Below are 72,089 nucleotides of genomic sequence, written 5' to 3'. Positions count from 1 at the left end.
AGATCACGGTGTAGATATTTCGTGTTTATACAAATAACGGTGTAGTTATTTCCATGTTTATATAGATAGCGGTGCAAATATTTCCATGTATATACAGATGGCTGTGTAGATATTTCCTTGTTTATACAGATGGCTGTGTAGATATTTCCATGTTTATACATATGACTTTGTAGGTATTTCCACGTTTATACAGATGGCGGTGTAGTTATTTCCATGTTTATAAAGATAGCTGTGTAGATATTTCCATGTTTATACAGATAGCGGTTTAGATCTTTCCATGTTTATACAGATCGCTGTGTAGATATTTCCATGTTTATACAGATCGCGGTGAAGGTATTTCCATGTTTATACAGATAGCGGTGTAGATATTTCCATGTTTATACAGATGGCGGTGTAGGTATTTCGATGTTTATAGAGATAGCAGTGGAGATATTTCCATGTTTATACAGATAGCGGTGTAGATATTTCCATGTTTATACTGATCGTGGTGTAGATATTTCCATGTTTATAGAGATGGCGGTGTAGATATTTCCATGTTCATAGAGATAGCAGTGTTGATTTTTCCATGTTTATAGAGATAGCGGTGTGGATATTTCCATGTTTATACAGATAGGGGTGTAGATATTTCCATGTTTACAGAGATGGCGGTGTAGATATTTCCATGTTTATACAGATCACGGTGTAGATATTTCCTTGTTTATACAAATAGCGGTGTAGTTATTTCCATGTTTATACATATAGCTGTGTAGATATTTCCATGTATATACAGATGTCTGTGTAGATATTTCCATGTTTATACAGATGGCTGTGTAGATATTTCCATGTTTATACAGATGACTTTGTAGGTATTTCCATGTGTATACAGATGGCGGTGTAGATATTTCCATGTTTACAGAGATAGCTGTGTAGATATTTCCATGTTTATACAGATAGCGGTGTAGATGTTTCCATGTTTATACAGATCACGGTGTAGATATTTCCATGTTTATACAGATCGCGGTGTAGTTATTTTCATGTTTATACAGATCGCGGTGTAGATATTTCCACATTTACACAGATTGCGGTGTAGATATTTCCATCTTTATACAGATGGCATTATAGATATTTCCATGTTTATACAGATGGCGGTGTAGATATTTCCATGTTTTTATAGATGGTGGTGAAGATATTACCATGTTTATACAGGTAGCGGTGTAGATATTTCCATGTTTATACAGATTGTGGTGAAGATATTTCCATGTTTATACAGATCGCGGTGTAGATATTTCCATGTTTATACATATCACGGTGTAGATATTTCCATGTTTATACAGATAGCGGTGTAGATATTTCCATGTTTATACAGATAGCGGTGTAGATATTTCCATGTTTATACAGATGGCGGTGTAGATATTTCCATGTTTATACAGATAGCGGTGTAGATATTTCCATATTTATACAGATAACAGTGTAGACATTTCCATGTTTATACAGATAGCGGTGTAAATATTTCCATGTTTATACAGATCACGGTGTAGATATTTCCATGTTTATAGAGATAGCGGTGTAGATATTTCCATGTTTATACAGATAACGGTGTAGAAATTTCCATGTTTATACAGATAGCGGAGTAAATATTTCCATGTTTATAGAGATCACGGTGTAGATATTTCCATGTTTATAGAGATAGCGGTGTAGATATTTGCATGTTTATACAGATAGCGGTGTAGATATTTCCATCTCTATACAGACCGCGGTGTAGATATTTCCAAGGTTATACAGATAGCTGTGCAGATATTTCCATGTTTGTACAGATGGCAGCACAGATATTTCCATGGATATTTAGATGGTGGTGTAGATATTTCCATGTTTATACAGATAGCGGTGTAGTTATTTCCATGTTTATATAGATAGTGGTGTAGATATTTCCATGTATATACACATGGCTGTGTAGATATTTCCATGTTTATACAGATGGCGGTGTAGATATATCCATGTTTATACAGATAACTTTGTAAGTATTTCCATGTTTATACAGATAGCGGTGTAGGTGTTTCCATGTTTATACTGATCGTGGTGTAGATATTTCCATGTTTATAGAGATGGCAGTGTAGATATTTCCATGTTCATAGAGATAGCGGTGTTTATTTTTCCATGTTTATAGAGATAGTAGTGTGGATATTTCCACGTTTATACAGATAGGTGTGTAGATATTTCCATGTTTTTAGAGATGGCGGTGTAGATATTTCCATGTTTATACAGATCACGGTGTAGATATTTGCTTGTATATACAAATAGCGGTGTAGATATTTCCATGTTTATACAGATAGCGGTGTAGATATTTCCATGTTTATACAGATAGCGGTGTAGATATTTCCATGTTCATAGAGATATCGTTGTAGGTATTTCCATGTTTATAGATTAGCGGTGTAGATATTTCCATGTTTATATAGATGGCGTTGTAGATATTTCCATGTTTATACCGACAGCGTTGTTAGTATTTCCACGTTTATACAGATAGCGATGTAGATATTTCCATGTTTATACAGCTCGCGGTGCAGATATTTATATCTTTATACAGATGGCATTGTAGATATTTCCTTATTCACACAGATGGCGGTGTAGATGTTTCCATGTTTATACAGATGGCTGAGTAGTTAGTTCCATGTTTATGGAGATGGCAGTGTAGATATTTTCATGTTTATAGAGATGGCGGTGTAGGTATATCCATGTTTATAGAGATAGCAGTGTAGATATTTACATATATATACAGATGGCTGTGTATATATTTCCATGTGTATTACAGATGGCATTGTAGATATTTCCATGTTTATTCAGATGACTGTATACGTATTTCCATGTTTTTACAGATGGCAGTGCAGATATTTCCATGTTTATAGAGATAGAGGTGTAGATATTTCCATGTTTCTACAGATGGCGGTGTTGATATTTCCATCTATACACAGATGGCCGTGTAGATATTTCCATGTTTATACAGATGGCAGCGTAGATATTTCCATGGACATGCAGATGGCGTTGTAGATATTTCCAAGTTTAAACAGATAGTGGTTTAGATATTTCCATGTTTACACAGATAGTGGTGTAGATATTTCCGTGTTTATACACATGGCAGAGTAGATACCTCCATCTTTATGGAAATGGCAGTGTAGATATTTTCATGTTTATGGAGATGGCAGTGTAGATATTTCCATATTTATAGAGATAGCGGTGTAGATATTAACATCTTTCTACAGATGGCAGTGTAGATATTTTCATGTTTATACAGATGGCGGTGTAGATATTTCCATATTTATACAGATGTCTGTGTAGATATTTCCATGTGTATACAGATGATATTGCAGGTATTTCCATGTTTATACAGATGGTGGTGAAGATATTTCCATCTTTATTCAAATGACTGTGTAGATATTTCCATGTTTTTACAGATGGCAGTGGAGATATTTCCATGTTTATACACATAGCGGTGTACATATTTCCATGTTTATAGAGACAGCGGTGTAGTTATTTCCATGTTTATACAGATAGCGGTGCAGATATTTCCATGTTTACACAGATGCCTATGCAGATATTTCCATATTTATTCAGAGGGCTGTGTAGATATTTCTATGTTTATACAGAAGGCAATGTAGATATTTAAATGTTCCTACACATGACTGTGTAGGTATTTCCATGTTTATACAGATGTCTTTGTAGTTATTTCCATATTTATAGAGATAGCGGTGCAGATATTTCCATGTTTATACAGATAGCGGTGTTTATATTTCCATGTTTATACAGATCATGGTGTAGATATTTCCATGTTTATACAGATACCGGTGTAGATATTTCCATGTTTATACAGACCGCAGTGTAGATATTTCCATGTTTATAGAGATAGCAGTGTAGATATTTCCATGTTTGTACACATGGCGGTGTTGATGTTTCCAACTATACACAGATTGCCGTGTAGGTATTTCCATGTGTATACAGATGGCATTGAAGATATTTGCATGTTTATACAGATGGTGGTGTAGATATTTCCATGTTTACACAGATGACTGTATAGGTATTTCCATGTTTATACAGATGGCGGTGTAGATATTTCCATGTTTATAGAGATAGCGGTGTAGATATTTCCATGTTTATACAGATCACGGTGTAGATATTTGCTTGTTTATACAGATAGCAGTGAAGTTATTTCCATGTTTATATAGATAGCGGTGTAGATATTTCCATGTATATACACATGGCTGTGTAGATATTTCCATGTTTTTACAGATGGCGGTGTAGACATTTCCATGTTTATACAGATAACTTTGTAAGTATTTCCATGTTTATACAGATGGCGGTGTAGATATTTCGATGTTTATAGAGATAGCAGTGGAGATATTTCCATGTTTATACAGATAGCGGTGTAGATATTTCCATGTTTATACTGATCGTGGTGTAGATATTTCCATGTTTATAGAGATGGCGGTGTAGATATTTCCATGTTCATAGAGATAGCGGTGTTGATTTTTCCATGTTTATAGAGATAGCAGTGTGGGTATTTCCATGTTTATACAGATAGGGGTGTAGATATTTCCATGTTTATAGAGATGGCGGTGTAGGTATTTCCATGTTTATACAGATCGCGGTGTAGATATTTCCATGTTTATACAGATAGAGGTGTAGATATTTTCATGTTTATACAGATCGCGGTGTAGATATTTCCATGTTTATACAGATAGCGGTGTAGATATTTCCATGTTTTTACAGATATCGGTGTAGATATTTCCATGTTTACACAGATTGCGGGGTATATATTTCCATCTTTCTACAGATGGCATTGTAGATATTTCCATGTTTATACAGATCACGGTATAGATATTTCCATGTTTATAGAGATAGCGGTGTAGATATTTCCATATTTATACAGATCACGGTGTAGATATTTGCTTGTTTATACAGATGGCGGTGTAGTTATTTCCATGTTTATATAGATAGCGGTGTAGATATTTCCATGTATATACACATGGCTGTGTAGACATTTCCATGTTTTTACAGATGGCGGTGTAATTTCCATGTTTATACAGATAACTTTGTAAGTATTTCCATGTTTATACAGATGATGGTGTAGATATTTCCATGTTTATAGAGATAGCAGTGGAGATATTTCCATGTTTATACTGATCGTGGTGTAGATATTTCCATGTTTATAGAGATGGCGGTGTAGATATTTCCATGTTTGTAGAGATAGCTGTGTTGATTTTTCCATGTTTATAGAGATAGTGGTGTGGATATTTCCATGTTTATACAGATAGGGGTGTGGATATTTCCATGTTTATACAGATCACGGTGTAGATATTTCCTTGTTTATACAAATAACGGTGTAGTTATTTCCATGTTTATATAGATAGCGGTGCAAATATTTCCATGTATACACAGATGGCTGTGTAGATATTTCCTTGTTTATACAGATGGCTGTGTAGATATTTCCATGTTTATACATATGACTTTGTAGGTATTTCCACGTTTATACAGATGGCGGTGTAGTTATTTCCATGTTTATAGAGATAGCTGTGTAGATATTTCCATGTTTATACAGATAGCGGTTTAGATGTTTCCATGTTTAGACAGATCGCTGTGTAGATATTTCCATGTTTATACAGATCGCGGTGAAGGTATTTCCAGGTTTATACAGATAGCGGTGTAGATATTTCCATGTCTTTACAGATAGCGGTGTAGATATTTCCATGTTTACACTGATTGCGGTGTAGATATTTCCATCTTTCTACAGATGGCATTGTAGATATTTCCATGTTTATACAGATGGCGGTGTAGATATTTCCATGTTTATATAGATGGTGGTGTAGATATTACCATATTTATACAGGTAGCGGTGTAGATATTTCCATGTTTATACAGATTGTGGTGAAGATATTTCCATGTTTATACAGATCGCGGTGTGGATATTTCCATGTTTATACAGATCGCGGTGTAGATATTTCCATGTTTATAAAGATAGCGGTGTAGATATTTCCATGTTTATAGAGATAGCGGTGTAGATATTTCCATGTTTATACAGATAGCGGTGTAGATATTTCCATGTTTATACAGACCGCGGTGTAGATATTTCCATGGTTATACAGGTAGTGGTGCAGATATTTGCATGTTTGTACACATGGCGGTGTAGATATTTCCATCTATACACAGATGACCGTGTAGATATTTCCATGTTTATACAGATGGCGGCGCAGGTATTTCCATGGATATGTAGATGGTGGTGTAGATATTTCCATGTTTATAGAGATAGCGGTTTAATTATTTCCATGTTTATATAGATAGTGGTGTAGATATTTCCATGTATATACACATGTCTGCGTAGATATGTCCATGTTTATACAGATGGCGGTGTAGATATTTCCATGTTTATAGAGATAGCAGTGGAGATATTTCCATGTTTATACAGATAGCGGTGTAGATGTTTCCATGTTTATACTGATCGTGGTGTAGATATTTCCAAGTTTATAGAGATGGCGGTGTAGATACTTCCATGTTCATAGAGATAGCGGTGTTGATTTTTCCATGTTTATAGAGATAGCGGTGTAGATATTTCCATGTTTATACAGATTGGGGTGTAGATATTTCCATGTTTATAGAGATGGCGGTGTAGATATTTCCATGTTTATACAGATCACGGTGTAGATATTTGCTTGTTTATACAAATAGCGGTGTAGTTATTTCCATGTTTATACAGATAGCAGTGTAGATATTTCCATGTGTATACAGATGGCTGTGTAGATATTTCCATGTTTATACCGATGGCTGTGTAGATATTTCCATGTTTATACAGATTACTTTGTAGGTATTTCCATGTTTATACAGATGGCGGTGTAGATATTTCCATGTTTATGGAGATAGCTTTGTAGATATTTCCATGTTTATACAGATTGCGGTGTAGATATTTCCATGTTTATTCAGATCGCGGTGTAGATATTTCCATGTTTATAAAGATCGCGGGGTAGATATTTCCATCTTTCTACAGATGGCATTGTAGATATTTCCATGTTTATATAGATGGCGGTGTAGATATTTCAATGTTTATATAGATCGTGGTGTAGATATTACCATGTTTATACAGATAGCGGTGTAGATATTTCCATGTATATACAGATCGTGGTGAAGATATTTCCAAGTTTATAGAGATAGCGGTGTAGATATTTCCATGTTTATACAGATAGCGGTGTAGATATTTCCATGTTTATACAGACTGCGGTGTAGATATTTCCATGGTTATACAGATAGCGGTCTAGATACTTATATGTTTGTACAGATGGCGGTGTTCATATTTCCATCTATACACAGATGACCGTGTAGATATTTCCATGTTTATACAGATGGCGGCTCAGATATTTCCATGGATATGTAGATGGTCGTGTAGATATTTCCATGTTTATACAGATAGCCGAGTAGTTATTTCCATGTTTATATAGATAGCGTTGTTGATATTTCCATGTATATACACATGGCTGTGTAGATATTTCCATGTTTATACAGATGGCGGTGTAGATATTTCCATGTTTATACACATAACTTTGTAAGTATTTCCATGTTTATACAGATGGCGGTGTAGATATTTCCATGTTTATACTGATCGTGGTGTAGATATTTCCATGTTTACAGAGATGGCGGTGTAGATATTTCCATGTTCATAGAGATAGCGGTGTTGATTTTTCCATGTTTACAAAGATAGCGGTGTGGATATTTCCATGTTTATACAGATAGGGGTGTAGATATTTCCAAGTTTATAGAGATGGCGGTGTAGATATTTCCATGTTTACACTGATTGCGGTGTAGATATTTCCATCTTTCTACAGATGGCTTTGTAGATATTTCCATGTTTATACAGATGGCGGTGTAGATATTTCCATGTTTATATAGATGGTGGTGTAGATATTTCCATGTTTATACAGATATCGGTGTAGATATTTCCATGTTTATAGAGATAGCGGTGTAGGTATTTCCATGTTTATAGACATAGCGGTGTAGATATTTCCATGTTTATATTGATGGCGTTGTAGATATTTCCATGTTTATACCGATAGCGGTGTTGGTATTTCCATGTTTATACAGATAGCGATGTAGATACTTCCATGTTTATACAGCTCGCGATGCAGATATTTATATCTTTATACAGATGGCATTGTAGATATTTCCTTATTCACACAGATGGCAGTGTAGATGTTTCCATGTTTGTACAGATGGTGGAGTAGTTAGTTCCATGTTTATGGAGATGGCAGTGTAGATATTTCCATGTTTATTGAGATGGCAATGTAGATATTTCAATGTTTATAGAGATAGCAGTTTAGATATTTACATGTTTCTACAGATGGCTGTGTAGATTTCTCCATGTGTATACAGATGGCATTGTAGATATTTCCATGTTTATACAGATGACTGTATATGTATTTCCATGTTTTTACAGATGGCAGTGCAGATATTTCCATGTTTATAGAGATAGCGATGTAGATATTTCCATGTTTGTACAGATGGCAGTGTTGATATTTCCATGTATACACAGATGGCGGTGTAGATATTTCCATGTTTATACACATGGCTCCGTAGATATTTCCATGGGCATGCAGATGGCGGTGTAGATATTTCCATGTTTATACAGATGGTATTGTAGGTATTTCCATGTTTATACAGATGGTGGTGTGGATATTTCCATGTTTGTACAGTTGGCGGTGTAGATATTTCTATGTTTTTACAGATGGCAGTGTAGATATTTCAATGTTTATAGAGATGGCGCTGTAGATATTTCCATGTTTATACAGATAACGGTGAAGATATTTCCATGTTTATACAGAGAGCAGTGGAGATACTTCCATGTTTATACACATAGCGGTGTACATATTTCCATGTTTATAGAGACAGCGGTGTGGTTATTTCCATGTTTATACAGATAGCGGTGCAGATATTTCCATGTTTACACAGATGCCTATGCAGATATTTCCATATTTATACAGAGGGCTTTGTAGATATTTCTATGTTTATACAGATGGCAGTGTAGATATTTAAATGTTCCTACACATGACTGTGTAGGTATTTCCATGTTTATACAGATGTCTTTGTAGATATTTCCATGTTTATAGAGATAGCGGTGCAGATATTTCCATGTTTATACAGATAGCGGTGTATATATATCCATGTTTATACAGATAATGGTGAAGATATTTCCATGTTTATACAGATACCGGTGTAGATATTTCCATGTTTATACAGACCACAGTGTAGATATTTACAGGTTTATAGAGATAGCAGTGTAGATATTTCCATGTTTGTACAGATGGCGGTGTTGATGTTCCCATCTATACACAGATTGCCCTGTAGGTATTTCCATTTGTATACAGATGGCATTGAAGATATTTCCATGTTTATACAGATGGTGGTGTAGTTATTTCCATGTTTACACAGATGACTGTATAGGTATTTCGATGTTTATACAGATGGCGGTGTAGATATTTCCATGTTTATAGAGATAGCGGTGTAGATATTTCCATACTTATACAGATATCGGTGTAGAAATTTCCATGTTTATACAGATCGCGGTGTAAATATTTCCATGTTTATACAGATCACGGTGTAGATATTTCCATGTTTATAGAGATAGCGGTGTAGATATTTCCATGTTTATACAGATCGCGGTGTAGATATTTCCATGTATATAGAGATAGCGGTGTAGATATTTCCATGTTTATACAGATCACGGTGTAGGTATTTGCTTGTTTATACAGATGGCGGTGTAGTTATTTCCATGTTTATATAGATAGCGGTGTAGATATTTCCATGTATATACACATGGCTGTGTAGACATTTCCAGGTTTTTACAGATGGCGGTGTAGATATTTCCATGTATATACAAATAACTTTGTAAGTATTTCCATGTTTATACAGATGGTGGTGTAGATATTTCGATGTTTATAGAGATAGCAGTGGAGATATTTCCATGTTTATACTGATCGTGGTGTAGATATTTCCATGTTTATAGAGATGGCGGTGTAGATATTTCCATGTTCATAGAGATAGCGGTGTTGATTTTTCCAAGTTTATAGAGATAGCGGTGTGGATTTTTCCATGCTTATACAGATGGCTGTGTAGATATTTCCATGTTTATACATATGACTTTGTAGCTATTTCCACGTTTATACAGATGGCGGTGTAGATATTTCCATGTTTATAGAGATAGCTGTGTAGATATTTCCATGTTTATACAGATAGTGGTTTAGATGTTTCCATGTTTATACAGATCACTGTGTAGATATTTCCATGTTTATACAGATCGCGGTGAAGATATTTCCCTGTTTATACAGATAGCGGTGTAGATATTTCCATGTTTTTACAGATAGCGGTGTAGATATTTCCATGTTTACACAGATTGCGGTGTAGATATTTCCATCTTTCTACAGATGGCATTGTAGATATTTCCATGTTTATACAGATGGCGGTGTAGATATTACCATGTTTATACAGGTAGCGGTGTAGATATTTCCATGTTTATACAGATTGTGGTGAAGATATTTCCATGTTTATACAGATCACGGTGTAGATATTTCCATGTTTATACAGATCGCTGTGTAGATATTTCCATGTTTATACAGATAGCGGTGTAGATATTTCCATGTTTATACAGATAGCGGTGTAAATATTTCCATGTTTATACAGATCACGGTGTAGATATTTCCATGTTTATAGAGATAGCGGTGTAGATATTTCCATGTTTATGCAGATAGCGGCGTAGATATTTCCATGTTTATACAGACCACGGTGGAGACATTTCCATAGTTATACATATAGCGGTGCAGATATTTCCATGTTTGTACAGATGGCGGTGTTGATATTTCCATCTATACACAGATGACCGTGTAGATATTTCCATGTTTATACAGATGGCGGCGCAGATATTTCCATGGATATGTAGATGGTGGTGTAGATATTGCCATGTTTATACAGATAGCGGTGTAGTTATTTCCATGTTTATATAGATAGTGGTGTAGATATTTCCATGTATATACACATTGCTGTGTAGATATTTCCATGTTTATACAGATGGCGGTGTAGATATTTCTATGTTTATACAGATAACTTTGTAAGTATTTCCATGTTTATACAGATGGCGGGGTAGTTATTTCAATGTTTATATAGATAGCAGTGGAGATATTTCCATGTTTATACAGATAGCGGTGTAGATGTTTCCATGTTTATACTGATCGTGGTGTAGATATTTCCAAGTTTATAGAGATGGCAGTGTAGATACTTCCATGTTCATAGAGATAGCGGTGTTGATTTTTCCATGTTTATAGAGATAGCGGTGTGGATATTTCCATGTTTATACAGATAGGGATGTAGATATTTCCATGTTTATAGAGATGGCGGTGTAGGTATTTCGATGTTTATACAGATCACGGTGTAGTTATTTGCTTGTTTTTACAAATAGCGGTGTAGTTATTTCCATGTTTATTCAGATAGCGGTGTAGATATTTCCATGTGTATACAGATGGCTGTGTAGATATTTCCATGTTTATATTGATGGCTGTGTAAATATTTCCATGTTTATACAGATGGCGGTGTAGATATTTCCATGTTTATAGAGATAGCTGTGTAGATATTTCCATGTTTATGCAGATAGCGGTGTAGATATTTCCATGTTTATACAGATCGCGGTGTAGATATTTCCATGTTTATACAGATAGCGGTGCAGATATTTCCATGTTTATAGAGATAGCTGTGTAGATATTTCCATGTTTTTACAGATATCGGTGTAGATATTTCCATGTTTACACAGATTGCGTGGTAGATATTTCCGTCTTTCTACAGATGGCATTGTAGATATTTCCATGTTTATATAGATGGCGGTGTAGATATTTCCATGTTTATATAGATGGTGGTGTAGATATTACCATGTTTATACAGATAGCGGTGTAGATATTTCCACGTATATACAGATGGCTGTGTAGATATTTCCATGTTTATACAGATGGCTGTGTAGATATTTCCATGTTTATACAGATTACTTTGTAGGTATTTCCATGTTTATACAGATGGCGGTCTAGATATTTCCATGTTTATGGAGATAGCTTTGTAGATATTTCCATGTTTATACAGATTGCGGTGTAGATGTTTACATGTTTATACAGATGGCGGTGTAGATATTTCCATGTTTATACAGATCGCGGTGTAGATATTTCCATGTTTATACAGATAGCGGTGTAGATATTTCCATGTTTTTACAGATACCGGTGTAGATATTTCCATGTTTACTCAGATTGCGGTGTAGATATTTCCATCTTTCTACAGATGGCATTGTAGATATTTCCATGTTTATACAGTTGGCGGTGTAGATATTTCCATGCTTATATAGATGGTGGTGTAGATATTTCCATGTTTATACAGATAGCGGTGTAAATATTTCCATGTTTATACAGATCACGGTGTAGATATTTCCATGTTTATAGAGATAGCGGTGTAGGTATTTCCATGTTTATACAGACTGCGGTGTAGATATTTCCATGGTTATACAGATAGCGGTGCAGATATTTCCATGTTTGTACAGATGGCGGTGTTGATATTTCCATCTATACACAGATGACCGTGTAGATATTTCCATGTTTATACTGATGGCGGCGCAGATATGTCCATGGATATGTAGATGGTGGTGTATATATTTCCATGTTTATACAGATAGCAGTGAAGTTATTTCCATGTTTTTATAGATAGCGGTGTAGATATTTCCATGTATATACACATGGCTGTGTAGATATTTCCATGTTTACACAGATGGCGGTGTAGATATTTCCATGTTTATACAGATAACTTTGTAAGTATTTCCATGTTTATACAGATGGCGGTGTAGATATTTCGATGTTTATAGAGATAGCAGTGGAGATATTTCCATGTTTATACAGATAGCGTTGTATATATTTCCAGGTTTATACTGATCGTGGTGTAGATATTTCCATGTTTACAGAGTTGGCAGTGTAGATATTTCCATGTTCATAGAGATAGCGGTGTTGATTTTTCTATGTTAACAGGGATAGCCGTGTGGATATTTCCATGTTTATACAGATAGCGGTGTAGATATTTCCATGTTTATAGTGATGGCGGTGTAGATATTTCCATGTTTATACAGATCACGGTGTAGATATTTACTTGTTTATACAAATAGCGGTGTAGTTATTTCCATGTTTATACAGATAGCGGTGTAGGTATTTCCACGTATATACAGATGGCTGTGTAGATATTTCCATGTTTATACAGATGGCTGTGTAGATATTTCCATGTTTATACAGATTACTTTGTAGGTATTTCCATGTTTATACAGATGGCGGTGTAGATATTTCCACGTTTATGGTGATAGCTCTGTAGATATTTCCTTGTTTATACAGACTGCGGTGTAGATATTTCCATGTATATACAGATTGCGGTGTAGATATTTCCATGTTTATACAGATCGCGGTGTAAATATTTCCATGTTTGTACAGATAGCGGTGAAGATATTTCTATGTTTTTACAGATATCGGTGTAGATATTTCCATGTTTACACAGATTGTGGTGTAGATATTTCCATCTTTCTACAGATGACATTGTAGATATTTCCATGTTTATACAGATGGCGGTGTAGATATTTCCATGTTTATATAGATGGTGGTGTAGATATTTCCATGTTTATACAGATAGCGGTGTAGATATTTCATGTTTATAGAGATAGCGGTGTAGTTATTTCCATGTTTATACACATAGCTGTGTAGATATTTCCATGTTTATATAGATGGCGTTGTAGATATTTCCATGTTTATACCGATAGCGGTGTTGGTATTTCCATGTTTATACAGATAGCGATGTGGATATTTCCATGTTTATACAGCTCGCGATGCAGATATTTATATCTTTATACAGATGGCATTGTAGATATTTCCTTATTCACACAGATGGCGCTGTAGATGTTTCCATGTTTATACAGATGGCGGAGTAGGTAGTTCCATGTTTATGGAGATGGCAGTGTAGATATTTCCAGGTTTATTGAGATGGCGGTGTAGATATTTCAGTGTTTATAGAGATAGCAGTATAGATATTTACATGTTTCTACAGATGGCTGTGTGGATATTTCCATGTGTATACAGATGGCATTATAGATATTTCCATGTTTATACAGATGACTGTATACGTATTTCCATGTTTTTACTGATGGCAGTGCAGATATTTCCATGTTTATAGAGATAGCGATGTAGATATTTCCATGTTTGTACAGATGGCGGTGTTGATATTTCCATGTATACACAGATGGCCGTGTAGATATTTCCATGTTTATACAGATGGCGGCGTAGATATTTCCAAGGGCATGCAGATGGCGGTTTAGATATTTCCATGTTTATACAGATAGCGGTGTAGGTATTTCCATGTTTACACAGATTGTGGTGAAGATATTTCCATGTTTATACACATGGCGGAGTAGATAATTCCATCTTTATAGAGATGGCAGTGTAGATATTTTCATGTTTATAGAGATGGCGGTGTAGATATTTCCATATTTATAGAGATAGCGGTGTAGATATTTCCATGTGTATACAGATGGTATTGTTGGTATTTCCATGTTTATACAGATGGTGGTGTAGATATTTCCATGTTTATACAGTTGGCGGTGTAGATATTTCCATATTTTTACAGATGGCAGTGTAGATATTTCAGTGTTTATAGAGATGGCGCTGTAGATATTTCCATGTTTATACAGATAACGGTGGAGATATTTCCATTTTTATACAGAGAGCAGTGGAGATATTTCCATGTTTATACACATAGCGGTGTACATATTTCCATGTTTATAGAGACAGCGGTGTAGTTATTTCCATTTTTGTACAGATAGCGGTGCAGATATTTCCATGTTTACACAGATGCCTATGCAGATATTTCCATATTTATACAGAGGGCTTTGTAGATATTTCTATGTTTATACAGATGGCAGTGTAGATATTTAAATGTTCCTACACATGACTGTGTAGGTATTTCCATGTTTATACAGATGTCTTTGTAGATATTTCCATGTTTATAAAGATAGCGGTGCAGATATTTCCATGTTTATACAGATAGCGGTGTATATATTTCCATGTTTATACAGATCATGGTGTAGATATTTCCATGTTTATACAGATACCGGTGTAGATATTTCCATGTTTACAGTCCGCAGTGTAGATAATTCCATGCTTATAGAGATAGCAGTGTAGATATTTCCATGTTTGTACAGATGGCGGTGTTGATGTTCCCATCTATACACAGATTGAGGTGTAGGTATTTCCATGTTTATACAGATGGCATTGAAGATATTTCCATGTTTATACAGATGGTGGTGTAGATATTTCCATGTTTACACAGATGACTGTATAGGTATTTTGATGTTTATACAGATGGCGGTGTAGATATTTCCATGTTTATATAGATGGTGGTGTAGAGATTTCCATGTTTATACAGATAGCGGTGTAGATATTTCCATGTTTATAGAGATAGCGGTGTAGGTATTTCCATGTTTATAGACATAGCGGTGTAGATATTTCCATGTTTATATAGACGGCGTTGTAGATATTTCCATGTTTATACCGATAGCGGTGTTGTTATTTCCATGTTTATACAGATAGCGATGTAGATATTTCCATGTTTTTACAGCTCGCGATGCATATATTTATATCTTTATACAGATGGCATTGTAGATATTTCCTTATTCACACAGATGGCAGTGTAGATGTTTCCATCTTTATACAGATGGCTGTGTAGATATTTCCATGTGTATACAGATGGCATTGTAGATATTTCCATGATTATACAGATGACTGTATACGTATTTCCATGTTTTTACAGATGGCAGTGCAGATATTTCCATGTTTATAGACATAGCGATGTAGATATTTCCATGTTTGTACAGATGGCGGTGTAGATATTTCCATGTTTATAGAGATAGCCATGTTGATATTTCCGTGTTTATACTGATGGCAGTGTAGATATTTCCATGTTTATAGAGATAGCGTTGTAGGTATTTCCATATTTATACAGATAGCGGTGTAGATATTTCCTTGTTTATATAGATGGTGGTGTAGATTTTTCCATGTTTATAGAGATGGAGGTGTATAAATGGATACAGCGGTGTAGATATTTCCATGTTTTTAGAGACAGCGGTGTAGATATTTCCATGTTTATTCACATAGCAGTGTAGATATTTCCATGTTTATAGAGACAGCGGTGTAGATATTTGCATGTTTATACACATAGCAGTGTAGATATTTCCATGTTTTTAGAGACAGCGGTGTAGAGATTTCCATGTTTATACACATAGCAGTGTAGATATATCCATGTTTATACAGACAGCGGTGTAGATATTTCTATTTTTATAGAGATAGCGGTGTAGATATTTTCAGGTTTATACAGACAGTGGTGTAGATATTTCCATGTTTATAGAGATAGCGGTGTAGATATATTCACGTTTATTCAGATAGCGGTGTAAATATTTCCATGTTTATAGAGAGAGTGGTGTAAATATTTCCATGTTTATACAGACAGCGGTGTAGTTATTTCCATGGTTATAGAGATAGCGGTGGGGATATTTCCATGTTTATACAGAAAGCGGTGTAGATATTTCCATGTTCATGTAGATAGCGGTGTAGATATTTCCGTGTTTAAACAGATATCGGGGTAGATATTTCCATGTTTATACAGATATCGTTGGAGATATTTCAATGTTTATATAGATAGCTCTGTAGATATTTTCTTTTTTATACAGATAACGGTGAAGGTATTTCCATGTTTACACACACAGTGGTGTGGCTATTTCCATGTTTATACAGATAGCAGTGTAGATATTTCCATGTTTATAGAGATGGCTGTGTAGATATTTCCATGTTTATTCAGATGGCTGTGTAGATATTTCCATGTTTCTACAGATGACTGTGTAGATATTTCCGTATTTATGCAGATAGTGCTGTAGATATTTCAATGTTTATACAGATAGCGCTGTAGATATTTCCATGTTTATACAGATAGCAGTGTAGATATTACCATAATTGCACAGATTGCGGTGTAGGTATTTCCATCTTTTCACAGATAGCGGTGTAGATATTTCCATGTTTATGTAGAGGGAGGTATAGATATTTCCATGTTTATAGAGACGGCTGTGTAGATATTTCCATGATTATACTTATGGCAGTGTAGATATTTCCATGTTTATACAGATAGTGGTGTAGATATTTCCGTGTTTATAGAGATGACTGTGAAGGTATTTCCGTGTTTATACAGATGGCGGTGTAGATAATTCCATGTTTATAGAGATAGCCAAGTAGATATTTCCAAGTTTATGCAGATAACGGTGTAGACATTTCCAAGTTTATAGAGATAGCGGTGTAGATATTTCCATATTTATGCAGATAGCGCTGTAGATATTTCCATGTTTATACAGATAGCGATGTAGTTATTTCCATAATTGCACAGACTGCAGTGTAGATATTTCCAACTTTACACGGATGGTGGTGTACAGATTTCCATGTTTACACAGATAGCTGTGTAGATATTTGCATGTTTACTCAGATAGTGTCGTAGATAATTCCATGTTTATACAGATAGAGGTGTAGATATTCCCATGTTTATAAAGATAGCGGTGTAGATATTTGCATGTTTATAGAGATAGCGGTGGCGATATTTCCATGTTTATGCAAATAGTGATGTAGATATTTCCATGTTTATACAGATAGCGGTGTAGATATTTCCATGTTTATACAGATATCGGTGTAGATATTCCCACGTTTATACAGATAGCGGTGTAGATATTTCCATGTTTATACAGATAGCTGTGGAGATAGTTCCATGTTTATACAGATAGCGGTGTTGGTATTTCCATGTTTATACAGATAGCGGTGTAGATATTTCCATGTTTATACAGATAGCAGTGGAGATACTTCCGTGTTTATACAGATAGCGTTGTAAATATTTCCATGTTCATAGAGATAGCAGTGTAAATATTTCCATGTTTACACAGATAACGGTTTAAATGTTTACACATTTACAGAGATAGCGGTGTAGATATTTCCATGTTTATACAGAAATTGGAGTAGATATTTCCACGTTTACAGAGATAGCAGTGTAGATATTTCCACGTTTATACACTTAGCGGTGTAGATATTCCCGTGTTTATAAAGATAGCGGTGTAAATATTTCCACGTTTATAGAGATAGCGGTGTAGATATTTCCATGTTTATACAGACGGCGGTGTAGATATTTCTACGTTTATACTCATAGCGGTGTATATATTTCCACATTTATAGAGATAGCGGTGTAGATATTTCCAAGTTTATACATATAGCGGTGTAAATATTTCCATGTTTTCAGAGACACCGGTGTAGATATTTCCACGTTTATAGAGGTAGCGGTGTAGATATTTCCATGTTTATAGAGACAGCGGTGTAGATATTTCCACATTTATAGAGATAGCCGTATAGAGATTTCCAAGTTTATGGAGACAACGGTGTAGATATATGCATGTTTATAGATACAGCGGTGTAGATATTTCCATGTTTTTAGAGACACTGGTGTAGATATTTCCATGTTTACACACATAGCAGTGTAGATATTTCCATGTTTATAGAGACAGCGGTGTAGATATTTGCATGTTTATACAGATATCGCTGTAGTTATTTCCATGTTTATACAGACAGAGGTGTAGATATTTCTATGTTTATAGAGATAGCGGTGTAGATATTTTCAGATTTATACAGACAGTGGTGTTGATATTTCCATGTTTATAGAGATAGCCGTGTAGATATATCCACGTTTATACAGATAGCGGTGTAAATATTTCCATGTTTATACAGATAGTGATGTAAATATTTCCATGTTTATACAGATAGCGGTGTAGATATTTCCATGTTTACAGAGATAGCGGTGGGGATATTTCCATGTTTATACCAAAAACAGTGTATTTCTTTCCATGTTTATGTAGATAGCGGTGTAGATATTTCCATGTTTAAACAGATATCGGTGTAGATATTTCCATGTTTATACAGATACCATTGGAGATATTTCAATGTTTATACAGATAGCTCTGTAGATATTTCCTTGTTTATACAGATAACGGTGAAGATTTATACAGACAGTGGTGTGGCTATTTCCATGTTTATACAGATAGCAGTGTAGATATTTCCATGTTTATACAGATGTCTGTGTAGATATTTCCATGTTTATACAGATGTCTGTGTAGATATTTCCATGTTTATAGAGATGAGTGTGTAGGTATTTCCATGTTTATACCGATGTCTGTGTAGATATTTCCATGTTTATAGAGATAGCCATGAAGATATTTCCATGTTTACACAGATAGGGGTGTAGACATTTCCATGTTTATAGAGATAGTGGTGGAGATATTTCCATGTTTATACAGATAGCGGTGGAGATATATCCATGTTTATACAGACTGCGGTGTACATATTTCCAGGTTTTACACATAGCGGTACAGATATTTCCATTTTTATACAGATAGCGGTGGAGGTATTTCCATGTTTATAGAGATAGCGGTGTAGATATTTCCATGTTTATACAGATAGCGGTGTAGATATTTCCATGTTTATTCAGATGTAGGTGTAGATATTTCCCTGTTTATACAGATGGCGGCATAGATATTTCCATGTTTATACAGATAGCGGTGTAGATATTTCCATATTTACACAGACAGCAGTGTAGTTATCTCCATCTTTGCACAGATTGCGGTGTAGATATTTCCAGGTTTACACAGATCTTCATGTAGATATTTCCGTCTTTGCGCAGATTGCGGTGTAGATATTTCCATCTTTTCACAGATAGCGGTGTGTTTATACTGATGGAGGTGTAGATATTTCCATGTTTATGGAGACGGCTGTGTTTATATTTCCATGATTATCCTGATGGCAATGTAGATATTTCCATGTTTATACAGATAGTGGTGTTGATATTTCCGTGTTTATACAGATGACTGTGAAGGTATTTCCGTGTTTATACAGATGGCCGTGTAGATAATTCCATGTTTATAGAGATAGCCAAGTAGACCTTTCCAAGTTTATGCAGATAATGGTGTAGACATTTCCAAGTTTATAGAGATAGCGGTGTAGATATTTCCATATTTATGCAGATACCACTGTAGTTATTTCCATGTTTATACAGATAGCGGTGTAGATATTTCCATGTTTATACAGATAGCGGTGTAGATATTTCCATAATTGCACAGATTGCGGTGTAGACATTTCCATCTTTACACGGATGTTGGTGTACAGATTTCCATGTTTACACAGATAGCTGTGTAGATATCTCCATGTTTACACAGATAGTGTTGTAGATAATTCCATGTTTATACAGATAGAGATGTAGATATTCCCATGTTTATAAAGATAGCGGTGTAGATATTTCCATGTTTGTAGAGATAGCAGTGGAGGTATTTCCATGTTTATACAGATAGTATAGTGATGTTGATATATCCATGTATATACAGATAGCAGTGTAGATATTTCCATGTTTACAGAGATAGCGGTGGGGATATTTCCATGTTTATACAAAAAGCGGTGTAGTTTTTTCCATGTTTATGTAGATTGCGGTGTAGATATTTCCATGTTTAAACAGATATCGGTGTAGATATTTCCATGTTTATACAGATACCGTTGGAGATATTTCAATGTTTATACAGATAGCTCTGTAGATATTTCCTTGTTTATACAGATAACGGTGAAGGTATTTCCATGTTTACACAGACAGTGGTGTGGCTATTACTATGTTTATATAGATAGCAGAGTAGATATTTCCATGTTAATAGCGATGGCTGTGTAGATATTTCCATGTTTATACAGATGTCTGTGTAGATATTTCCATGTTTATACAGATGTCTGTGTAGATATTTCCATGTTTATAGAGATGAGTTTGTAGGTATTTCCATGTTTATACCGATGTCTGTGTAGATATTTCCATGTTTATAGAGATAGCCATGAAGATATTTCCATGTTTACACAGATTGGGGTGTAGACATTTCCATGTTTATAGAGATACTGGTGGAGATATTTCCATGTTTATACAGATAGCGGTGGAGATATATCCATGTTTATACAGACTGCGGTGTACATATTTCCAGGTTTTACAGATAGCGGTACAGATATTTCCATTTTTATACAGATAGCGGTGGAGGTATTTCCATGTTTATAGAGATAGCGGTGCAGATATTTCCATATTTATACAGATAGCGGTGTAGATATTTCCATGTTTATTCAGATGTAGGTGTAGATATTTCTCTGTTTATACAGATAGCGGTGTAGATATTTCCATCTTTATACAGATAGCGGTGTAGATATTTCCATGTTTACACAGACAGCAGTGTAGATATCTCCATCTTTGCACAGATTTCGGTGTGGATATTTCCAGGTTTACAGAGATCTTCGTTTAGATATTTCCGTCTTTGCACAGATTGCGGCGTTGATATTTCCATCTTTTCACAGATAGTGGTGTAGATATTTCCATGTTTATACAGATGGAGGTGTAGATATTTCCATGTTTATACACATAGCATTGTAGATATTTCCATGTTTATACACACAGCGGTGTAGATATTTCTACGTTTATAGAGATAGCGGTGTAGATATTTTCAGGTTTATACAGACAGTGGTGTAGACATTTCCATGTTTATAGAGATAGCGGTGGGGATATTTTCATGTTTATACAGAAAGCGGTGTAGATATTTCCATGTTTAAACAGATATCGGTGTAGATATTTCCATGTTTATACAGATATCGTTGGAGATATTTCAATGTTTATACAGAAAGCTCTGTAGATATTTCCTTGTTTATACAGATAACGGTGAAGGTATTTCCATGTTTACACAGACAGTGGTGTGGTTATTTCCATGTTTATGCAGATAGCAGTGTAGATATTTCCATGTTTATAGCGATGGCTGTGTAGATATTTCCATGTTTATACAGAGGTCTGTGTAGATATTTCCATGTTTCTAGAGATAGCCATGAAGATATGTCCATGTTTACACAGATAGGTTTGTAGACATTTCCATTTTTATAGAGATAGTGTTGGAGATATTTCCATGTTCATACACATAGCGGTGGAGATATATCCATGTTTATACAGACTGCGGTGTATATATTTCCAGGTTTTACAGATAGCGGTACAGATATTTCCATTTTTATACAGATAGCGGTGGAGATATTTCCATGTTTATAAAGATAGCGGTGTAGATATTTCCATATTTATACAGATAGCGGTGTAGATATTTCCATGTTTATTTGGATGTAGGTGTAGATATTTCCCTGTTTATACAGATGGCGGCGTAGATATTTCCATGTTTATACAGATAGCGGTGTAGATATTTGAATGTTTATTCAGATGTAGGTGTAGATATTTCCATGTTTACACAGAGATCGGTGTAGCTATTTCCATCTTTGCACAGATTGCGGTGTAGATATTTCCAGGTTTACACAGATAGTCGTGTAGATATTTCCATCTTTGCACAGATTGCCATGTAGATATTTCCAGCTTTTCACAGATAGCGGTGTAGATATTTCCATGTTTATACAGATGGAGGTGTAGATATTTCCATGTTTATAGAGATGGCTGTGTGGATATTTCCATTATTATGCTGATGGCAGTGTAGATATTTCCATGTTTATACAGATAGTGGTGTAGATATTTCCGTGTTTATACAGATGACTGTGAAGGTATTTCCGTGTTTATACAGATGGCGGTGTAGATAATTCCATGTTAATAGAGATAGCCAAGAAGATATTTCCAAGTTTATGCAGATAACGATGTAGACATTTCCAAGTTTATAGAGATAGCGTTGTAGATATTTCCATATTTATGCAGATAGCGCTGTAGATATTTCCATGTTTATACAGATAGCGGTGTAGATATTTCCATGTTTATACAGATAGCGGTGTAGATAATTCCATAATTGCACAGATGGCGGTGTAGATATTTCCATCTTTACACGGATGGTGGTGTACAGATTTCCATGTTTACACAGATAGCTGTGTAGATATTTCAATGTTTACACAGATAGTGTTGTAGATAATTCCATGTTTATACAGATAGCGGTGTAGATATTTTCAGGTTTATACAGACAGTTGTGTAGATATTTCCGTGTTTATAGAGATATCGGTGTAGATATATCCACGTTTATACAGATAGCGGTGTAAATATTTCCATGTTTATACAGATAGTGGTGTAAATACTTCCATGTTTATAGAGATAGCGGTGCAGATATTTCCATGTTTATAGAGATAGCGGTGGGGATATTTTCATGTTTATACAGAAAGCGGTGTAGATATTTCCATGTTCATGTAGATAGCGGTGTAGATATTTCCATGTTTAAACAGATATCGGTGTAGATATTTCCATGTTTATACAGATATCGTTGGAGATATTTCAATGTTTATACAGAAAGCTCTGTAGATATTTCCTTGTTTATACAGATAACGGTGAAGTTATTTCCATGTTTATACAGACAGTGGTGTGGCTATTTCCATGTTTATACAGATAACAGTGTAGATATTTCCATGTTTATAGAGATGGATGTGTATATATTTCCATGTTTATACAGATGTCTGTGTAGATATTTCCATATTTATACAGATGACTGTGTAGATATATCCATGTTCATACAGATGACTGTGTAGATATTTCCATGTTTATACTGATGTCTGTGTAGATATTTCCATGTTTATAGAGATAGCCATGAAGGTATTTCCATGTTTACATAGATAGGGGTGTAGACATTTCCATGTTTATAGAGATAGTGGTGGAGATATTTCCATTTTTATACAGATAGCGGTGGAGATATATCCATATTTATACAGACTGCGGTGTATATATTTCCAGGTTTTACAGATAGCGGTACAGACATTTCCATTTTTATACAGATAGCGGTGGTGATATTTCCATGTTTATAGAGATAGCAGTGTAGATATTTCCATATTTATACAGATAGCGGTGTAGATATTTCCATGTTTATTCAGATGTAGGTGTAGATATTTCCCTGTTTATACAGATGGCGGCGTAGATATTTCCATGTTTATACAGACAGCGGTGTAGATATTTCCATGTTTACACAGATAGAGGTGTAGATATTTCCTTGTTTACACAGAGAGCGGTGTAGCTATTTCCATCTTTGCACAGATTGCGGTGTAGATATTTCCAGGTTTACACAGATAGTCGTGTAGATATTTCCATCTTTGCACAGATTGCGGTGTAGATATTTCCATCTTTTCACTGATAGCGGTGTGGATATTTCCATGTTTATACAGATGGAGGTGTAGATATTTCCATGTTTATAGAGACGGCTGTGTAGATATTTCCATGATTATCCTGATGGCAGTGTAGATATTTCCATGTTTATACAGATAGTGGTGTTGATATTTCCGTGTTTAAACAGATGACTGTGAAGTTATTTCCGTGTTTATACAGATGGCGGTGTAGATAATTCCATGTTTATAGTGATAGCCAAGTAGATATTTCCAAGTTTATGCAGATAACGGTGTAGACATTTCCAAGTTTATAGAGTTAGCGGTGTAGAAATTTCCATATTTATGCAGATAGCGCTGTAGATATTTCCATGTTTATACAGATAGCGGTGTAGATATTTCCATGTTTTTACAGATAGCGTTGTAGATATTTCCATAATTGCACAGAGTGCGGGGTAGATATTTCCATCTTTACACGGATGGTGGTGTACAGATTTCCATGTTTACACAGATAGCTGTGTAGATATTTCCATGTTTACACAGATAGAGTTGTAGATAATTCCATGTTCATACAGATGGAAGTGTTGATATTCCCACGTTTATAAAGATACTGGTGTAGATATTTCCATGTTTATAGAGATAGCGGTGGAGATATTTCCCGGTTTATACAGATAGTGATGTAGATATTTCCATGTTTATACAGATAGCGGTGTAGATATTTCCACGTTTATACAGTTAGCGGTGTAGATATTTCCATGTTTATACAGATAGCGGTGTAGCTATTTCCATGTTTATACAGATAGCAGTGGAGATAGTTCCATGTTTATACAGATAGCGGTGTTGGTATTTCCATGTTTATACAGATAGCGGTGTAGATATTTCCATGTTTATAGAGATAGCAGTGGAGATACTTCCATGTTTATACAGATAGCGTTGTAAATATTTCCATGTTCATAGAGATAGCAGTGTAAATATATCCATGTTTACACAGATAACGGTTTAAATGTTTACACATTTACAGAGATAGCGGTGTAGATATTTCCATGTTTATACAGAAATTGGGGTAGATATTTCCACGTTTACAGAGATAGCAGTGTAGATATTTCCACGTTTATACAGGTAGCGGTGTAGATATTCCCACGTTTATAGAGATAGCGATGTAGATATTTCCAAGTTTACACATATAGTGGTGTAGATATTTCCATGTTTACAGTGACACCGGTGTAGATATTTCCACGTTTATAGAGATAGCGGTGTAGATATTTCCATGTTTATAGAGACAGCGGTGTAGATATTTCCACATTTATAGAGATAGCCGTGTAGAGATTTCCAAGTTTATGTAGACAACGGTGTAGATATTTGCATGTTTATAGATACAGCGGTGTAGATATTTCCATATTTTTAGAGACAGCGGTGTAGATATTTCCATGTTTATACACATAGCAGTGTAGATATTTCCATGTTTATAGAGACAGCGGTGTAGATATTTGCATGTTTATACAGATATCGCTGTAGTTATTTCCATGTTTATACAGACAGCGGTGTAGATATTTCTATGTTTATAGAGATAGCGGTGTAGATATTTTCAGGTTTATACAGACAGTGGTGTAGATATTTCCATGTTTATAGAGATAGCGGTGTAGATATATCCACGTTTATACAGATAGCTGTGTAAATATTTCCAAGTTTATACAGATAGTGGTGTAAATATTTCCATGTTTATAAAGATAGCGGTGTGGATATTTCCATGTTTATAGAGATAGCGGTGTGGATATTTCCATGTTTATTCAGAAAGCGGTGAAGATATTTCCATGTTCATGTAGATAGCGGTGTAGATATTTCCATGTTTAAACAGATATCGGTGTAGGTATTTCCATGTTTATACAGATATCGTTGGAGATATTTCAATATTTATACAGATAGCTCTGTAGATATTTCCTTGTTTATACAGATAATGGTGAAGGTATTTCCATGTTTACACAGACAGTGGTGTGGCTATTTCCATGTTTATACAGATAGCAGTGTAGATATTTCCATGTTTATAGAGATGGCTGTGTGGATATTTCCATGTTTATACAGATGGCTGTTTAGATATTTCCATGTTTATACAGGTGACTGTGTAGATATTTCCATGTTTATTCTGATGACTGTGTAGGTATTTCCATGTTTATACAGATGTCTGTGTAGATATTTCCATGTTTATAGAGATAGCCATGAAGATATTTCCATGTTTACACAGATAGGGGTGTAGACATTTCCATGTTTATAGAGATAGTGGTGGAGATATTTCCATGTTTATACAGATAGCGGTGGAGATATATCCATGTTTATACAGACTGCGGTGTATATATTTCCAGGTTTTACTGATAGCGGTACAGATATTTCCATTTTTATACAGATAGCGGTGGAGATATTTCCATGTTTATAGAGATAGCGGTGTAGATATTTCCATATTTATACAGATAGCGGTGTAGATATTTCCATGTTTATTCAGATATAGGTGTAGATATTTCCCTGCTTATACAGATGGCGGCGTAGATATTTCCATGTTTATACAGATAGCGGTTTAGATATTTCCATGTTTATACAGACAGCGGTGTAGATATTTCCATGTTTACACAGAGAGCCGTGTAGCTATTTCCATCTTTGCACAGATTGCGGTGTAGATATTTCCAGGTTTACACAGATAGTCATGTAGATATTTCCATCTTTGCACAGATTGCGGTGTAGATATTTCCATCTTTTCAGAGACAGCGGTGTAGATATTTCCATGTTTATACAGATGGAGGTGTAGATATTTCCATGTTTATAGAGACGGCTGTGTAGATATTTCCATGATTATCCTGATGGCAGTGTAGATATTTCCATGTTTATACAGATAGTCGTGTAGATATTTCCGTGTTTATACAGATGACTGTGAAGGTATTTCCGTGTTTATACAGATGGCGGTGTAGATAATTCCATGTTTATAGAGATAGCCAAGTAGATATTTCCAAGTTTATGCAGATAACGGTGTAGACATTTCCAAGTTTATAGAGATAACGGTGTAGATATTTCCATATTTATGCAGATAGCGCTTTAGATATTTACAAGTTTATACAGATAGCAGTGTAGATATTTCCATGTTTATACAGATAGCGGTGTAGATATTTCCATAATTGCACAGAGTGCGGTGTAGATATTTCCATCTTTACACGGATGGTGGTGTACAGATTTCCATGTTTACACAGATAGCTGTGTAGATATATCCATGTTTTCACAGATAGTGTTGTAGATAATTCCATGTTTATACAGATAGAGGTGTAGATATTCCCATGTTTATAAAGATAGCGGTGTAGATATTTCCATGTTTATAGAGATAGCGGTGGAGATATTTCCAGGTTTATACAGATAGCGATGTAGATATTTCCATGTTTATACAGATAGCGGTGTAGATATTTCCATGTTTATACAGATAGCGGTGTAGTTATTTCCATGTTTATACAGATAGTGGTGTAGCTATTTGCATGTTTATACAGATAGCAGTGGAGATACTTCCATGTTTATACAGATAGCGGTGTTGGTATTTCCATGTTTATACAGATAGCGGTGTAGATATTTCCATATTTATACAGATAGCAGTGGAGATACTTCCATGTTTATACAGATAGCGTTGTAAATATTTCCATATTCATAGAGATAGCAGTGTAAATATTTCCATGTTTGCACAGATAACGGTTTAAATGTTTACACATTTACACAGATAGCGTTGTAGATATTTCTATGTTTATACAGAAATTGGAGTAGATATTTCCACGTTTACAGAGATAGCAGTGTAGATATTTCCACGTTTATACAGATAGCGGTGTAGATATTCCCATGTTTATAGAGATAGTGGTGTAGATATTTCCAAGTTTATACATATAGCGGTGTAGATATTTCCATGTTTAAAGAGACTCCGGTGTAGATTTTTCCACGTTTATAGAGATAGCGGTGTAGATATTTCCATCTTTGCACAGATTGCGGTGCAGATATTTCCATCTTTACACAGGTAGCGGTGTAGATAATTCCATGTTTCTACAGGTAGCGGTGTAGATATTTCCATCTTTATACAGATCGCGGTTTAGAGATTTCCATCTTTCTACAGATGGCAGTGTATATATTTCTACGTTTATACAGTTGGCGGTGTAGATATATCCATGTTTATAGAGATAGCGGTGTAAATATTTCTATATTTATACAGAGAGCGGTGTTGATATTTCCATGTTTATTCAGATGGCGGTGTAGATATTTCCAAGTTTATACAGATGGCGGTGTAGATATTTCCATGTTTGTGCAGATAGAGGTGTAGATATTTCCATGTTTATACAGATAGCGTTGTATATATTACCATGTTTACACAGATAGCGGTGTACATATTTCCATGTTTATTCAGATAACAGTGTAGGTATTTCCATCTTTAAAGAGATAGCGGTGTAGACATTTCCATGTTTATAGAGATAGCGGTGTAGATATTTCCATGTTTATACAGTTAGCGGTGGAGATATTTCCATGTTTATACAGATAGCGATGTAGATATTACCATGTTTTTACAGATAGTGCTGTAGATATTTCCATGTGTATACAGATGGCAGTGTAGATATTTCCATGTTTATACAGATGGAGGTGTACATATTTCCATGTTTTTACAGATGGCAGTGTAGATATTTCCATGTTTTTACAGGTGGCGGTGTAGGTATTTCCATGTTTATACAGATTGCGGTGTGGCTATTTCCATGTTTATACAGATAGCGGTGTAGATATTTCCATCTTTATACAGATCATGGTGTAGGTATTTCCATGTTTATACAGATAGAGGTGTAGATATTTCCATGTTTACACAGATCGCGGTGTAGACATTTCCAACTTTCTAGAGATGGCAGTGTAGATATTTCTATGTTTATACAGATGGCGGTGTAGATAATTCCCTGTTTATAGAGATGGTGGTGTAAATATTTCTGTTTATAGAGATAGCGGTGTAGATATTTCCATGTTTACACAGATGGTGTTGTTGATAGTTCCATGTTAATTGAGATGGCGGTGTAGATATTTTCATGTTCATAGGGATTGTGGTGTAGATATTTCCATGTTTATACAGATGGCTGTGTAGATATTTCCATGTGTATACAGATGGCAGTGTAGGTATTTCCATGTTTATAGAGACGTTGGTGTAGATATTTCCATGTTTATACAGATGACTGTGAATATATTTCCATATTTATACCGATGGCGGTGTAGATATTTCCATGTTTATAGAGATAGTGGTGTAGATATTTCCATGTGTATACAGATAGCGGTGCAGATAATTCCATGTTTATAGGCATAGCATTGTAGATATTTCCATATTTATACAGATAGTGGTGTAGATATTTCCAAGTTTATTCAGATGGCGGTGTGGATATTTCCATGATTATACAGATGGCGGTGTAGATATTTCCCTGTTTATACAGATAGCGGTGTAGATATTTCCGTGTTTATACAGATACCGGTGTTGATATTTGCATGTTTACACAGATAGCGGTGTAGCTATTTTCATCTTTGCTCAGATTGCGGTGTAGATATCTCCATTTTTACACAGATAGCGGTGTAGATATTTCCATGTTTACACAGATGGCTGTGTAGATATTTCCATGTTTATCCAGATAGCGTTGTAGATATTTCCGTATTTATACAGATAGCGGTGTAGATATTTCCATGTTTAGACAGATAGCAGTGTAGATGTTTCCATGTTTGTACAGATAGCGGTGGAGGTATTTCCATGTTTATACAGATGATGGTGTAGCTATTTCCATGTTTATATAGATGACTGTGTGGATATTTCCATGTTTATACAGATGGTCGTTTAGATGTTTCCATGTTTATAGAAATAGCCGTGTAGATATTTCCATGTTTATACAGAAAGCGGTGCAGACATTTCCATGTTTATAGAGATAGCGGTGTAGATATTTCCATATTTATACACATCGTGGTGTAAATATTTCCAAGTTTATACAGATAGCGGTTTAAATGTTTACACATTTACAGAGATAGCAGTGTAGATATTTCCACGTTTGTAGACATAGCGATGTACATATTTGCACGTCTATACAGATAGCGATGTAGACATTTCCACATTAATAGAGATAACGGTGTAGATATTTCCAGGTTTATAGGAACAGCGATGTAGATATTTCCATGTTTATACAGATAGCGGTGTAGATATTTCCATGTTTATAGAGACTGCGGTGTAGATATTTCCATGTTTATACAGATAGCGGTGTAGATATTTCCATGTTTATACAGATAGCGGTGTAGATATTTCCATGTTTATACTGTCAGTTCTGTAAATTTTTCCATGTTTAAACAGATAGCCGTGTATATATTTCCATGTTTATACAGAGAGCGGTGTAGATATTTCCATGTTTTACAGATAATGGTGTAGATATTTCCATGTTTATAGAGATAGCGGTGTAGATATTTCCATGTTTATAGAGATATCTTTTTAATTATTTCCACGTTTATACAGATAGCGGTGTAATTATTTCCATGTTTATAGAGATAGCGGTGTAGATATTTTCAGGTTTATACAGATAGCGGTGTAGATATTTCCACATTTATACTTATAGCGGTGTAGATATTTCCAGGTTTATAGAGATAGCGGTGTAGATGTTCCCACGTTTATGGAGATAGCGGTGTAGATATTTCCATGTTTATAGACCTAGCGGTGTAGATATTTCCACGTTTATAGATATAGCGGTGTAGATATTTCCATGTTTCTAGAGACAGCGGTGTAGATATTTCCATGTTTATAGAGAGAGCGGTGTAGATATTTTCGTGTTTATAGAGACAGTGATGTACATATTTGCATGTTTATAGACATAGCGTTGTAGATATTTCCATGTTTATAGAGACAGTGGTGTAGATATTTCCATGTTTATACTGATAGAGGTGTAGATATTTCCATGTTTATAGAGACAGCGGTGTAGATATTTCCATGTTTATACTGATAGCGGTGTAGATATTTCCATGTTTATACAGATAGCGGTGTAGATATTTCCATGTTTATAGAGATAGCTTTTTACATATTTCCATGTTTATACAGATAGCGGTGTAAATATTTCCGTGTTTATAGAGATATCGGTGTAGATGTTTCCATGTTTATAGATACGGCGGTGTAAATAATTCCATGTTTATATAGATAGCGTTGTAAATGTTTACAAATTTTCAGAAATAGCGGTGTAGATATTTCCACTTTTATACAGAAAGTGGTGTAGATATTTCCACGTTTCCAGAGATTTTATGAAAAGTTATTTTATGAAGATGAAACAAGTCATTGGGGTACCTACCTCATGGCATTTTTTACATTGAGAGTGTTAAAAATACCCCTACCCTAACCAAAACCCTGACAAATAGAGCCAGGGAAGGCCATGCAAAAAAGGATTCTTGGGCTTGTATGCCTGATAACAAAAACTTATCACAGAAGACTGCAAAAAACACAATCTTGCACAAAGCCCATTGCAACTTTGCACACAACAATGCTTCTGAAGGATATTTGCCCAACAACTGCCTGTCCAACCTGGGCCTGGCATCACCTTTGCTATTGATCTTTGTAGCCAAGGATAATCATTTCCAAATGATCATATAATCTTCCTCATTTTTTCTTTTGTCTTCCTTTACCTCCGTGAATATGCATATAGTTTACTCTGGCTTGCCTGTTTCTATTGCAAGGCTCTGTTTCCAAACGAATATCTTTTTCTTGTGGAGAGCCTCTCTCTGTTTGTTATTTAGGTTGATAAGAGAAATGGGAACATTTGAGAACTCAGGTAAAAGGCCTTAGTCTACAGTGAAACTTTTTTGCACCCTTAGATGCTTACTTCCACTACAACTTGCAGGTGGGCCTTGAAAAGTTCTTGGAATAAGTTTGAGCTTTGGTCTTCTCCGATTCATTTAGCATAGATTCTCAAAATGTGGTCCCTGGACCCACAGCATCAGCATCACCTGGAGATTGTTAGAAATGCAAATCATCGGGCCTCATTCCAGACCCTCAGCTGGAAACTCTAGGGGCATGGCCAGACCCTCTGTAGCTGAACAAGCCATCCAGGTGGTTTTGATGCAGCTAAAGTTCTGGAACAACTAATGTAGCCCCATTTGCAAAACTTGGCTCTACAGGCCTCCCTAGCTTGTAAGCTGCTACCATTTTTTGTTTGTTTGTTTGTTTGTTTTGATACAGGGTCTTGCTCTGTTGACCAGACCGTGACCTCCTGGGTTCAAGCGAGGACTCAGCCTCCTGAGTAGCCGGGACTACAGGTATGTGCCACCACCATGCCCAACTACTTTTTGTATTTTTTTTTTTTTGTAGGGATGGGGTTTTAGCCCAGGCTAGTCTCAAACTCCTGGACTCAAGCAATCTGCCCACTTTGGCCTCACAAAGTGCTGGGATTATAGGCATGAGCCACTGTGCCCAGCCCTGCCAGCTTTGTATAAGCTGAGGAGTTTTTAAAAATACCTAGACTCAGGGCAAACCCCAGACACTTAAGTCAGATTCTCTGGGAGGTGAAGCCCAGGCACTGGTATTTTTAAATTCTCTACAGATGGTTCTAATGTGCTGCTAAGGTAGAGAACCGCTGATCTAGACCAGGCCTTTTCAAACTTAATGTGCACGTGAATTACCTGGACCTTGTTAAAATGCAGATTCAGTCTGCATAGGCCTGGGGTGGAGCCTGAGCTTCTGCATTTTTAACAAGTTTCTAGAGGATGCTGTTGCATCTGGGCTGCTAACTACACTTGGAGATAGGAGGTTCTGGAGAGCAGAGGAAAGAGCATGAACCATAACCTAGGGGCTGGTAGTCCTGACTTCTGAGCCAAGGTTTGCCTTTATGTGGCTGGCAACTTGCTTGGACTCCTACCTCAATTCTTTGGGCCCAAGGTTTGTCCTGCCTCAGAAGGATGTCAAGAAAATTGAGTGAGTAATGCAGAATTGTTTCTTAAAGTGTGTGCAGATGCTCCATGAATTTAGAGAGTATGTGGATGCACATTAGTAAATTTTAATAGTTGTGACCATGTTGATATGAGTACTTAGAACAAATAATAATGGCTTTTGATGTATAGTAGTAAGAAAGCTTCCTTTTAAAAGGCATGTATTTAAGTTTCTAAAGTGGGGCTATTTAAAAATATATGAAATAAATAATAGTAGAGGTAATTGACAGATCAAAATTAGGAAGGCAGGATGAGGATGACTCAAGTTTGGGAAATGCTGAGAAAGCAGATGCCCAAGGGCTATGAAAACTTAAAAAAATAGGTAGCACTTGATTTTGATTGGCTGAATGAGATGATGTGTTTGATCATTTATGGGGTTGGCATTTGGCAACATGCACTGGGTGGCTGGGATCACTGTTTATTAAGAAATATTTGAGTCTCTACTTTGCACTAGATACTCTTTTAGTCTCTTGGAAAAGGGATTGGGGGGCAGGCAGGATAAAAACAAATCATTTATGCCCACAAGAAAATTGCAGGAAGATAAAAGTCATGAAATAAACTCTATGCTTCTAATTTAATATTTTTTATAGATTATGAGAAAAAAGTTTTGCTCACTATCAGCTAGGAAAGCTGTCTTAGCACAACCATTCATTCTTGCACAAATCAAAATCAAGACGAGCCAGATTTAATTTAATATTTTTTCACAGATAATGAGAAAAAAGTTCTAATTCAATTTTTTTATAGATTATGAGAAAAAAGTTTCGCTCTCTATCAGCTAGGAAAGCTGTCTTAGCAAAACCATTCATTCTTGCACAAATCAAAATCAAGATGAGCCAGAAGGCTCCATTCTGACAGCTTCTAATGGAGAAGCTACATTTACTGGACATGGGAAAAGTTGCTGGGCTCTAAGGACTGTGCTCATTTCTTGAACTAGATAAATGGTCTTGGTGTAGCATAATACCAAAACTTCTTGTCGCAGCCCGTAAGGACAGAACTCAATCAGCCTGAAAAGGAAGTCAGTGACTCCGACTCAACACAGGACTGTTCTGTGATTGCTAAAGAAGGATGTAGGAGTGTGGCACAATTCAACCACAGTCTGTGGCCCTGTGCCTCTGCCTTGACATGAGTGGGATTTCCCAGCTGGTCATTTTCTTCTTATCTAAGACATTGGGAACAAATTACTTGACCTCCTCTGGGCTTCAGTACTCCCACTCATCAAATTAGAGGACTGGGCAGTCGCTAGGCTCTCTTTAGGCATCATATTTTAGTTTCTGTGATTTTAAATTTGAGAAGGGGTGTCTCAGGGAGAATACATAGGGGAGGGGGAAAGGCTTATTAAAAGTGTAGTTAGACACTGAATGTTTGAGAATTGCATTTTGTAATAATACCTTTACCTAATCAGGACTGACAATCTTACCTGATGACAGCACCTGGAGGAATGGCTGCATTCAAAAATAAAAATGAAATAAAACAAGACCTTATTTGAACTTAGCAATAATGCTGATTCCTCTTTTTGATTTGAGGAGGCTATAGCTGTTGTAAATGCTTGAATTGGGTCTGCCCAGGCAAAACAGAGTCAAGAGTCCATGTCGGATGAATTTTAACAATGTAGACAATAGAAAGGGTTGCTTAAACTGCCCCTCTTTTACCAAAACACATTTACAAATGAAAGAACAACACTTCCATTTTTTAAAAACATTTTTTGAGATGAAGTCTTGCTTTGTCACCCGGAGTGGAGTGCAGTGGTGCGATCTTGGCTCACTGCAAACTTTGCCTCCCGGGTTCAAGTGATTCTCCTGCCTCATCCTCCCGAGTAGCTGGGACTACAGGCGCCCACCACCATTCCTAGCTAATTTTTGTATTTTTAGTAGAGACAGGGTTTCACCATGTTGGCCAGGCTGGTCTCGAACTCCTGACCCCAGGTGATCTGCCGACCTCGGCCTCTGAAAGTGCTGGGATTACAGGCGTGAGCCAACAGGCGTGGCCAAAAAATTTCCATTTTTAATTGCAGGGTCTGGGGAATTAAAATGCATCCGTAATTTCTTGCATCTCTCCGCTCGGGCTTGCATGAATGCAGAGGGATGGGGAGGACTTCTTGAGGCAAGCATCCCCCTCTTGTCGCCTGCCATCTAGAGAGAGAGGGCTGTGATTTATCTCACTTTAATCAGGAAGGACCCGATGTGTGGATGGAGAGGTCTGACGGCTTTGTTGCTCCATTTGGGAAAGAAACGGACAGAGTGAATTTGTGTATGATCCCTAAGGAGAAAGCGTCTTTGTGCTCTATTTCATTTTGACCTGGAGCCCCTGAAAGCAAGCTAGTTACAAGTTGAAATAGGCCATTTCTAAAGTGTGATTTTGTTTGTGTATGAGCCTTGATTACAAAGGGGAAAAAAACCCGCTTAATTTACATACACCACATGTAGCGCAGGATCCCCTAGGCTGTCTTTTCAGGTATCAGGAAACTTTGATGAAAGTCACTTGCCTCATCTAGGACTCATTTGATATTGTTTAGCAGAGCCTGATATTAACATTTCCTTCCAACTGTTTACTGGAATCTGTGTGTTCCCTTCAAGTGATGCATACTAGGTGCACAGGCTTCCTGCCACTATCATCCTAATCTTTCCGTGCAGACAGGAGCAGAGGGGAGAGCGCTGAGCCAGGCCCCAGCTTGCTTTTCTTTCCTGACACAGCCCGGCTCCGCTGCAGTTCTCAGCTCTTGCTCTAGGTGGTGCTGTTTGACCATTTTCTTCATGTGACCCTCCACTCGGTAATATAAATTCATTCGGAGGATGACCTGATATCAAAAAATTCCTTTTGATTAGTAGAATCAACTTGTTCCTTCACACGATACTCTTCCCACTGAGACACATGGAGACAATTCTGACTCCAGGTTTGCAACCTTGAGATTTCTCTCAGATGCAATAAAAAAAAAAACAAAAAAGCATTTTGAGTGGCACAGTGATGCCTAGTGCATGATCATGTTTGTCTGCTCAAACATTAAAGGGAAACTTGTGAGTTTGAGGATGCCCAGCAGCACGACAGCTGCCAATGTAAATGAGCCGTATAGAGAGAGAGGGGGCGGGAGGGGACTACAAACTTCAGAATATGAGCTGTTCGTTTATAAGTTAAAAAAAAAAAGTCAAAAGGGAGCCCAGGATGGTGCAAGAAAGAGGAGAAAGGAAGATTTTCCTTGCAGCTAATCAGGAGACTTCATAAGGGCTGATTACATGAGTGGAAGCCTTAAGTTCTTTTTTTTAAAAAATGTGAAAGTTTGCATGCATGTATGTATGTATGTACGTAGGTATAGCTTCGTGTATTACCATTATTATTGCAATCAGCAAATGGATTTACTTCCTTTATCTCATGGGCTCCTTCCCACTCACTTCTGGCAGCACATTTTCCTTTCTCCTTCATCCCAGAACATCAAAGAACAGATGCGCTTCCTAACCCTTGCTCCAGGGGACTTTATACATTGTAAACAGTGCACCTCTAACGTGGTTCACCGCTTAGAGAACGTGTGTCCCATTTTAAAACTGTGACTCCTTTATATTTTGCAGTGCTTCTTTTAATAAGAGACATTGGACTGGTGACTTATTTTTCACGGAGGAGTGAGCTTAATGGTTGAAAGTAATCGATAAACTTGTTTTTCCTCTGATGCCATCAGCCAAGATCCTATGGCAATAGTAAGAGGATGACACTGGGCTGGCACCACCTCCATAACATATTTGGACCATGTTTTCCCCCCAGAATGCACATGCAATAGCTTTGGTTTGGTAAGAGAGAGATGGTGTACTTGGTTTCCTTCTGTCACACTTTTGGTGAAATGAATTAGACTTTTAAATCAGGAAATTCAGTGAGATGAGTTAGATTTTTACACAAGAGCAGTGGAGGACTTCCAGCTGGTTGGGCGAATGATATGGAAATATCTTGCTAAATCAGGGTCTGGTGGAATGCTGCTCCCCTTGCAGGCTCCTCTTCACAGGGAGCAATCTGTGGGTTGCTTATAGAACAGAGCGAGCAGGAGGCATAGCATGGTCTTGCTCAGGGGAAGACCTGGTGTTCAGATGTTTGTCATTAGGAACTGGGTGTGGGCTTTTTCAAGTTAAACTGAAGCAGCAGTTCTATTAGGAAGAGCCTCCCAGATCAGCATCTTCTGTTTCTGGATACTCTCCCTTTGAAAAGGCAGATTTCAGCAAAAAGCTTTGCTAATGGTGAAATTGCACAACTGAAACCCTATGGGAGCAATGGGAAAGATGGAGAAAGAGGTGGTTATATCATGTACTTCAACAGTTTATTTAGAGGCTGTTGACGTTAGAATAACAAGCCAAGACAAACAAAAATACTCATTTTGGATGAAAATATTGTCTTTTCATGTTATTATAGATAGCTGAGTCCTAAGACTTCTACAGAAACACATTTTCCTAATGAGTGGCTGATTTTTCTGGTTGTGCAAGTAATGTCCAAATTATTGTACAAATTTTTGGCTCAGGAGCAAACATTGTATTGCATATTGAGCTAATCACTTGCCCTTTCTAAGGTAAGCCCTTACCTCTGCTTTCCTTCATCTTGTCATTTCTGTTTGTTGGATACAGGTTTCCTGTTGGTTCTTTCTGTTGGCTCTGATGTAACATGAATGAAGTTCTTAACATCCTTTCAGACATAAACACAACTTAGCTCATTGTTTCTGAGTTCATATAGAGGTTTTATTGCCCCTGAGACTTTCGTGTCAGACAGCTGGATGTTGCTGTGTTCAAGACTCTATCTGTTGATTTTGTATCCTACAACTTTACTGATTTCACCTATCAGTTCAGTTCTAACAGTTTTCAAATTGTATTTATTTGTTTTTGTTTTTTAAATATTGTATGTTTCATTTTAGAGTCAGGAGGGTAGATGTACAGGTTTCTTAAACAGGTATATTGCATGGTGCTGAGGTTTGGGCTTCTAATGATCCCACCACCCAAGCAGTGAGCATAGTAATCGATAGGTAGTTTTTCAACCCTTGCTCCCACCATCCTTCCCTCCCACCTTTGGAGTCCCCCAGTGTCTATTGTTCCCTGCTTTGTGTTGAGTTCTAACCTTTATTTAGTGAAGTTTGTAGGGTTTTCTATATATAACAAGATCATGCCGTCAGTAGAGACAGTTTCACTTCTTCCTTTCCTATTAGGATGCCTTTTATTTCTTTCTTTTGCCTAATAACCCTGAGAAGTGGTGTCTGTGGGCATCCTTGTCTTGTTCCTGATGGTAGAGGAAAAGTTTCAACTTTTCACCATTGATCATGGTGTTAGCTATGGGTTTGTCATATATGGCCTTTATTTTGTTGGGATACAGTCCCTCAATATGTGATCTGTTTGGTGTTTTTTTTTTCACCATGAAAGGGTTTCGAATTTTGTCAAAAACTTTTTCTATATCTATTGTGATGGCCATATAGTTTCTATCCTTTATTTTTCTAATATGGTATATTATATGTATTGATTTGCTTATGTTGAACCATGACATGATCATGGTGAATGATTCTTTCAATGTGCTATTGAATTTGGTTTGCTAGGATTTTTGTTGAGGATTTTTGCATCTATGTAGATCAAGGCTATTGGCCTGTCATTTTCCTTTCTTGTAGTGTTCTTGTCTGGCTTTGGAATCAGGGTAATGCTGGCCCTGTAAGATGAGTTTGGAAGTATTCCCTCCACTTCAGCTTTTTGGAAGAGTTTGAGAAGGACTGGTATTAGTTCTTCTTAAAATATTTGGTAGAATTAATCTGGGAAGCCATCTGGTTTTGGGTTTTTCATTGATAGGAGACATTTTCTTACGGATTCAACCTCCTTGCTTGCTATTAGTCTGTTCAGATTTTTAAATTTCTTCATGAGTCAATCTTGGTAGGTTTTATGTGTCTGGGAATTTATCCATTTCTTCTAGATGATCCAATTAGTTAGTGTGTAATTATACCTAGCAGTTTCTTAGGATCCTTTGTATTTCTGTGATATTGGCTATGATGTTTCATCTTTCATTTCTGATTTTATGCTCTATTGAAAACATGAGGCATAGCAGGTAGGGGGCACTGGTCAGGACTTGGGGTATAAACTGGCAGATGTTAAGGTGGGTGATTCTGGTTAGCTCAGAAACTCCGAAGTCCCGTGTGGAAGAATTAACTGCCTGTACTCACCTAGTAATGTATATCCTTGGTCAAAAAAGATCCAGCTGAGAATGTTGGATGAAGGGACCAAATCAATATTCATCATTATATTGAAAACAAGTCAGATTGGCTGTGGTCTTTTGACAGCAGGTCAGTGGCTAAGTCTATTTGAACAAAGTTAGGGCAGGTTCAAGGGAGAATCCTGAGATCGGTATTCTTTGTTCCATACAAACTTGCCTTTCAGTTTCTTCTCCCCATGCCTCCAGGATGTCCCTGCACAGCCCGTAGGGCCCCCTCCTTCAGTACCTTGCCTTACGAAGGGGAGAAAATGAGTTTTCCAATGTTAGCATATATTTAGCCTTCCAAAATTTTCTATTTCTATTTTAGGGGAGCTCTAGGAAAACAGCAGATTACTCTAAATCCCCAGGTAAAAATCTGAAATGGTGGAATTTCATATGACCAGGAGACATATTTTGGGGCAAGTGGGCTTTTCACAATCACTTGGACATGAAGGCATCTGCTGCTTCTATGCCTAAAATAGTCCTTCAATTTAGTAGTTTAATTCCTCTTCCTCTTTTTCAAATTTCAAGACAATACATGTAGTGACTGAACAATTTGGATCCAAGTTTCACTATTTAACTGCCAGTGTGACCTTGGGCGAGTCACTTAATCTTTTCAAGGCTCAATTTCATCATGTAAAGTAGAAGTACAAACAATCCCTGACTTAGAATATTTTGACTTATGATTTTTCAACTTTAAGATAGTTTGAAAGCAATACACATTCAGCAGAAGCTGTACTTTGAGTACTCATACAACCATTCTGTTTTCCACTTTCAGTACAGTATTCATTATATTACATGAGATATTCAAAGCCCACTTTATTATAAAATGGGCTTTCTGTTAGATGATTTTGCCTAACTGTAGGTTAATGTGAGTGTTTAAGGTAGGCCGAGCTAAGCTATGATGTTTAGTAGGTTAAGTGTATTAAATGCATTTTCAGCTTACAATATTTTCATAAGTTTATTGGAATATAACCCCATTGTAAATTGAGGGGTATTTGTAATAATGATATCTCTTCAAGGAGACTTTGTGAGCCTCTCATAGGAAAATGCATACACAGATGCATATAAATATATAATCTTTCTTTTCCATACATATGATATTCTTTAAGGATATTCAAAAATCTGGAAACAGTTGCCTCCAGGGAGATAAATGGTAGTGGGTTGGGAAACTTTTAACTGTATACGCTTTTGTACCTTTTGCATTTTGAATCAGATGAATGTATAATCTACATAAAATATTAAGATTGAAACATCACCGAATAACTTATCAGGAGTTTGGTGAACATAAGGGAAGGCCTCCTATGGTGGCTGTATTTTATTCAGTGTTGGTCACTGTTGGGCACTTCATAGAGCTTATTTCATTTCATCCTTACAAGCGCCGTAGGAGGAAGGGGCCCCAGAGGGATTCATGGTTAGAATAGCAGAGTAGGAATATTTGGCAGCTATATTCTGTGTAGGTGATAACTTTAAAGATATTTCTGTTATAAAATGTTTCAAACATACAAAAAATATAGAGAAGCAGTTTTCTATAGTTATTAAATATTCTTAATGGGTAGTCACAGAAATTATCATCCAAAGTGGGATATTCTTGAGAGAAAAAGGAGGTTCTATTTATAATTATGGTGGGATAACAAACTTAAGAGGAACAGCTCTGGACAAACTGGGTTGTATGGTTCCTGGAAAACAAGGATTACTGTAAATGTGAGTCCCGCCTTGTGCTTCTCTCTGTCCCGCCAAGAAAATATGATCTTGATACAGATGTTCATTGTGTCAAGGCAACCATGGCAACCATGATCTAGATACACTGTTCAAGTTTTATGCTGATCCTACATATATATGTCTCAGGATCTTTCCAGAGTTTCCTTTGAGTGCTTCTAAATTTTGCATAAATGGTATGTTGTCCCTTGTCTCTTTTTAAAACCAGTAAGCCATTTTCCCTTCTTTTCCTGGAAAATTAAAGGAACAAAGACCAGGAAATAACAATGTATTAGCTAAGGTTCTGTTGATTGAAAGCAACAGAACCTAATTCTGGCTAGCTTAAACCATGCTAGGATTTAATGAAGAATACTGCAGAATCTTAGATATCTTATGACTGGGAAAGAGGAGGTTCAGGCAGTTCCTGGGATGTCAGCAACAGGTAGCTGTCAATTAACTGCCCCCACACCACCCACTGCTGCCGTCATCAATATAGCACACCACGATGGCTCCCAGCCTCTGTACGTCTGGGTTCCGGTGTTCAAATTCTAGAGACAGCAAGAGAAATCCCATTGAGTCAGGGATCCTTCCCTGGGTTACACTCCCTGCATATGGTCAGAAATGCAGGATTATGTACTAAAGACACAGCTAAAGAGGACCCACTTCACTGTTTTGGGACCATTTGCAGGGGAGGCAAAATTGTGAGCTACTCACTTAAAGAGGTGATAACCATAAGTTTGCAGGAAAAAAAAATTGGAGAAGAGAAGGATAACACTATCCTACGGTTTCTTCTGAAAATGGACGAAGGGAACAGCATTTCCATTTGGAAATTCTCTCCTGGCATTTCAATATTTATGGATTCTGAATTCTGAGAAAAATCAGTTGAGAAATTAGGAAAATGGGAAGGAACATTCTAATTTTCCTGTGAAAATTACAGCTTAATAGTCAGTATAGAGAACTTACTGGCTTGAAGAAATGCACTGACTTCAAGTCAAGCAAGATGAGGAAGCACTGACATGTGGAGATGAAAGTTAAGGTGAACAGGACAGGAGCAGTAAAGGAGCCTCAGTCAGACTTTCTTGTATCTGTTGCTGTGTTACAAGTGTGTGTTCATGGCCTTGTCCACTGCTAACAGTGAACCATTTCTGCAAATAAATATTAATGTGTTCATAGGCATAGTATATGTTTTACAAATCCTATGAGAGGTTTTCTAAGAAATGCCAAGTTTTAGAAACAAAATATGCCCTTAAATCGGCAATTTTGACAGTTGCTTCTTTCTAGTGCTATTCATCTTGCCAGGAGATCAGAATGTTATGTTATTTAAATGGTATTGGAGGGGATGATTGATGCCTTGTACAACAATGTCATGTAAACAACGATTAAAGCATTAAGTATTTGTGGTGTTACCTTTCAATCTTTAAAGGACTTTTCTTTAGCATTTATTTTGTGATAACATTCATTTCTTTTTAATGTTTTCTCTATTAATGCTATTGGATTTTATAATCTTGTTACAATATGTTGGCTCATAATAATAATAAATCATCATTTGTTATCATATCTCTTTAAAACAGAAGACTACTAAAACTTTTCATATAATCCTGTTACAGAAAAAAACGACTATTTGCTTGTTATTATAGTCATTTATTATTTTTCAAAAACTTGTAAGTGAAGTGTTATGAAAATCATATGAATTTGGGAATTCCCAAGCATTCTCAGAAATTCTATTTCCTTGTTCCCAAATCCCAATGATTAATATCTGCCAGGAGTCGGAAAACAGTGAAAGGAAGTAACATCCTATGTTGGATACCTGGTAGGGTTAGTGAAGAAACGTTATTGCTGAGCTCTGTGTTACGCTCACGAATGATGCCATTGAGGAAGTCACGCTTGTTGAAAGGAACGCAGATACACAAAGAGTTTTGCTGCTGTCTGTTGGATAAGAACCCCCTGGTCGATTTCAGCTCCTACTGCAAGTTACAAAAATCAATCCAATGATAAATGAAAAGTGCCCAGTGTGCTGGGAAATAACTTATTTTTTGGCTTCAGAGGAAATTTTAGAAACAGTGTCAAGTGAAATGTAAAAACAAACTACCAAGACGTTCATGAATTTCCCTCTGAAGCTGACAGCCGTATTTTAGCAGATGGAACTCCTACTATTAGCCCAACTCTTGGGTTGAAACAGTGTGTCCAGGAAACCCTATGTTAAGATGCAATGTGTTGGGGATATTGTTCCTCTATTTGCTTGAGTTAATTTTCAAATTAGTGTACTCTTGCTTAGCTGTGCTCTGAGGGAATGAACAAAAGATTGGTAAACTCTGATGGAGAACACTGGTCAGGCAGGGCACATAGAATCCCTGGGGATGGTGGTTCCTGGCAAATGGGGGAGGAGGACCTGAGCCAGGCTTGGGCTGGGCTGGAGGAACATGAAGATGGGATCTACTCACAACCCCCAAAACTGAGGGGTCCTGGTAACATATTATTTCACCCTCAGCCATGCAAATTCATTATTTTTATGGATAAAATAGTTTTAATAAACTAATTTACATTGAAATGTTAAAATATTTATATAGAGATTAGAAATATTTATATAGAGATTATTGGGAATCCCCTCCTAAAGCCAAACATAAAAACTACCAAAAAAAAAATTCTGTGTAGGCTAAGATTGCAAATGACTGATGGAATGTCATTTAAATTAAACATGGAAAATATATTTCCTCTTTAATAAAGATCTAAATTCTATTCTTTTTAGGAGCCTTCAGAAATGAAATTCAACTATTAAAAAAAGTATAGAGAAGCCTTTAGAAAAGAAACTTTTCTTTTGCTGTATTATATATTAAAGAACTTTGATGAGAATAGTTCTAAAGTGTTTAATAATCGATTCCACTGATGTTTCTAGGTATTGTGGGGAACACCTAGAAATTAAATCTTCATCTTTGGCAGATCAGAGGCCTATTATTTTTAGGTAAAACAATTAAAATCTGCTTTTAATAAATCACAAATTTTGCAAGTTAGCCATTAATAGTAAGTGCTTTTCAAAGTTTGGCCCAATACATGAAAAAGCCAGAAAAACATACCTGCATTAGTTTTGCCCATCACCTTCTTATGCTGGCCTCAGGAGATTTATTAACAGCATTCAATATTTGAGGTAGGCTGGATGTGGTGGCTCATGCATGTAATCCCAGCACTTTGGGAGGCTGAGGTGGGAGGATGGCTTGAGACCAGGAGTTCAAGACCAGCCTGGTCAACCTAGTGAGCCCCTCGGTCTCTCTGAAAAGAAAAAAAATTTAGGTATCCTGTGGCTACCTCCAAAAACAAACTCCAGAGGAACTGAATTTTCTTTTTTATTTCATGTGTTGGGATAATGGCTTCTTTTGCAGTTACTTACGAAGAATTGAAGGGTCAGTAAAAATATTTTTTCATCCTTAATAACATGAATTCTCTAATTTGTGTGTGATATAATGCTAGATATTGTGCCAAAAGTGTTACATAGACATAATCCATGCCCATTTTCAAAGATAATACTAATATAGAGAATAAGAATCATTATTATTGTAGTAATTATTATTTTAGTAATAGTAGTAATAATCAAAACAATTACATCAAACACTTATTAAACCCTTATTATGTGATAGGTACTGTGTAAGCAATTTCCACATATTAGCTCCTTAAATGTGATCACTAACCCCATGAGGTAGGTAGCATTATGTCCATTTTATAGATGCAGAAACTGAGCTTTGAAGAGGGAAAGCAACTTGCCCAAGGCCATGCAGGCAGTCATTGATAAGGGTGGGGAGCGAGAAGTTGAAGTCTGAGATGTAAGTTCACAGACACGAGTACACAAACACGTACAAGATACTCGTATGACATGTGGGGTTGCTTGAAATATGGAATTGACTTTCCCCAGCACAAGAAAGTGTTTGGACAGATTTCAAAGGGATCTAAAACCTCCTTAGAGGACTGCCCTACGACATTTTTCCGTGTGCTTTTCTGCCTCTTGTCCTATAATTTTGGCATTTCTTCTGCTCTTAGAGGCAATGAGTCAACAGCATATTTTTAGCACCTCCTGTGTGCATAGAAGTGGCCCCTGACTCAATGGGAGTGTATAACTACCATGGGCCAAATCAGTGTGCTTTCCTGTTAGCCAGGGGATTATAGAAGAACACCCTCCCCTGATTCCAACAGAACTTGCTGCCACTCTGATGTCTTCATTGTAAGGCCTCTAAATGAATGTTCAAGAAATTCATGTTAAAGGCACGTGTCATATGTGTAACTTGTAAACATTTGTGTACTTGTCTCTGTGTCCTTACACCTCAGGCTTCAACTCTTGTTTTTACCTTTATCAATGACTACCTGTGTGCTGTGTGGCTTTGGACCAATTGCTCACCCCCTCTAAAGCTCAGTTTCTGCATCTGTAAAATGGATATAATGCCATATATACATAGATATAGATATACATACACCAATATATATACACACATATATATGTATGTATACATATATATACACACATATATATGTGTGTATATACATACATATATATGTGTGTATATACATATATATATAATATACAAACTGAAATATATAGTTATATAAATATTTCAGTTTAAGTTTCAAAAATCACTGGAGGGTATTTTTATAATACCCTTCAGCAATTTTACCTGCTGCCTTTGCACATTCTGGTGAATTTCTAAATGGAAGTCTGATAGAGATTAATCTTTTAATGCATCATAAATAAAAAAGAAAATCACAGAATGATGTAGCTGGAGAGGACCCTGGGGATCTAGTGTTTCATGAAAGATTAATGTCCTTGATCTGTTTGTAAGTGTTTTGGAAAAATCTTCCATGGTCAAATAAAACTTGGCAATGTTGGATTAAAGTTAAATAGGTTTTTTTTTCCTGCAGAACTTCATAGTCTTTAATATGCTAATATGTTTTTTTGAATCTACAAGGAATGAAGTGTTTCAATGCTTATTTTACCCAGATTCTCATTTTGGGACAGGCTGGTCAAGCTGAGTCAGATAGTATATTCTCTAGATGGAGATGATGGCTGATTCCTTTTTGAGAGCAAGAGAGTCCCCAGGGGAAGCAAGGGTATATCAGTTGCTCCATTTCATGCCAAGGATCCTCAGTCTTTAGAGGCTCAGAGAAGGCTGAAAGGCTACTCTAGGCTATCAGGGCTACCATTCATTGTGACCCATGCTACAGAGAAGCTTTGAGCTCAGTGCAAAGGAGTGACCAGCCCTTGAGAATCAGGAAAATTTATTTATTCCTGACCTAGTCCACTGAGGACATACAAGGAATGGGGCAGGGGAGTGTCACCAGCTATGGTTACAAGCTAGTCTGATTCTCTTTCATTAAGAAATCTGGTCCCTGTGAGTTTAGATTGGGAAGCACCAGGTTAAAAAAATTTTAGGCCAGGAGTGGTGGCCACTGTACTCCAGCCTGGGTGACAGAGTGAGAATCTGTCTTAAAAAAAAAAAAAAGTTAAGTGATGTCTTCTGTTGAGGACCTCTCAGAACTTTTAATATGAAAGTGTGCATTGTGAAGAATGGGAGTAGAGTGTACAGGAGTTTTAAAAGCTACTTGGTCATGAAACTCTTGCTTTGTACAGGATTCGAGGGGCACTAACATTCTGAGGAAAATATTTTGGGAAACATTGATCTAATCCAAACTTCTCATTTTACCAGCAAACAACTGTGGGGCCCTCTAAGTTTCCTTTCTCCATCATTGTGACAAATTCATTGGAATTAATTCAATTAAACCTGGGGTCAGCTTTGAAGAGATTTATTTAGCAGGTAAATCTGTTTTGTACATTTTGAGGGAGTTCTGAGTTTCCATAGTCAAAAACCACAGATCAATTTAACCAACCTTTATGGAATATCACCTATGGCCCAAAGACCCTTTAGCTACAGTGATGGTCTACAAAAATATAAACTGTAATTCTTGCAATACAGGAGATTAGTAATAATGGTAAATATAATGATGATGACACCATGAATAGCTAAAATTTATTGAATGCCTTTCTATTAGTCAGGCACTTTACTAAGTATTTTAATTCTCCCAACAATTTATGAGGTAGGGATTATAATAATTCCCATCTTATAGTGAGGACACTGAGGTTAGGAAATTATCCTAGCCTAAATGTTAAGTATAAGCATGAATAGAAAGGTGTTATCAGCCTATAAGACATTCCTTTATGAGTGATACAAAGTCCTATGTAAATTCAGAGAAAAGAAAAGTGGTTTTAGAAATCCTTGATCAGTGAGTGTGAAGCATGTGGTGGCCCGGTTACTGTTTGGTTGCCCATCTGTCCTCCCTCTGGGATCAGCACCCCCTTACTTTGGAAGAATTGTTTTCCTTTTCACTGTAAGGTTTTTTCTGGCTATGCGATGGGGCACATTGCCTCAAACTAGCCCTGTTCCAGTCTTTGAGAACCTTGAAATTGGAACCAAGGGAAGAGGATTGCCTCTTGAATGGTAATTCTCTAAAATCTAGTCTGAGGTGCTGGTGCCTAATCCCTGGGTCTGTGGAAGGAGCTGGGCTGTGAGAGGGGAGAATGATGTTGATGTCAAGAGAGAGGCAGGTGCTAGGAGCAGAGAAATGGAGGCCTGGAGGGTTTCTGGGCTTCTCTGAGGCTTAGGGTTTGGATCATTGTCTTCGTTACTGGAACAAAGGATTTACCATACCTGCTCTTCTGGGAATGAAACTGTCCTGCTTTGCAAAATAAAGTGTCATTAGAAAGAGATCTTAAAAACCCCACACCATAGACAGGTGCACAGATCCGTAGAAGTGTTAAAGTTCTGTCTGTTGGATGCTAAGCCAAGACTCTTAAGTATGTTCTAAAGAGAAACTGGTGTGTGTAGGCTGTGCACTCCCAGGGAGATAAAAAGTTAGGAACTTTATGGGTTGGGCTTGGTGGCTCCCACCTGTAATCCCAGCACTGTGGGAGGCTAAAGTGGGCAGATTGATTGAGCTGAGGACTTCGAGACCAGCCTAGGCAACATGGTGAAACCCCATGTCTACAAAAACTACAAAAATTAGCTGGGCGTGGTGGCATGTACCTGTAGGCGGGAGGATCGCTTGAGCCCAAGAGGGAGAGGGTGCAGTGAGCCATGATTGTGCCACTGCACTCCACCTGGGTGACAGGAACTTTATGGGGAATGGGATCTTGGAGACTGAGTAGAGACTAGAGGAAAAAAAAAAAAAGCTACCTCCCCAACTGGCCACACTATTCTTTTAAAAAATGTTAATTGACAAATTAAAATTGTATGTATTTACGGAGGTATAATGTGATGTTATGATATATGTATACATTGTGGAATAATTAAATCCAGAGAATTAGTAGATTCATCACCTCAAAACCTATCTTTTTTGTGGTGAGAACATTTGAAATTTATTGTCTTAGCAATTTTGAAATACACAATACTTCGTTGTTAACTACAGTCACCATGCTGTGCTGTAGATCTCAACAAAATGTATTCTTCCTGTCTCAACTAAAACATTGTACTCTTTGACAACATTTCCCCATTCCTCTCACCCCCTCCAAAAACACCCATTCTTTATGTTGAAGAGAATGGCTAAAAAGTCCCAGCAGGTTTCAACTGACGGCTTCAGTGGTTGTCCCATCACACTTCAATGTTATTAATAGAAAGGGGAGGGGCAATACATAATTTGGACAGGCGGAAAGTACCACTGTAACCACTTTCCTGACTTCACAGAAAAAGTCCTCTTGTTTTCATCTGTAAAATGGGAACTGCGTGAATACCATTCTTCTTTTCTTCAGCCTCCAAAGAAAAAACAGATGCAAAGCCTTTTATCAATTGCAAAACAGTATACAATGTGTGTTATTACTCACAGTTGTCTTACTGTGACCAAACACTTTATAAGCCTGTGGCAAGTCAGCCTTACTCTCAGGAAGTGGACAATATTTGGGGAAGGAGAAGCAGCAGGATCTTTCAGGACAGTAGCCTTGGTGGGTCCAAAAATTCCTTGAGCGAAATGGGAGACAAAACTTTCTTCCTGCTTTGGGGTTTATCCTGTTAGTCTTTTCTCTCTTCACTCCTATTTTCTATGGAGAATTTCCTGGTTTTGGAGTTTGGGTGCATTTTATGGAGAGGAGGCAGAACATCTTTAGCTCCAGCAGAATGAAAGGATACATGCAAAGGAACCTAGCACAGTATGTGGTACCCAGTTCCCCTTTAACTTGGCTTTATTCATTCACTCCTGGTAGGGCATTAATAAGGGATTTAGCCCCCTCCTATTGAAAACGATTAATTCAGGGAAGAGTTCAGGCAGTGTGGACAGATACAGTGTAGGCCAAGCCTGTTTCTAAGGCAGGAGCTGGGTAGGGAGGGTGAGAAGGGCGAGAAGAATAGGGAAATATGTGTCGTCTGTGTTGCTGCTGTTGCAACCACCAAAACAAACAAACAAGTGAAAAAAAAAAAAAAAAAAAAGAATTGTCCATACCGGAAAGTGTGCTGTTTTGGAGGAGGCTGGGGAAAGTGTGGATGGCTCGAGTGGGTCCTGTTGGATTGAAGTCTGACAGTGGTGATTCCCTTCAACAAATGGTCGGGGTGGGAGGGTACACACACACATACACACACACACACACACACCACACGCAGCACCAAGCCTCCGATTTCAGTGCTGGCAGGAGATAACCATTCTTAGCTCGCCTTTCCAGGGTTATTTTTGGCTGAGGCTGTTCGCTGATGGCAAAAGGTTCAGCCCCCTCCCAAATCCCTCCCCAAGCTTGTTCTAAAGAGAAACTGGTGCATGTAGGCTGCGCACTCCCAGGGAGACAGGGAGACGGGCCTGGCGCCGGAGAGGAACCCGGACTCTGCCCAAAGTCTCGCCGCCCGCCGGCTGTTTTCTGGCGGAGGGTGTGCCCCGGAGGGCGGCGATCGCGCGTGAAGTCTGGGGCCAGGCGCGGGTGCAGGCGTCACCGGGGTCGGGTTAGCAGGCCCTGGAATCAGGCTTTTGGGACACCCCGAAAGTGAGTCCAACTTGGGGAGAAACTGAGGACACCTCGGGCGGTCTGGCAGCGGAGAAGGTGGGCGGGAGAAAACTTTACAGGAAGGCAGAAGCAATCTCCACCGAGGGAGTCAGCGAGCGGCCGCGTGGAGAGGAGGGGCGGGCGGTCCCCAGGCGGGCGGGCGCAGGGCGCAGGGTGCCGACCTGCCGGAGAGGGGGCCCGGGCGCGAGGCGGAGTCCCGGCACGCGGCCAGGCTGGTGGAGGCCCCCGGCAGGCTGCAGATTCCCTCCGGCCCCGGGAGCCACAGCAGGACCGGCCAGGAGGCACCACGGAGGGGAGCCCCATCCCGGTGCTGATAGTGCCCACCGTGCCCTACGAGGACTCGCGGTGGGCCGGCGGCGGGGTTCTGCGGCGACCTACCGGCCTCTTCGAGGGCCAGCACAACTACCTGCCCAAATTCATCCAGAGCGTGCTATCGTCCATTGACCTGCGCGACGGTCGGGGCTGCACCACGGTGGTGGGCAGCGACGGCAGGTACTTTAGCAGGACGGCCATCGAGATCGTGGGGCAGATGGCCGCGGCCAACGGGGTGAGTGTCCGGATGCCCCTCGCTTCCCGCAGCGCTGCCGCCATGCCCTCTCCTAGTCCTTGTCCCCCTGCTGCCTCCAGGCCCAGCTGGGATGCCCCTGCCCGGCCCAGGCTTTGCTTCCTCACTCCCGCGTCCTCACCCTCCAGCGCCCCACTCCCACCGTGCTTGCAGCCTCCCCGGCGCACCCCGGACACTGAGTTCTATTAGTACCCACCGCCCCCAAAAGCCTTGAGGGGTGTCCGTCGTTCCTGGAGCCACTCCGGGCGCCCTGGACTCTTCTCCGACTCTGCACACATCCCGCACCTGCTCATTTTTCTTTCGGACATTCTCTTACCTGGCCCTGTAGATTCCAAGGCAGCTCCCAGTTTTCCATATTGTTCCCAACGCGCTCACTGCCCACAGTCCCCACACAAACTTCTTTCCCAGGCTCACAACATAGTCCCTCTGCCCTGTGCCCTTTTTGCAATAATCTGCCAGTCCCCTAAGTCTTAGCTCTGCCTATTTAACAGTAGTGGTGTCTCAGAACACACACACACACACACACACACACACACACACACGATCCCTGACATATTTGGCAAGAGTAGGCCCTGAAGGTTTTTAATATTTTGGTTATTTAACCCAGTGGAATTACTGAATGATTTATTTAATTAGGGTAGGGATGGAGTGGATCCATTTGTTTGATGTTAAACAGCCTGAGCTCGCAGTTCCCAGGGGGCATATCTCTAAATGGTCTGTAACGAGATTTGCAGTGGTTTTCTTAATGCAATTCCCAACTTCTCTCCAAATCCCTTTTGACATTTGACAACATTTCATGCCTCTTCCCCTTTCGCTTTTCATCCTTGTTTTCTCTCCCTTCTCCCACGACCTCGGTAGTCTTCTGCTATCCAGATTCTCAGACTTCGGGTTTTTCTCCCTCTGCCCCTTTCCTCTCTGTCCTATAACTAGAAGCACCTTTTGGCATAGACCCGTATCCCAGTTTCCTCTTTCCCAGGTCCAGCAGCATCTCAAGGACATCTACAAGAGGGATACCTAACTTCAGGGATCTCTGAATGATATGTGGGAAACATCGTCTAAAAAAGTAATTTTATCCTTATTCATGCAACCAGACCCACACTCATAGAACTTTTCTTTAAGGGGAGTGTCTTGCAGATGTATAAATGAGTGTTAAGATCTTTAAAAGCGAAACTGAACAATTCCCTGGCATTTGAATTCCCTCCTTCCTTCCCAACCCTCTCCTTTTCATTTTCTCATTTATTATTAAAAACATTTTTAAAGGATCTCCATGCTTCATATTTATCTACTATAATTCCTCCTTCTCGGTGTTGCAGGGATGGGGAAAGAGGATTTTTTAAAAAACACAATAAAAAGCAATTGGGAGAAACAGGGCCAATGGTGTTGGGGTGGGTAGTGGAATTGTGATTTTTGACTCCAGTAGACAATGATGCTGGATATATGGGGTTTGATTTCTCTCTGGCTCCTCACTTGAGATTGATGAAGTTTGGCTAGAATCAGGGAGTTGAAGAGAGGTTGACAAATGGTCTTTCACTCTTCTCTGACAGGCTGTTCCTGTGGAGTGATGGAGAATAATGAGCCTTGGGAGAGCTATGGGAGCTCTCATACTCCTTCCCGAGCCAATTTTTTAGGGAGTGAGAGAAACATGGCCTGTCCAATACTTGTTGTGGGTCAAGATATTTTTGAAGCTACGGTTGTTGATTTGCATGGGAAAATTATTATGTCTTATTATTTCTTGTCCCACTTTACCATAAGGGCTCCTCAGCTTCTTACTTCAATGGGTCTTCCATGACACACACACTTTATTAACTCTAAGAGTGGAATTTATTTTAACAGATAATTAGCATAGGTCAATATATGCTGAAAATAGAGTCAAATTAAACCTACTAGCTGTTATAAAGGACAGATGACAAAATCCACATAGAAGCATCGACTCTTAAATAATCTGAAAGTACTACTTCTAAGAGGGGCGGGCATGGGTGAAGGGAATGGTGGACATGTTTCAGAATTTCAAATGCCAACTTTAACCAATCGTTTCCTCATTTTGTTCACCTTCTTGGGGGCTTATGCTAAAGTGAAGTGAATAGCCATAAGGCTGGCTTCAGGAGAAAGGTGGTCTAAAAGAACTGGATAATTATAAGCAAAATTGGTCTCGAATGATTGAAAATTGATGAGAATGTGCTTGTCTCCTGATTTGGCATCCTGAGTTAGACTCAGGAATACTGAACATGGATCCCAAAGGCTTTGGTCTTTTTTGATATCCTATTGGATAATCATAAGCAGGCTAGAAAAATAGGAAACTAGAATTTATTCTCTTTGAACTGACAAATCTGACCAGTGGGCTGCATTCTCTATATCTGAAAAATCTTGGTTTTGATTGAAAAATTAATTTTACAAAGCAATTTTCTTTTTTTCAATTAAATTTCATTTTTTTTTGACACAGGGTCTCACTTTGTTGCCCAGGCTGGAGTGCAATGGTACAGTCTTGGCTCACTGTAGCCTTGACCTCCCCAGATTCAGGTGATCTTCCCACCTCAGCCTCCTGAGTAGCTGGGGCTATAGGTGCACGCCACTACGCACAGCTGATTTTTGTGTTTTTACTACTCATAGGGTTTCTCTGTGTTGCCCAGTCTAGTCTCAAACTCCTGATCTCAAGAGATCTGCCTGCCTTGGCCTCCTAAACTGTCATGAACCACCATGCCCAGCCTACAAAGCAATGTTCTAGGAAAAACTACAGTTACTCTTTGATTATGTAATTGCTGGAGAAGAAAAGCATGGCATTTCTAAAATGATGAACTATATTACTTATATTTTAATATCTCATAAAGTTTGAAATAGACATTTCAAACATAAACATGTATAAAAATTTTTATAAATTATAAAATCAAAAACATTTTACAATTATTTTATTATAAAATTATTATAGAATCAAAAACATTATAAATTTAAACAACTTTTTAAAAAATTTATTTTGGGATTTCCCATGGAGTGATGGAGAATAATGAGCCTTGGGAGAGCTATGGCAGCTCTCATACTCCTTCCTGGGCCAACTTTTTTAGGAAATGGGAGAAATATACCCTGTTCAATGTTTATTGTGGGTCAGGATATTTTTGAAGCTATAGTTGTTGATTTGCTTCAAACTTTAAAAAAATTATTATAAAATTATGGGATGTAAAAAATTTATTATAAAACTTTGAAATTTTCAAACTTTCAGAAAAGCAGAGAGATGAGATTAATGGCACTCACAGGCAAGCATAGAACATAGATTGTAAACATTTTGCTATATTTGTGTCATCACTATTTTTTGCTTGTGTTTGAAAGTATATTAAAGAAAATGATATTTTACCCCTAAATTCTTTAGTACAGATTTCTAAAAAAACAAGAACATTTTCCTGTATAGTTACAAAATCATCTTTTCAAACAAAATAAAAAATGGCTTTTTTATATCATTTATTACCCAGTCCACATTCAGATTTCCTCAATTATTATGAAATGTCCTTTCATTTTTTGAGACAAAGTCTTGCTCTTTCACACAGCCTGAAGTGCAGTGAAACAATCATAGCTCATTGCAGCCTCAAACTCCTGGACTCAAGTGATCTTCCTGCCTCAGCTTCCTGAGTAGCTAGGACTAGAGGTGCACACCACCATGCCCAGCTAATTTATTGTTTTTGTAGAGATGGAGGTCTTACTACGTTGCCCAGGCTGGTCTCAAACTCCTGGCCTCAAGTGATCCTTCCAGCTTGGTCTCCCTGAAATATCTTTTGTGGCTGGTTTGTTCAAATTAGTTTCTTCTAATCAAGGGATACACATTGCATTTGATTATTTAGCTCAAGACTTTTTTAACCTGGAAAATACCCATACTCTTTGTTTATGTATTTATTTAGTGAAATTGACTTGTTGAAAAACTAGTCAGTTGTCCTGTAGAATATTTCCCCTTCTGGAATTTTCTGGTTGCTTTTTATGGTGTCATTTAACTTTTCACTCTGTTTTTTCCTGGTTAACTGGAAGTTAGTTCTAAAGGCTTTTAGGCCTGCTATAACAAAATACCAAAAACTGGATGACTTATAAAGAACAGAAATTTATTTCTCACAGTCCTAGAGGCTAGCAAGTTTAAAATCAAGGAGCATGTGGTTTTGATATCTGGTTAGGACCAACTTTCTGGTTCATAGATTGGCCTTCTTGCTGGGCCCTCACATAGTGGGAGAGACTAGCTAGCTCTCTGGGGCCTCTTTTATAAGGGCACTAATTCCAATCATGAAGCCTCTGTCCTTATGATCTAATGACCCCCTAAAAGCCCCACCTTTTAATACCAGCACCTTTGGGGTTAGGATGTCAACATATTAATTTGGGGAAGACATACACGTTCAGCCCATTGCAAGGTTTAGTTAGATTCAGGTTCAACTTCTTTTTTTAAAGACTATTTCATAGGCAATAATGTGTATTCACATCCCATCATTAGTGATGGTGAGATGATCGCAAGGTTAGGGTGATCACTGCCTCTCTCCTCTGCTATATTCCCCCTTGGGTCAAGCCAGTAGTCTGTGACGTGAACTTTGTACCATGTGTATATTCAGTTATATTCTGTATCAATAGTTACTTGATTGTTTTAGCATTTATTAATGATCCTTGCTTGAGTTGATTATTTCATTAGGGGTTTCAAAATGGTGAATTTCTAATTCTCTAATTCTATCTACATGTTTTAGCTGGCATTTTTCTATAAGCAGACCATTTTCTTCACAACTGGGTTATTTGGCTACCCTGAAACATAGTTCCTTCCGGGAAGGCAGAACATATGTTTATTTCTGTCTTTTAAAAATTACTGGTGTTTGGAGTGAAGATTAGGTGAGCTAACTACCTCCACAGGTGACAAATGAATTTTGTTTTGTCTCACTTTTGCTTTTTTGAATATCACTGTGGCTGCTTGGATTTTTATATTTAATTTGAATGGATTAGGGAATAAATGAGAAGATAGGTTTTATCTGTTTCTGTAGTTTTTATGTGGCTGTGTGAACTTACTTTTAAAAATTCCCAGAAATATTTTAATTACCCTTTAAAGATATAAACTATGTCATACTATAAAGCAAAAGAAAAACCAATCATTTGAAGAGTAAATAGTATCGTTTAAACAAATTGTGGTTAAGCTTAGTTTGTAACTAATTAGTTTTTTATTTTCTTTCTACTTTTATCTGCTTCAGAGCCTCTTCAGTGGTTTAGATCTTCTATGTGTCAAATTATTCTAATCTCTTAAAAAGTTTAAGAGCTAAAATACAACACAATGACTACAGGAATGCCCTTGTCCTTTTCTGGGTAGGTACACCTAAGGCAACTTCTTTTTCTCTTCTTTGTTCTCTTCTTCTTTCTTATTCTTAAATCATCTTCAATATTGGACAGATGACAGCACTATGCCTGCCTCAAGATGTTTCTGACTTTTTCTTTTTCTTTTTTTTTTTTTTTTGAGATGGAGTGTTGCTCTGTCACCCAGGCTAGAGTGCAGTGGCACAATCTTGGCTCACTACAACTTCTGTCTCCTGGGTTCCAGTGATTCTCCCAACTCAGCCTCCTGAGTAGCTGTGGTTACAGGCATGCACCACCACGCCTAGCTAATTTTTTGTATTTTTACTAGAGACGGGGTTTCACCATGTTGGCCAGGCTGGTCTTGAACTCCTGACCTCAAGGGATCTGCCTGCCTTGGCCTCCCAAAGTGCTGGGATTACACGGGTGAGCCACTGCACCCGGCCGTTTCTGACTTTTTCTAAAGTCTTCTTTCTCTGGAGATGACATTATATAATAGCACTGTTCAATAGAAGTTTCTTTGATGATGGAACTGTTCTATAATCTGCATTGTCCCAGCCACTAGCCATATGTGACTACTGTAACACTTGAAATGTGGCTAGAGCAACTGAAGAACTGAATTTTGCATTTTACTGAATTTTAATTAATTAAAATAGAAATGCAAATAACCATAAGTGGTTAGTAGCTACCATACTGGACAGCAAAGATCTATAATTCAGCATTTAAAATCGATTTTGTTTTGTTTTCAAAAATGGAGTCAGACTGTTACAACCCAAAAGAACTGTAGGTTAAATTAAGGTAAATCCCCAAATACTACATACACATTTGGGAAATCCAAACCAGATTTTTTCATGTGATAACCACACCCTCTTTTGACTTTAGCCTTGGAGGTAATGGAGTATGGCAGAAAAAACCCTGTATCAGCAGCTGGAAGACTCACCTTCTTTTCCTAGCTCTGCCATATATTGACCAAAAGAGTCAAAATCCATTCAGATGGTTGAAGGGCCTTGGAATTTTGTTTTTGGTTTTCACAGACAAGTTGGAGGGCAGATGCGTTAGCCTCTTGAAATACCCAGAAACCACTTGTTTCCTCATCTAAAAATCAGGTATGACAGGATCATTTAATTATCCTGGAAATCAGATGAAGCACTGCATATGAAAGCACTTTGTAACATCGATAGCACTGGGAAATGTAAAGACCTTTTACTGAAATATAAAGGTGTATGGTCAACTGAATATATCTCAGATAGTTATGATTTGACTGTATATATTGAATATAACCTGTAGTGGGCCCCTTGGTAAACAGCTTACAGTTTTGTTGCAAGTTTTAGCCAAGAGAAAATTTATTTGTTGACTAGTCATGCCCTTTATTGGCCACATGATGAGCAGTCAAGATATTAACACACAGTGCACCTTGCAGAATTCAAGAATGTCTCAGTGTCTTGTGAACTAGGAAGCTGAAATGCAGTGGTATGCAGAAGGCTGGCTCAGTAGGAGCCTTGGGAGTGTCCTCCAGATAGATGTTTGTTCAGGTTGTGTTTATTCCAGTTGGCCATGAAAAGCTGGTTGCTCTAAAGAATGAGAATATACTTGGTTTTGCATTTACTAGAACTATCTGGGGAACAAATCTTGGGGTGGAAGAAAGAAGGGAGGGAGGGAAAGCTGTGCTTCAATACCTAGGGCTTCTTTCCTGGAATGGATCTGAGAATCTGGGATTGGGTGGCTAATATCTCATCTCTAGAAGGGAGAAAGAACTGGGTGGTGATGGCTTTGTATTTTCTATTGGAGTTCACTAGAGAATAGGTGAATGGAATGGGCTGCTATGATCCAGACATTAGGGAGGACAGGTTTGTGATACATTAGAAAACTTGAATGAGCCCTTCTATGATTCTCTCTTCCCTCTTTCTGCTTCCCGTTCTTAATCACCATCCGCAGGTTGTGGAATTAGCAAATCTATTATGTGAGCAATAGCAAACTTACAGGAGCCCTTGGCTCCATCTATCTCCCTGTTTGTGTCAGTTCCTTCTGGATGCTTTTAGTCTGTGGTCTTCATTCACTCTTTTTCTGGGGAAGTAAAAGGAGTGGGACAGATTATGAGAACAGCTGGGTCCTCCCAGTTGCTGGGGTGGTTATTTTAAGCTTTGTTTAATGTGTCCAGAGACCCAGATGGCATTTTTAACTAAGCTGCTTTATTAAATCTTGTGATAAAGCATAGTGATGTTTATTGAAAAGGCAGACACGCATCAGCAACATTATGCGTGAAACTTGCTCTAAGAATTTTCTATAAAACATCTGTTCTCTTTGAGCCTTTTGTGAACTCTGGAAGTTTGCTAGTTTCTATACAGACTTGAGGACAAGAAGTTGGAACCCACTTTTGGAGATGTCCAAGCATAGGTATTGGAATCATTAATCCTAACCCTCTCAGTTTTAAGGCCCCGGATACCCTTCTGTTAGACAACAGTAACATGAGCAAGCACTGTAATAACCTTTAAACAAGATTATTTGGAAATAATGGACAAGAAAAATTAGTATACATTGTTTGGGGATTTTAAAATTAAAGATAAAAAGCTAGGGCTTCAATGACCTGTGCCAGCCTATAGCCTTAACAGTCAATTTGCAAACACTCAAGATTTGGCCAATATGCCTCTACTACTTCTACTTAACACAGTCAAAGGGAAATTTTTAGATTCTTTCATCTGATTTGACTCTCTTAGTTACGAATAAGAGGATATCTAGAATATATATGTGACTTGTTAAAATGAAAATCCACCTTCTCTGAGTCTTCAAATATCTTTCATATCTTACATTTTTTAGTCACATCAACTTTTGAAGTCATGTCCGTAGTTGTATGAAAAGAAAAATTTCAGGAACATTCAACCTCAAAAGTTCTTTTTCTTAGTCTGAAGTCGTAGAAGCATTTGACTTTTACTTTCTCTTTTTAAGTTGGTACTAGTAGGTATTTTGTATAAATATAATATTTAATTATTGCCTTTGTATTCTTTTTCTCCAGTAAACATCCTGGTTTTTAGCTATCAATATGTAGTTTTACATTTAGGGATTTCTAATGGAAAGAGAAAGGAATCTGAAATCAGAGGACGAGAGTTTATTCTACTTGACCAAACACATACACAATACTGGAAGGAGAGTTTTACAACAAATATTTAATATCTATGACATGTAAAACGTTTTTTGAAATCAAGAAAATTCAAACAATTCAATACAAATATCATCAATAATAACACATGAACAGTTGGCCAACCTTATTAATAACCAGAGAAATATAAATTAAAACAATCCACCAACTTGTAAAAAAGATGAAATTACCCAGAGTTGGTGTAGGTGATGGAAAATTGTCATGTTTGTATACTGTTCATAGAAGTTAAATTGACATAACTTTTTGGTCAGGCAATTTGGAAGTATATATCTAAATTAATAGAGTAGTTTTCTAATAACCTGGGAATCTCTTAATCTAAGAATCTTTGCTGTAGATTTTTCTAGAACAAATGTACAAACATCTGTGTACAAGGGTACTCACTGCAGCATTTTGCTAAGGAAAAACTCAGAAAAAATCTATATGTTCAACAGAGAACAGGTACATAATTTATGACACAACTGCACAATATACACCACTAAAATAAAGGATATAAATGTATATGTAGTATGAAAAAGATGTGAATGATAGCTTGTTGGTGAAAAACAGCAATGACTGGAATATTGTGTGTAACGTAATCCTGCTTTTCTGTATATAATGTAGGCATAGAAAATAGGATTGAAAGGACATAGTCTAGTCAACAGTGTATATAGCTTGGGTGGAGGGGGTGTATAATGGGGAAGGAGAGTCCCTTTTCCTATCTATTCCATATCCATCTCTGGATTTAAAAGATCATACATGCATATGCATTACCTTCAAAATTAAAATGATAAAGACAAAAGGAGAAGCTTTGGATTTGAATCATGATACTACTGTTTGCAACTTCTATGACCGTGGGGAAGTCGCCTAGCCTCCTGGGGTTTATTTCCTCATTTATAAAAATAGGGAAAGTAATAATACTTGTCTACATATCTTCTAGGGTTGTTGGGAGGATTGAATGTGATAATGGGTTACAGCATTATGAATTATTTATTCATATAACACAATTATTATAAAAATAGTTTGCTCTGATTAAAATAAAAGAAGGACGAGATCGTGTGTGTTTTTCAGTCCCAGTAGCTTTACTAACCAGAAAGCGCCTGCTGATGTGGTGATCACAGTTGCTTTGGTGCATCTTCCTCTTGACTTTTGGCAATTCTCCACGCTGCTAGCTAAGGCTGAGGTGGCGACTGTGGAAGGTGTGATCTCCTCCCCCTCCCAGCACACATTTGTGTGCATACTCACACTCACGCACACACAAACACACACATGCACACTGTATCACAGTACATGAGGTGGCAGCAGCTGCTCCGGCATAGACTTTCACACAACATAAAGGGCTTTTTTGGTGTGGTCTGTGCATTATTTCCTGTTAAGCATGAGCTGAGTCAGTGCCATGCTTTTCCATCTGAAACCTTTCTGAGGCTCAGGCTGTGTTAAGAGCAAACCCTCTCCCCTCCATGCCCACTCCATGGCCCTCTACTGAAGCCAGATCATAATCTGCTCATTTCATGAGGATTTTCAAACCGAATGGACTGGGCCATGTGAGAGATCACTGAAAGGGACACACCAAGCAGAGGCTAAGAGACTCCACGCTAATCTGCTGAGTCATCTGAAAATGCACAGCTGTGGGAGCTCACGGTGCTTTAAAGTACTTTGGCAGGATGTTTGTTCAGGGGTCCTGTTCCTGCAGCCCTGCTGAATGTTTGGTTAGGAGGCATAATCATTTTTTGGACAGGATCTCCCAAATGTAAAGTGATAGATGCTAATGTGGAATATAATACAGAAGATACAGCTTGGATGTCATAAATAACAATAAATTGTTTAATCTTGCTGAGTTGTAAATATATGATTGCCAGAGGTCTTTAGTTCACTGGAACATAGTATGGGGGCAGGGGCACTTAGCAAATAGGCAGTTATTATTTTCCAACCAGACAGAAACTGGTCTGATGAAATTTATCTAAAAAGGCATACACATGTATTGTAATTAATTGTGACAATTACTCAGAGAAAACACATGGCCCTAAAGAGGCTGAGGGTTTTTTTGTTCTACCTATAAATGTATATGTATATTCACCTATATTCTACCTATGTATAAGTAAGAGAATGAGTTTTTGTTTTGGGGATATATATTTATACGTATCTATACAGACAGATATACACATACTTAATTTCTGTGTATCTATTAAGGTGCGGTGACAGATGGAAAGTATTTTTAAGCATTTAGATAGCTAATTCTATAGCATATGTGTGCATATAGCCCCCCCATAAAGCTTTGTCTCCTTTCTGGATATATTTAACAAGAGGCTAGAACAGAGTCCAAAATGTCAGAAATGTTTGAACATTCCATAGAAATGAAGGAGGTGTTTCCAAATGACCTATGTTTCTATGGCAATAAATAGAACTTGTGCTGCGTTGGATGGGTCAGGAGTAAGGAATATAAACAGTGTAAGTATGGCTATTCCAGGCAGAAATCTACCTTGTAAGAACAGCTTTGTGCAGTGAGCTCGACAACATTGATCAGTTAGCAGTCCGGTTCAGTACAACATTGATCAGGTAGCAAGACGGTTCGGCAGTGCCAGTCGGAGACACAGATGGGGACAATCAAAGAAGATGCAGGTCAGGACAAGGATGCAGACATGTACCTGTCACTACCATGGACTTCAGCAGGTTCTTAGTGAGCAGGTTTATGATCAAAGAAGAAAGACATCGTTGATATGTAAACAAGTTACAATTAATTTGCTGTTTAGTTACTAGCAAACTACATCCCGTTTTTAGTTTTTAGGTTTTTTTTTCTTTTTTCTTTTTTGAAACAGGTTCTTGTTCTGTCATCCAGGCTGGAGTGCAGTCGTTATCCAAGCTCACTGCAGCCTTAAATTCCTGGGCTCCGTGGATCCTCCCACCTCAGCCTCCCAAGAAGCTGGGACTACAGGTGCACACCACCATGGCCAGCTAATTTTTCTTATTTTTTTGTAGAGATGAGGCCTTGCTGTATTGCGCAGGCTGCTCTTGAGCTCCTGGCAGTGTAGATATTTCCATGTTTATACAGATGATGGTGTAGATATTTCCATGTTTATACAGATGAGTGTGTAGATATTTCCATGTTTTTAAAGATGGCGGTGTAGATATTTCCATGTTTATAGAGATAGCGGTGTAGATATTTCCATGTTTATAGAGACAGAGGTGTAGATATTTCCATGTTTATACAGATAGCAGTGTAGGTATTTCCATGTTTATACAGATCGCGGTGTAGATATTTCCATGTTTTTAAAGATAGCGGTGCAGATGTTTCCATTTTTATACAGGTAGCGGTGTAGATATTTCCATGTTTATACAGATGGCGGTGTTGATATTTCCATGTTTATTGAGATAGCGGTGTAGACATTTCCATGTTTATACAGATAGTGGTGAAGATATTTCCATGTTTATAGAGATAGCGGTGTAGATATTTCCATATTTATACATATAGCAGTGTAGATATTTTCATGTTTATACAGATAGCGGTGTAGGTATTTCCATGTTTATACACATACCGGTGTAGATATTTCCATGTTAATACAGATGGCTGTGTAGATATTTCCATGTTTATAGAGATGGCTGTGTAGATATTTCCATGTTTATACAGATGGCAGTGTAGATATTTCCATGTTTATGCAGATGGTGGTGTTGATATTTCTGTGTTTACAGAGATAGCGGTGTAGACATTTCCATCTTATCACAGATTGCGGTGTAGGTATTTCCATCTTTACACAGATAGTGGTGTAGATATTACCCAGTTTACACAGATAGCTGTGTAGATATTTCCATGTTTACACAGATAGCATTGTAGATATTTCCATGTTTACACAGATAGCGTTGTAGATATTTCCATGTCTATACAGATAGCGGTGTAGGTATTTCCATGATTATACAGATAGCGTTGCAGATATTTCCATGTTTATATAGATAGCGGTGTAGATATTTCCATATTTATAGAGATAGCGGTGAGATATTTCCATGTTTATACAGATAGTGATATAGATATTTCCATGTTTATACAGATAGCCATGTAGATATTTCCATGTTTATAGAGATAGCGGTGTAGATATTTCCATGTTTATACAGATGGCTGTGTAGATATTTCCATGTGTATAGAGATGGCAGTCTTGATATTTCCATGTTTATAGAGATGGTAGTGTAGATATTTCCATGTTTATACAGATGACTGTGTAGATATTTGCATGTTTATACAGATGGCGGTGTAGATATTTCCATCTTTATAGAGATAGCGGTGTACATATTTCCATGTTTATACAGATAGCGGTGTAGATATTTCCATGTTTATAGAGATAGCGGTGTAGATAATTCCATGTTTATAGAGATAACGGTGTAGATATTTCCGTGTTTATACAGAGAGTGATGTAGATATTTCCATGTTTCCACATATAGCAATGCAGATATTTCCATGTTTACACAGATAGCATTGCAGATATTTCCATGTTTATACAGATGACTGTGTAGATATTTCCATGTTTATAGAGATAGCGGTGTAGATATTTCCATGTTTAAACAGATAACGGTGTAGCTACATCCATGTTTATACAGATCGACGTGTAGTTATTTCCATGTTTATACACATAGCAGTGTAGATATTTCCATGTTTACAGATAGCTGTGGAGATATTTCCATTTTTATACTGATAGCGGTGGAGAAATTTCCATGTTTATACACATGGCGGTGTAGATATTTCCAAGTTTATACAGATAGCGGTGAAGATATTTCCATGTTTATACAGATAGCGGTGTAGATATTTCCATGTATACAGACGGCGGTGTAGGTATTTGCATGTTTTACAAATGGAGGTGTAGATATTTCCATGTTTATACAGATGACTGTGTAAATATTTCCATGTTTTTACAGATGGCGGTGTAATTTCCATGTTCATAGATATAGCGGTGTAAATATTTCCATATTTATACTGATAGCTGTGTAGCTATTTCCATGTTTATACAGGTAGAGGTGTAGATATTTCCATGTTTATGCAGATCTCGTTGTAGGTATTTCCATCTTTCAACAGATGACAGTGTAGATGTTTCTATGTTTATAGAGATGTCGGTGTAGATATTTCCATGTTTATACAGACGGCGGTGTAGTTATTTCCATGTTTATGCTGATGGCGGTGTAGATATTTCCATTTTTATAGAGATGGCGTTTTAGATATTTCTATGTTTATAGAGATAGCGGTGTAGATAATTCCATGTTTATATAGATAGCGGTGTAGGTATTTCCATGTTTATACAGATAGCGGTGTAGATATTTCCATGTTTATACAGACAGTGGTGTAGATATTTCCATGTTTATGCAATTGACTGTGTAGGTATTTCCATGTTTATACAGATGGCGGTGTAGATATTTCCATGTTTCTAGAGATAGCCAAGTAGATATTTCCATGTTTCTACAGCTAGCAGTGTAAATATTTCCAGGTTTATAGAGATAGCGGTGTAGATATTTCCATATTTTAACAGATAGCGGTGTAGATATTTCCATATTTGTACAGATAGCGGTGTAGACATTTCCATGTTTATACAGATTGCGGTGTAGGTAATTCCATGTTTATACAGATGGCTGTGTAGATATTTCCATGTGTATACAGATGGCAGTGTAGATATTTCCATGTTTATACACTTGTAGGTGTAGATTTTTCCATGTTTATAAAGATGACTGTGTAGGTATTTCCATGTTTATACAGATGGCGGTGTAGATATTTCCATGTTTATGGATATAGCCATGTAGATATTTCCATGTTTATAGAGATAGCAGTGCAGATATTTCTGAGATTATACAGATAGCGTTGGAGATATTTCCATGTTTATACAGATGGCAGTGGAGATATTTCCATGTTTATGCAGATAGTGGTGTAGATTTTTCCATGTTTATACAGATGAATGTGTAGGTATTTCCAAGTTTATATAGATAGCGGTGTAGATATTTCCATGTTTACAGAGATAGCGGTGTAGATATTTCCATGTTTACAGATATAGCGGTGTAGATATTTCCATATTTGCGCATATTGCGGTGTAGTTATTTCCATCTTTACACAGATAGCGGTGTACATATTTCCATGGTTACACAGATAGCTGTGAAGATATTCCCATGTTTACACAGATAGTGATGTAGGTATTTCCGTGTTTATACAGGTAGCGGTGTAGATATTTCCATGTTTACAAAGATAACGGTGTAGATATTTCCATGTTTATACAGATAGTGGTGTAGATATTTCCATGTTTATGCAATCGACTGTGTAGGTATTTCCATGTTTGTACAGATAGCAGTGTAGATATTTCCATGTTTCTAGAGATAGCCAAGTAGATATTTCCACATTTATACAGCTAGCGGTGTAGATATTTCCATGTTCATACAGATACTGGTGCAGATATTTTCATGTTTATACTGACAGTTGTGTAGATATTTCTATGTTTATACAGATAGTGGTGTAGATATTTCCATGTTTACACAGATAGCGGTGTAGATATCTCCATGTTTACAGAGATGGCGGTGAAGATAATTCCATATTTGCACAGATTGCGGTGTAGATATTTCCATCTTTACACAGATAGCGGTGTACATATTTCCATGTTTACACAGATAGCTGTGTAGATATTTCCATGTTTACACAGATAGTGTTGTAGCTATTTCCATGTTTATACAGATAGCGTTGTAGATATTTCCATGTTTATACAGATAGCGGTGGAGATTTTTCCATGTTTATACAGATGGCCATGGAGATATTTCCCTGTTTATACAGATGGCGGTGTAGATATTTCCTAGTTTATAAAGATAGCGGTGTAGATATTTCCATGTTTATACAGATAGTGGTGTAGATATTTCCATGTTTATACAGCTCGCGGTGTAGATATTTCCATGTTTATGCAGACGGCGGTGTAGATATTTCCATGTTTATAGAGATGGCGGTGTAGATATTTCTATGTTTATAGAGATAGCGGTGTAGATAATTCCATGTTAATAGAGATGGTGGTGTTGGTATTTCCATGTTTATAAAGATAGTGGAGTAGATATTTGCATGTTTATTCAGATAGCGGTGTAGATATTTCCATGCTTATAAAGATAGTGATGTTGATATTTCCATGTTTATACACATAGCGGTATAGACATTTCCATGTTTATTCTCCTCGCAGTGCAGGTATTTCCATGTTTACACAGATGGCAGTGTAGATATTTCCATGTTTATGCAGATAGTGGTGTAGATATTTCCATGTTTATACAGATAGCAGTGTAGTTATTTCCATGTTTATGCAGATAGCGGTTTAGATATTTCCATGTTTATAGAGATAGCGGTGTAAATATTTCCATGTTTGCACAGATTGCGGTGCAGATATTTCCATCTTTACACAAATAGCGGTGTAGATATTTCCATGTTTACACAGATAGCTGTGTAGACATTTCCATGTTTACACAGATAGCGTTGTAGATATTTTCATGTTTATACTGATAGCGGTGTAGATATTTCCATGACTATACAGATAGCTGTGTAGATGTCACCATGTTTATAGAGTTGATTGTGTAGGTACTTCCATGTTTATACAAATTGCGGTGTAGATATTTCCATGTTTTACAGATGGCGGTGTAGACATTTCCATGTATATACAGATAGCGGTGTGGATATTTCCATGTTTATAGAGACAGCGGTGTAGATATTACCATGTTTACACAGAAAGTGGTTTAGTTATTTCCATCTATGCACAGATTGCAATGTAGATATTTCCATCTTTACAAAGATAGCGGTTTAGATGTTTCCTTTTTTACATAGATTGCGGTGTAGATATTTCCATTTTTACCCAGATATTGGTGTAGATGTTTCCATGTTTATACAGATAACTGTGTAGTTATTTCCATGTTTATACAGATGGCAGTGTAGATATTTCTATGTTTATAGAGATGGCGGTGCAGATATTTTCATGTTTATACAGATGGCGGCGTAGATATTTCCATGTTTATAGAGATGGCCATGTAGATAATTCCATGTTTATACAGATAGCGGTGAAGACATTTTCATGTTTACAGAGATAGTGGTGTAGATATTTCCATGTTCATAAAGATGGTGGTGTAGTTATTTCCATGTTTATAGAGATAGCGGTATAGATATTTCCATATTTATACAGATAGCGTTGTAGATATTTCCACGTTTATAGAGATAGAGGTGTTGGTATATCCATGATTATACAGATAGCGTTGTAGATATTTCCATGTTTATACAGCTCGCGGTGTAGGTATTTCCATCTTTATAGAGATGTCGTTGTAGATATTTCCATGTTTATGCAGATTGCGGTATAGGTTTTCCTTGTTTGTAGAGATAGCGGTGTAGATATTTCCATGTTTATACAGATGAGTGTGTAGTATTTTCCATGTGTATTCAGATGGCAGTGTAGATATTTCCATGTTTATACAGAGGTAGGTGTAGATATTTCCATGTTTATAGACATGGCTGTGAGGATATTTCCATGTTTATACAGATGGCAGTGTAGATATTTCCACGTTTATACAGATAGTGGTGTAGATATTTCCATGTTTATACGGATGACTGTGTAGGTATTTCCATGTATATACAGAAGGCAGTGTAGATATTTCCATCGGTGTCGATATTTCCATGTTTATAGAGATAGGGGTGTAGGTATTTCCATGTGTATACAGATAGCGGTGCAGATGTTTCCAAGTTTATACTGATGGCTGTGTAGATATTTCCACGTGTATACACATGGTCATGTAGATATTTCCATGTCTATATAGATGGTGTTGTAAATATTTCCATGTATATACAGATGACTGTTTAGATATTTCCATGTTTCTACAGATAGCGGTGTAGATATTTCCATGATTATAGAGATAGCAGTGTAGATATTTCCATGTTTATACAGATAGCGGTGAAGATATTTCCATGTTTATAGAGACAGCATTGTATATATTTCCATCTTTGCACAGATTGTGGAGCAGATATTTCCATCTTTTCACAGATAGAGGTGTAGGTATTTCCATGTTTGCACAGATAGCGTTGTAGACATTTCCATGTTTAAACAGATAGCGGGGTAGATAATTCCATGTTTATAGATATAGCTGTGTAGATGTTTCAATGTTTATACAGATACGGTGGAGTTATTTCCTTGTTTATACAGATAGCGGTGTAGATATTTCCATGCTTATAGATACCGGTGTAGATATTTCCATGCTTATAGTGTTATCGGTGTAGATATTTCCATGTTTATTCAGATGGTGGTGTAGATATTTCCACGTTTTTACACATGACCGTGAAGATATTTTAAAGTTTATACAGATAGCAGTGTAGATATTTCCATGTTTATACAGAAAGTGGTGTAGATATTACCATGTTTACACAGATAGCGGTGTAGATATTTAAATCTTTTCACAGATTGTGGTGTAGAAATTTCCTACTTTACAAAGATAGCGGTGTAGATATTTCTATCTTTGAACAGATTGCAGTGTAGATATTTCCATCTTTACACAGATAGCAGTGTAGATATTTCAATGTTTACACAGATAGCGGAGTAGATATTTCCATGTTTATACAGAAAGCGGTGGAGATATTTCCATGTTTATACAGATCGTGGTGTAGATATTTCCATGTTTATACAGATAGCAGTGGAGATAATTCCATGTTTATACAGATAGCAGTGGAGATATTACCAAGTTTAAACTGATGGCGGTGTAGGTATTTCCATGTTTTCACAGATGGCGCTGTAGATATTTCCATGTTTATACAGATAACTGTGTTGTTATTTCCATGTTTATACAGAAGGCGGTTTAGGTATTTCCATATTTATAGAGTTAGCCTTGTAGATATTTCCATGTTTATACAGATAGTGGTGTAGACATTTCCATGTTTATAGAGATAGCGGTGTAGATATTTCCATATTTATACAGATCTCGGTGTAGATATTTGCATGTTTATGCAGTTAGCGGTGTAGATATTTCCATGTTTATACAGATAGCAGTGTAGATATTTCCATTTTTATACAGATCGTGGTGTAGGTGTTTCCATGTTTATACAGATTGCAGTGTAGATATTTCCATGTTTATACAAGTAGCGGTGTAGATATTTCCAAGTTTATACAGATCGCGGTGTAGACATTTCCATCATTCCACAGATGGCATTGTAGATATTTCTATGTTTATACAGACGGCGGCATAGATATTCCCATGTTTATACAGATGGCGGTGTAGATATTTCCATGTTTATGCAGATGGCGGTGTAGATATTTCCATGTTTATGGAAATGGCGGTGTAGATATTTATATGTTTGTAGAGATAGTGGTGTAGATATTTCAATGTTTATAGAGATGGCGGTGTACGTATTTCTATGTTAATAGAGATAGTGGTGTAGATAATTCCAAGTTTATAGAGATGGCAGTGCAGGTATTTCCATGTTTATACAGATATTGGTGTAGATATTTCCATGTTTATACAGATAGCGGTATACATATTTCCATGTTGATACAGATAGCAGTGTTGGTATTTCCATGTTATACAGATAGCGGTGTAGATATTTCCACGTTTACACTGCTCGCGGTGAAGATATTTCCATCTTTATACAGATAGCAGTGAAGATATGTCCATGTTTATACAGATTGCGGTTTAGATATTTCCATTTTACACAGATGGTGGTGTAGATAGTTCCATGTTTATGGAGATGGCGGTGTAGATATTTTCATTTTTATAAATATGTAAGTGTAGATACTTCCAGGTTTATAGAGATGGCTGTGTAGATATTTCCATGTTTATACAGATGACGGCAAAGATATTTACATGTTTATTGAGATTGCGGTGTATTTATTTCCATATTTATAGAGATAGCAGTGTAGATATTTCCATGTTTATTCAGAGGGCGGTATAGATATTTCCATGTTTATACAGACAGCGGTGTATTTATTTCCATGTTTATACAGAGAGACTTGTAGATATTTCCATGTTTATAGAGATCGTGGTGTTGATATTTTCACGCTTATACAGATAGTGGTGTTGGTATTTCCCTGTTTATGCAGATAGCAGTGTAGATATTTCCATGTTTATACAGCTCAAGGTGCAGATATTTCCATCTTTATACAGACGGCAGTGTAGTTATTTCCATGTTTACACAGATGGCGGTGTAGATAGTTCCATGTTTATGAAGATGGCGGTGTAGATATTTTCATGTTTAGAGAGATGGCGGTGTAGATATTTCCATGTTTATAGAGATTGTGGTGTAGATATTTCCATGTTTATAGAGATTGCAGTGAAGGTATTTCCATGTGTATAGAGATAGCGGTGCAGATATTTCCATGTTTATAGAGATGGTGGTGTACATATTTCCATGTATATACAGATGACTGTGTAGATATATCCATGTTTACAGATGGCAGTGTAGATATTTCCATGTTTATAGAGATGGTGGTGTAGATATTTCCATGTATATACAGTTAACTGTGTAGATATTTCCACTTTTATACAGATAGCGGTGTAGATATTTCCATATATAAACAGAAAGCGGTGGTGATATTTCCATGTTTATACAGAGAGCGATGTAGATATTTCCATGTTTATACAGATTGCTTTGTAGGTATTTCCATGTTTATAGAGGTAGCGGTGTAGATATTTCCATGTTTACAGATGGCTGTGTAGATATTTCCATGTGTATACATATGTCAATGTAGATATTTCAATGTTTATAGAGATGGTGGTGTAGATATTTCCATGTATATAAACATGACTTTGTAGATATTTGTATGTTTATACAGATGGCAGTGTAAATATTTCCATGTTTATACAGATAGCGGCGTAGATATTTCCATGTTTATACAGATAGCGGTGTAGATATTTCCATGTTTACAGAGATAGCGGTGTAGATATTTCCATCTTTGCACAGATTGCGGTGTTGATATTTCCATCTTTACACAGATAACGGTGTAGATATTTCCAAGTTTACACAGATAGCTGTGTAGTTATTTCCATGTTTACACAGATAGTGTTGTAGATATTTCCATGTTTATAGAGATAGCGGTGTAGATATTTCCATATTTATTCAGATAGCAGTGTAGATATTTCCATGTTTATACAGATAGCGGTGTAGATATTTCCATCTTAGAACACATTGCGGTGTATATCTTTCCAACTTTACACAGATTGCTGTGTAGATATTTCCAAGTTTACACAGATAGCTGTGTAGATATTTCCATGTTTACACAGATAGCGTTGTAGATGTTTCCACGTTTATACACATAAGAGTGTAGATATTTCCAGGTTTATAGAGATAGCGGTGTAGATATTTCCATATTTATGGAAATGGCGGTGTAGATATTTCCATGTTTATACAGATAGCGGTGTAGATATTTCCATGTTTATAGAGATAGCGATGTTGACATTTCCATGTTTATACAGATAGCGGTGTAGATATTTCCATGTTTATACAGATAATGGGGTAGATATTTCCATGTTTATACAGATAGCGGTGTACATATTTCCATGAGAATGCAGATAGCGGTGTAGATATTTCCATGTGTATACGGATGGCAGTGTAGATATTTCCATTTGTATACAGGTGGAGGTGTAGATATTTCCATGTTTATACAGATAGTGTTGTAGATATTTGCATGTTTATACAGATGGCTGTGTAGGTATTTCCATGTTTATACAGATGGTGGTGTAGTTATTTCCATGTTTGTAGAGATAGCCATGTAGATATTTCTATGTTTATACAGATAGCGGTGTAGACATTTCCATGTTTATAGAGATAGCAGCGTATATATTTCCACATTTATACAGATAGCGGTGTACATATTTTCTTGTTTATACAGGTAGCGGTGGAGATATTTCCATGTTTATACAGATAGCGGTGTAGATATTTCCATGTTTACACGGATAACGTTGCAGATATTTACATGTTTATACAGATAGCGGTGTACATATTTCCATGTTTATACAGATAATGGCTTAGATGTT

This window comes from Pan paniscus, chromosome 6, assembly GCF_029289425.2.
Source record: "Pan paniscus chromosome 6, NHGRI_mPanPan1-v2.0_pri, whole genome shotgun sequence".
Taxonomy (NCBI): Eukaryota; Metazoa; Chordata; class Mammalia; order Primates; family Hominidae; genus Pan; species Pan paniscus.
This window is presented reverse-complemented; position numbering follows the sequence as displayed.